Source organism: Triticum urartu, chromosome 3A, assembly GCF_056163025.1.
Source record: "Triticum urartu cultivar PI428250 chromosome 3A, HENAU_Tu73, whole genome shotgun sequence".
Lineage (NCBI taxonomy): Eukaryota > Viridiplantae > Streptophyta > Magnoliopsida > Poales > Poaceae > Triticum > Triticum urartu.
This window is the reverse complement of record NC_141875.1, coordinates 594,042,246-594,114,334: the sequence shown is the minus strand read 5'-3', so window position 1 is coordinate 594,114,334 and position 72,089 is coordinate 594,042,246.

Below are 72,089 nucleotides of genomic sequence, written 5' to 3'. Positions count from 1 at the left end.
CTACTTTGCTGCATCATCCCTTCCTCTTCGGGGGAAAACCAACGCGGTGCTTAAGAGGTAGCAAGCCTCCTCCAGAGCTCGGGAGCAGGCCTCACGGGAGGCTGTGAGGAAAACCTTGGCCTTTGCATTATCAAGCTCGCGTTGGTGGCGCCCGAGGTTGATAGCCACCTTCAGCTTACGCTGCTCCTCCACCAGCCAAAGTCCCTCGGCCATGAGGCGCGCGTCCATGTCCACGAGCTCTTCACCAAGCCGGTTCATCGCGCCCATTGCCTCTTGAAAGAGCTCGTGGCGGATGACGCTCCTTTCTTGCGCCGACTCGAGCATGCTGCTGACTCCGTCCTCCGCCGCGGGGACCGCAGATGGGGCCCGAAGCGGCTCGCCCCATTTTAGCAGGGGGCTGGGGGCCGGTACCCACCCAATTGCAGGCTAGGCCTCGGGAGGAGCCCGAACGAGTGGAGGCCCGCTGCTTGAAGAGGAGCCCAAGACCGAAACCACCCAGCCACCGTCCACGACCAGGGGAGGAAGCCTTAGCACACCTGCTCTGTCCCAAGTAAGGCCGCGAAGGAAGGACGGCGAGTGCGCGAGCTCGATACGCCTTGTCGACGGGCTGGCTTCCCCGGCTGACTCCACGCCATGAACAGCGCGCGGGCTTGCAGAGCTCAAGTCTGGCGGGAGAAACGAGGCGAGAGGGGGCTGCTTCTCTGGAGATTTTGCGGCCTTGGCAGAATGGACCCTGAAAAGACGTCGTCGGGAAGGGAAGCAGCACACGGAGAATCACCAAGATAAGGTACTCACTCGTTAACGGTGATGTACATCCTTCGTTTTAATGGCCCGAGGGTGCCGCTGCCACAGCTTGGGGACCCCTTCTTCTTGCAGAGCTCTTCGAAGTCCACGCAAAGCCGACCGAAGCGCTGGACATGGCGGCCAACACGAGGCGTAACTGGAGAAGTGCTCAGAGGGGCAGCCTTAGGAGCGCCAAGCTGGGGGGAGCTATCGGGCTCTGCCTCGCAGCGGTCAGCCGAGGCCTCAGGAGCCCCGGCCTTAGGAGACACGGACTGCGTCCCCCCCCTCAACCACCGCCCCAGGGCAAGAGTCACGAGCCCCCGAGGACGACGCCCCGGGAGCCCTGGGTGGCATCAGCACCTCGGTGCCTGCACCATCGGCCTCCAGCGGTGCTCGCCCCCCTGCATCCACACTTGGGGCGAGCCCGACGCCAGCAGCAAGGAGGGGAACGACGTCGACGGGGTTCTCACGGGGCCCCACCAGACCGACTAGACGCAACCCCCACTCATCAAAGGAGGTCATCTGCTCCGCGAATGTCATCTTGTTCAAGCAGCGGTACAGAAGGCAAATCTTCCTCGGCATGTCGTCTAGCAACGGGACACCTGTCAGGACCTTGAGCATTGTTTGCTGCACCCCAAGGGGGAGCCTGGACTCCTGAAGTCTCATGTGGTCCTTGCTGTTGATCAAGGCTCACATCGGTCGAGAGTGGCGCTGAAGCGGAGCGATTCGGCACCGGACGAACTCCTTCACCACCATAGGCGTCGTCGTGTCAAGGTCCTTGAGCCTCTTCAGCCTGAGCCAGACGGGGGCTACGCACGAATCGGTGAGCCTTTGGTGGCACCAAGCGGAGCTAGGAATGGCAGGCGCTGATGGAGAAGAGAGCAGGGGGCTGAGCACTCCGACATCAACAAATACCCACCATGTACGAAACTCGCTCGTGGATAGTGGGGGCTCGAAGTCAATCCCCGAGCCGGCCGTCGCCGCCACGGCCTGAAAGCTCAGGCATCCTGAGCTCTGCCGGGGATCAATCAGGTCCAGTGATAAAAATTCACGGAGAAGGGCCAGTGTCAGTGTCAAAACCGGCGGATCTCGGGTAGGGGGTCCTGAACTGTGTGTCTAGGCCGAATGGTAACAGGAGGCAAGGAACACGATGTTTTACCCAGGTTCGGGCCCTCTTGATGGAGGTAAAACCCTACGTCCTGCTTGATTAATATTGATGATATGGGTTGTACAAGAGTAGATCTACCATGAGATCAAGGAGGCTAAACCCTAAAAGCTAGCCTATGGTATGATTGTTGTATGATGAAGTTGTCCTGCGGACTAAAACCCTCCGGTTTATATAGACACCGGAGAGGGTTAGGGTTACACAAAGTTGGTTACAATGGTAGGAGATCTTGAATATCCGCATCGCCAAGCTTGCCTTCCACGCCAAGGAAAGTCCCATCCGGACACGGGACGAAGTCTTCAATCTTGTATCTTCATAGTCCTGGAGTCCGGCTGAAGGTATAGTCCGGCTACCCGAACACCCCCTAATCCAGGACTCCCTCAGTAGCCCCTGAACCAGGCTTCAATGACGACGAGTCCGGCGCGTAGATTGTCTTCGGCATTGCAAGGCGGGTTCCTCCTCCAAATTCTTCATAAAAGTTTGTAAACACCAAGAGTAGTGTCCGGCTCTGCAAAATAAGTTTCCACGTATTGCCACAGAGAGAATAATATTATCAAAAATCTAATCTGCTGACGTATTCCGCAGCGTGACTACAGCCAAGCCTTTATTCGAATCGTTTTCACTTTTCCACCTCAGCGTGTTTTGTGAGGCAGTTTCCTTGGCACGTCTTGTCAAAGCAGAGATTGTGTCCCCCATTTACGGGATTCTCATCAATACAGACGTGGGTAACCCAACCGCGCCATTTATCATGGCGCTTGGGAGGCAAGCGAGTTTTACTAGGCTGGTGGGGACGCATAGTCGCATCCGCTCATATAAGGGGATAAGGATCCACCTTTTTACCTACGCCTTCTTCCTCCTTTGCCTATCCATCTTCTGCGCACCCGAGCTCCAGCGCCCAAGCCCGCACTTCCTACCTCAACCTTCTCCAACAATGTCCGGAGCGGGAGGCAAATGGATGGTCTCCTCCGTCACGGAGGGCCATGTCAAAAAGCTAAGGAAGGTCGGATACCTGTCCAAAGACATCGCGCACCGGCTTCCTGAGGAGGGGCAGCTTCTCCCCACCCCAAGGCCCCATGAGAGGGTAGTATTTCTTCCCCACTTCCTCTGCGGACTGGGTTTTCCTCTCCACCCATTTGTCCGTGGGCTCATGTTCTACTATGGCCTAGATTTCCACGATCTGGCCCCGAACTTCATCCTCAATATCTCGGCTTTTATCGTCGTGTGCGAGGCTTTCCTCTGCATCCGCCCCCATTTCGGCCTCTGGCTCAAGACCTTCAATGTCAAGCCAAAGGTGGTGCGCGGCAACCAGGCGGAGTGCGGAGGTGCCATGGTGGGAAAAATAGCCAACGTCCTATGGCTCGAGGGCTCCTTTGTGGAGACCTTGAAGGGGTGGCAGTCAGGGTGGTTTTACATCACCGAGCCATGTGATCCGAAGTGGATCGCAGCCCCTGAATTCCGATCCGGACCCCCTACGCGGCTCACGTCCTGGAAGGAGACGGGCTTGTCATGGGGCGACGAACAAGAGGTGACCGGACTGCAAAAATGCATCCAGTCCCTGGTGAATAAGCAGCTCAAGCTTGCCAACGTTGTCTAGGTCATGCTCGTCCGCCGGATCCTTCCGTGTCAAGAACGGGACTTCAATTTGTGGGAGTTCAACCCGGCGCAGCACCGAACTCTGAGTAGGCTCTTCGATACGACGTACGAAGATGTCTGGAAGGGGCTAACCAAAGGCGCCGAGGCTCCCACATCCGCCTCCGAAGACCGCGGATTCAGCTCGGAGCGTCCTGCTGGCGAGGTAAAATATTTTCATCTTTTACAGGATGTTAAGTTTTCTTCATAGTTTGACTCTATGCGGGATCTAAACTCCCTCACCTTTGACAGGATTGGCAGGCGAAGTCCGGACTGATTAACTGTCCGGCTCCCTTGCCCGAAGACCCAGCCCCTGCTCTCCTAGTGAAGTTGCTGGTTCCAGCACCTTATGTGGTGCCGGAGAAGAAGGCCAAGAAGAAGAAGGCCACGGGGACTCGAAAGAGTTCCCGGCATATGGTGGTGCCGGACTCGTCGTCCGATGAGTCCGAGATGCACTCCTCCCATGAAGACGAGGAGGAGGAAGAAGAGACCTCTCCCCCTCCAGCGGGGGGAGGAAAGAAGAGGAAGGCCGCCCTAGTAGGGGAGGCCGAAGGGTCCAAGAAGAGGAAAACCCCTCCGCCGGACCGCGCCCCCGACGCCGACAAGGACGAAGAGGAGTGGCCGGACAAGGCCAAGCGTCCGGCGAAATCGTAAGTGTTCGGATACCAGAGTAACTCATGATATTCCTTTGGTTGCGCAGCTTTCCCTAATGTCGAATATAATCATGCAGCCCGCCCAAGGACGGGCTCGACGAGTCGCCGAGCGGCTCCCTGGATTCATCGGACGAGAATTCAGTTCCGCCTGCTGCCTCCCCCTATGCTGCAGATGACGCCGAAGTGGCATCGCGACAAGCTCCGGGGCAAGAGGAGGTGGTCCAGGAGGAGCCGCGAGGCGACCTCCCAGACTCCAGGAGTAAAGGGCACAAGACCCCTGTCGGCGTTCTGGGAACGGGGGTCCCCAGACTTGCCTGCCTGCGGCCTGCGGCGTGGCTCAAGGGGTGCCCCAGCACGGCCCATCTTCATCAACACATACCCAAGACCCTCGCGAGGGGCCAAGCCTCGCGGGGCGGACGACACGGAGCTTCCTCAGGCACGGCCTCATCAGGCTGGCTCGCGAGGAGGCGGAGAGATCAAGGCGGGGTACCTCACGAGGTGCCCGTGACGCAAGCCATGACGACCAAGGGCGCCAGGCGGGTGCCAGCCCGTGCAGTGTCCTCCTTTCCTCTTTCGTGCAAAGGGGGCCAGCGCAGCCGCGGAGTACCGAGGCATCAGGCAAAGGTTTCCATTTCGGTGCAATGAGACCAAGACCAGGAAGACTGCAAGACGGAGGTCATCGTGGAGCCCAAGACGGCGTCACCACCAGAGCTTTGTGCAGGCGAAGACTACTTTTGTCAGGGTAGCGAGTACTAGCTGTCCCCCTTCAAATTAGCCCGCCATTGTTGGCTCCCTTCCCGCTCGATATTTGGGAAGAGGACCAGGGCCTCTATAAATAGGACTAGCCACCCACAGAAGAGAGGGGTTCGGAGGGGTTGAGAGGAGAGGTTCGATAGGAGGTTGAATCGGAGAAAGACAATGAGAGAGAGAGAGACAGAGGAGGGTGGCTGAACTCCTCACAACAGTTCATCGCCCCAGCCAAGAACAGACCCTCGCGAGGCTGTTCTTCCTTGTATCATTCATCATCATCAGCCCAAGAGGCAATCCACCACACCACACACTGGAGTAGGGTATTACACCACAACGGTGGCCCGAACCAGTATAAACCCTGTGTCTCTTGTGTTGTTCTTTCCATAGCTTAGATCTTAGCGAGGCGGAGGGGTGCAGGTAGGTAGGAAGCGAAATCTCCGCGCGCACCCCAGTGTTCAAACCTCAAGGGTCTGCCGGAACCCGAAATCCGACATTTGGCGCGCCGGGTAGGGGTGCGCCGGAACTCGTCTTCCACCACCCCGTTCTCCTCCGACCATCGCACCCATGTCTGACGCTTGTCAGGCCCGCGCCGAGCGCCGGGCCGCTCTCGCTTCCCGCGTCGCCCAGACGGCTCCTGTCGGAGGGCATCCTCACCGTTCCCCTTCACCTGTCGTCAACACCGCCACCGGCCCGGCGGGGGACGAGAAGCAAGCATCGTCTCAGTATCCGTCCATGCGGCAAGACGGCCGCACCGCAACTCCCTCGCTCCCCCCAGCTGGTTCTTTGTCCCGCGCACTCCGCGCACCCATGGAGGCTCGAGCTGCGCTCATCACGGCAAACGAGCTCCTGCGCTACCGCTCCATCGACGACGTCTACGAAGAATGGCTCGACCGCGTCGCCGAGCTCGTCCGCGCCGCAGGGGGCTCTCCTGCGCCGTCCGTTCCGCTACACCACACCCTGCCCCGCGCGGGCGACGAAGCTCCGGCGGTGCCCCGGCCTCCTCCTCCTCAAGAAGGCGCCATGGCTCCAAGGCGCGTGGCCCCTGGGTGGAACCCGCTCTGTTAGGTGCTAGCGTAGCAAGAGCAGAGCTGCCAGGAAGTCCCTCGCCCGCAAGAAGCTGCTGGGGCGCTCCCTGCTCCAGCACGTCGCGACCATGATCCTGCTCCCACACGTCAAGACCCAGCTACAGCGCGTGGGGACATGCAAGACCAAGCTCTCCGTCACCCAAGGCCTCCCGTGGCCACAGCAGGCTGCCGTGCCTTCACCGCCGAGCTACGCAGTGTCGCATGGCCCGGCAAGTTCAAGCCAGACCTGCCTCCTCGCTACGACGGCACGGCTGACCCTGCGGAGTTCCTCCAGCTCTACGAGCTGGGCATCGAAGCTGCCAACGGAGATGAGAAGGTCATGGCGAACTGGTTTCCCATGGCGCTCAAGGACGAGGCCCGCACCTGGCTCCTGAACCTGGCTCCAGGCACGATCTCCTCCTGGGACGAGATGCGCACCCGCTTCATCGCCAACTTCCAAGGTACTCGTTACCGACCACCTGCCGTGAGCGACATGCGCCGCATCAAGCAACAACCCGGGGAGACCTTGCAGAAGTACATCCAGCGCTTCAACAACGCACGCCTCAAGATTCCCAGGGTGACTGAAGAGGCCATCATCTCAGCCTTCTCCGATGGCGTGCGCAATGTCAAGATGAAGGAGGAGCTGGCGATGCATAAAGAAATGTGCACTTCTTTGGAGCTGTTCAACTTGGCAACCAAGTGCGCCAGGGCTGAGGAAGGGCGTCTCTCCCTCCTCGAGCTGCCTGCCGCGGACCCGGAAGAGAAGAGGCCCAAGGCCAAGGATGTGAAGCGCAAGGGGGCTATCGTGCTCGCGGCAGAGCCAGACACCAAGCGGGGCAGAGATCAGCCCGAGCCTTCCAAGGGCAGCCGGTACTGCGTGTACCACGACCTCCACACCCAGAACACCAACGAATGTCAAGAGCTCCGAGCCGTGCGAGAAGGAAGGATCGGCCGACGCCTCGACCACGGTGACCGGGGCTACGGTCGAGGAGGAGGAAGGAACGCAGGACGCTGGGAAGACCGTGGCCCACGCCAAGGGTGGCGTGATCAACCTCACGAGGATCGCTGGCAAGACCCGCCTCGCGAGGGAGACTGGAGGGGTCGGCCTCGCGAGGATCACCCGCAAGGCAATGCAGACCTCCCTCCGCTGCCGCCGCAACCAAGGAGAAATGAGGACCGCCACCAGGACGAGGAGGCTGGGGCCTTCCAGGAGCCTCGCGCGATTGCCTGCATCCTGGGCGGGGCTCAAGCCCCAGCCTCTCAACGCATCTTCAAGCAGTTCGCCCGCAAAGTGAATGCAGTCCTCCCCAAGCTCGAAGCCACGCGCCCTCTCAGGTGGTCGGCGTGCGCCATCACGTTCAGCTTGGCAGATCAGCTCAAGTGTGCGGCTACAGTCGAAGTCCTCCCGATGCTCTGTTCCCCAATCATCAGCAACGTGGTGGTCACCAGGACCCTCATCGATGGCGGGGCAGGGCTCAACGTCCTGTCCGTGGAAACATTCAACAATCTCCAAGTTCCCTACAGCCATCTTCAGCCAACCAAGCCTTTCTCCGGAGTCACCGACGGCTCCACGGTCCCGATTGGGCAGGTCCGCCTCCCTGTCACCTTCGGGGCACACGACAACTACCGCACCAAGCTCATCGACTTCGACGTCGCTCACATTGCCTGCCGTACAACGCCATCCTCGGGTACCCAGCGCTGGCCAAGTTCATGGCCGTAACTCACCATGGCTACAACGTCCTCAAGATGCCAGGAAGTGGCGGAGTCATCACGGTGCCCTGTGAAGAGAAGGATGCGGTGTGTTCCCTGGAACGAGCCTTTCAGGCCGCGTCACTAGAAGACCCGGATCGCGGAAGCAGGAGGCTTCCCGAGACCGCCCCCAAAAAGAAGAAGACATCATCCGGCCCGGCTCCTCAGGAGGCAGGCCCCTCTGGGCCCGTGCCTGCCCAGGGGGAACCTCCTTCCATCGCATAGGAAAGTGCGCCTGGCGCCCTCCTCAGGCAAGGCTCGGGGGCTCTCCCCTGGAGGGCCACCGACCTGGCTAGGGTCACGAGGGAGGCGCTTGGGCACCACATGGAGGCGTGTTTCAAAGCATGTTTCCCTCAAGAAGGAGTAAGGCAAGGAGAGCCAGACCCTCAGGAGTTCGTCAGCAAGGCCATTCAGGAGCTACAGGAGTCAAGAGTCATGAAAGGCGGCCGCCGTCTACCAGCAGTGGCTCCCCATCCAGGCAAGGATGGTGGGATGCGCGTCTGCATCGACATACCAGGGCTCAACCGAGTCGCCTCTCTAGAGCGCCGCTGGCCCTCGCGAGTGGGGCGCTGCGGAGGTCCACCCCATAGCTACGTTCGCATGCCTTACGACTTGCCGAACGCGGCTGCCACGTACCAGCGCCTCATGAGGGGCATCATGGAAACACAAGAGGCCAGGTGTTCCGCAGCCCTGGCGGAGATGGAGATGGTCCGGGGGGAGCCGCCAGCACCTCCGGAGCCTCCCGAGGCCCCCGGGCCTGGGCGCTCATGAGGATTGGCTTCCGCAGCCCACCGAGTCTGCTACACCAACACCCCTTCGTCCTCAACGTCATCAGGTGAGAACTTTCAAGTTTCACTTCCAGCTGGGAGCGCCCCCCCAGGGATGCATTATTCCCAGGCCGCGTGGGTCCGTCCCTGCGGCATGTACCCCTTTTATTTCATGTTGTTAGCTTACCTTATTGGGGGCGCCCCTCGGGCTGCATGATCCCCAAGTCGCTCGGGCCTGACCCAGTGATGTCCGCCTTCCCAGCATCTATTTGAACGAATCCACTCCTTCGCGGCTATTGTGTTTTACCTAGTTGCCTGCTCAGCTGACGCCAACTAACGGAGCTGCTCCCAAACGGCACGACGCTTGCGCATGGGTCCGTCCCTGCAATGCCGACAAACCTGAATGGCTGAGCTCTGGCCGCGGCAGCCCCGCATAGCGTCACCTCGTCAAGCCTTCAGTGCCTCATTACCCCCCCGAAGCAATGGCCAGGCCGAGCAAGCCAACGCGGAGGTCTTGAGGGGCCTCAAGACCATGACGTTCAAGAAGAAGCTGGAGGCCTGCGGCAGAGGTTGGTACGACGAGCTTCAGTCCGTGTTGTGGTCCATCCGCACAACCGCGACCAAGCCGACTGGAGAGACCCCGTTCTTCCTGGTCTACGGAGCCGAAGCGGTCCTCCCTCACGAGGTCAGACGTCGCTCCGTGCGGGTCCTGGCGTTCGACGAGGCGCAGCAGGATGCCATGCGGGGGATGGACCTCGTGCTGGGGGAGGAACGTCGCCGAGAAGCCGCGCTACGAGCGGCGAGGTACCAACAAGCACTGCGGCGATATCACTGCCGCAACATCCGCCCCAGAACTCTCGAGGTAGGAGACCTCGTGCTCAGGCGGGTTCTCTCCAGGGAGGGGCTGCACAAGCTCTCTCCCATGTGGGAGGGCCCGTTCAAAGTTGTTCATGTTTCCAGGCCCGGCTCCGCGCGCTTGGAGACTCAGGAGGGGGTGCCAGTCCAGAACGCATGGAACATCCAGCACCTCCGGAGGTTCTACCCCTAAAAAGGCCCAGAGCCTGTGAAGAAGGCGAATGCCTGTGAAGCCATCGCGCTTTGGAAAAGGCCCGGAGCCTGTGAAGAAGGCGAATGCCTGTGAAGCCATCGCGTTTTGGAAAAGGCCCGGAGCCTGTGAAGCCATCGCATTTTGGAAAAGGCCCGGAGCCTGTGAAGAAGGCGAATGCCTGTGAAGCCATCGCGTTTTGGAAAAGGCCCGGAGCCTGTGAAGAAGGCGAATGCCTGTGAAGCCTTCGCGTTTTGGAAAAGGCCCGGAGCTTGTGAAGAAGGCGAATGCCTATGAAGCCATCGCGTTTTGGAAAAGGCCCGGAGCCTGTGAAGAAGGCGAATGCCTGTGAAGCCTTCGCGTTTTGGAAAAGGCCCAGAGCCTGTGAAGAAGGCGAATGCCTATGAAGCTGTCGCATTTTGGAAAAGTCTCGGAGCCTGTGAAGAAGGCCAATGCCTGTGAAGCTCACCGCCCGTGACACTCTCACGTAATAATGAGTTGGGGCTGTACACGCCTCGGAGTCTCAGGAGCGCCGGCCTCTAGCCCTGGGGCTCCCTCCCACGCCCAGTGGCAGCACTTAGCTCTGCGCTGGTGAGAAGACGTCGAAGACTAGATTAGGTGCCGGACGCGGCTTTTCATTTGCTTTCCGCAGTTGGCTTGCTCCTTCTCATTCGAAGTTTTATTGAAGTTGTTGCCGTCTTTGGCTTGTGGTTCTTCGACTTATCGCTCTCCCACCTCGATTTCTCTTTTGCAAGGCCTCACGAGGGAGGGGGACAACCGAGCGCCCTCGCGAGTGTTCCTATCCTAGTCATTCAAAGGTTTCATGACCTGGGTCCATTACAGGAGCACCCCTCCAGTCCGTGCCCCACGGGCACCGCGACACGAACACAGGGCCTGGGTCGGTCGCCCCCCACGACTGAGGCCGGGAACTACCCACGCGCGGGCACGTAGCCGGAAGGCACGATAGCAGAAGCAAATGATGATTAACGGAAATAACCCAAACACGCCCCCGCGGGGCTCCACACTACTGTCTTTTTGCGCAGGAAAAAGGAAAAGAAAGAACAAATCAGGTGCAGCTCGCCTCACACTGGCCTGCAGGGAGGACTCGAGCCGCCCACGGGGCTCAGGCAGACTCCCTCTCGCGCTCCACCGGGGCGCGACGGCGGGCAGACACGCCACCACCTCCCAAGCAGATATGACGGTGTGGAGGCTTACCGCGGCCACCGCTGGAGGAGTCGCCGCTCGAAGAAGAACCGGAGAATCTTGAGGAACCCTGAGCGCCGCCAGTCACCCAAGCGCTATCCTCTCCATCGTCGTCAGAGCTGGGTTCCCGACCGCGGTCGTCGTCCTCAGGGCAGCACCCCGCGCGGCGACCATCCTCCCGAAACACCCTCACATAGAGGGTGGCATCGCCGTCAAACTTGAAGTGCAGGGTGCACCGACGCCTCAGGCCGCACGCGCGGGCAAATGTCTGCCAACCGTGGGCCAAGGCCAGGCTCCCAGCTGCGGAGACCTCCAGTGAAGCCCATGAGGCCCGGCTGCAGCAGCCGTCAGCCTGGAGCCAGAGGCCGCTGAGGCGCCGGCCGAGAGCTCGCCGAGGAGGAAGCGAGGAAGTGGAAGCCGGGTGCTAGTCTGCTCCGCCGACCACACAACGAACTCCGGCAGCACCTCTGCAGCGCGAAAGCACGGCCTCGGGGGACGCGCGACCGAAGCGCACCCCCCGGCCGCAGCAGTCCGACCGTCACCATGCTGGGAATCGTCTCCGCGGCCGCGGGGAGCTGCCGTGGAGGCCACATGATGCTTGCGAGGGTGCCCTCATCCGCGCTTGGGCGGGGAAGAGGCAGGCTCTACCCGGCGAGCCTTCCCCTTCTCTGCGGCCGAGAACCTCCTCGACGGGGCCATGAAGAAGAAAGAGAAGCAAGGGAGAATAAACTGGAAGGGGCCAATCCGTACTTATAGCCGGCGAAGGCCAACCGCTGACCTCCACGATCGCACGTAGCCATGACCCGCTTTGCATGCAAGGACTTGTCCAATCCGTGCAGTTGCCGATGCGCCATGGGGAAGTGGAGACACCCACGTCCAGTCAACCGCCATGCGGCGCCCAAGGCGGCAGGCTGTTAGGGCCCGCGGCGCTTCGCTCTTGCCCTTCCGCCTCCCTGCACGGCCAAGTTCGGGCGCGCCTTGGGCCCGGGGGCTACTGTCGGTGTTCTGGGAACGGGGGTCCCCAGACTTGCCTGCCTGTGGCGTGGCTCAAGGGGGGCCCAGCACGGCCCATCTTCATCAACACAGACCCAAGACCCTCGCGAGGGGCCAAGCCTCGCGGGGCGGACGACACGGAGCTTCCTCAGGCACGGCCTCATCAGGCTGGCTCGCGAGGAGGCGGAGAGATCAAGGCGAGGTACCTCACGAGGTGCCCGTGACGCAAGCCATGACGACCAAGGGAGCCAGGCGAGTGCCAGCCCGCGCAGTGTCCTCCTTTCCTCTTTGGTGCAAAGGGGGCAAGCGCAGCCGCGGAGTACCGAGGCATCAGGCAAAGGTTGCCATTTCGGTGCAACGAGACCAAGACCAGGAAGACTGCAAGACGGAGGTCATCGTGGAGCCCAAGACGGTGTCACCACCAGAGCTTTGTGCAAGCGAAGACTACTTTTGAAAAAATGTCAAGGTAGCGAGTACTAGCTGTCCCCCTTCAAATTAGCCCGCCATTGTTGGCTCCCTTCCCGCTCGATATTTGGGAAGAGGACTAGGGCCTCTATAAATAGGACCAGCCACCCACAGAAGAGTGGGGTTCGGAGGGGTTAAGAGGAGAGGTTCGATAGGAGGTTGAATCGGAGAAAGACAATCAGAGAGAGAGAGAGGAGGGTGGCTGAACTCCTCCCAGCAGTTCATCGCCCCAGCCAAGAACAGACCCTCGCGAGGCTGTTCTTCCTTGTATCATTCATCATCATCGGCCCAAGAGGCAATCCACCACACCACACACTGGAGTAGGGTATTACACCACAACGGTGGCCCGAACCAGTATAAACCCCGTGTCTCTTGTGTTGTTCTTTCCATAGCTTAGACCTTAGCGAGGCGGAGGGGTGCAGGTAGGTAGGAAGCGAAATCTCCGCGCGCACCCCAGTGTTCGAACCTCAAGGGTCTGCCGGAACCCGAAATCCGACAACCCCCCAGGGCTCCAAGTCCGGCTTTAGGCCGGACACCGCGCCGGAATCATCGATGGTTACGGACCGCGGCAGGCGAACTCCTGCCAAGAGGAGCAAGCCTATTGAGCCGGCGTCCTCTGTCCAACCGGAGGCGCCGGACAATCTGCTGGAGGTGCTTAAGGGCGCCTCTATCAACGAGGAGCACCGTACCATCATGAGTATGGTGGTCCAGAAGGTTCGGTCCGCCAAAAGCGGACTGAGTGAAGCTTGTGGTAGCCTTCTAACAGGCTTCGAGGTAAGTAAATATATGCAGAAATATTACCGCATAGACAGTAGCCCCTGATGCTCTGTTTGGCGTTCGGAAAGAAAAGCCGAATAGAGGATCTATTAAATATCGCAGGATCTAACTAAAAAGGAGTCAATATACGTATGCAGGCTTCGCTGCTGGCCACCGCTGCACTGACTGTGGAGGTGGGTGCCCTGAAGCAGGGCCTCGAGCGGACCGAGCAAGAGCTTGGCCTTGCCAAACGGCAGCTCGAGGAGAAAGAAGGTAAGAGATACCTTATAGAAAAAATGCATATAAGAAGACGCAATTGCAAAAAATGACAAGAGTATACTGCTTATTGTAGGGGCCGCAACTGAGGTGGCGACCTTCAAGCAGGCGCTGTCCGAGGCCGAGAAGAAAGCGGCCACCGAGCGCACCGAGCGGGAGAAATTTGAAGCGTAGGTCGGCAGGGTGCAGCAAGAGCTTCAGGCTCTCATGAAAAAACATGAGAGTTTGGAGCTCGACTCGAAGATGCGAGCGTCCGAGCTTGCTGCGGCCCTTAAAACTGCCTAATCTGCCAAGACCGAAGCCCAAAAGGCCCTCCAGGAATTGGATGCGATGAAAAAGATAGCGGCGGGTAAGGCATTCTCTATGCAAAGCAAACATATAAAAGTAAACTACTTGTTACTTACCCGAATCCGGAGCTCTCCAGGGGCATTCGTAGATCTTCCCCGCAGCGTATCCGATGCCGCCGCATTCTACCGAGCCGAGGAAGGCAGCTCGACGGAGAAGGTGTTCTGGTCTCAGTACAATGAGGCCGGACACCCTGTGCCCTTGAGCGACCAGCTAAAGCAGCTGGTCTAGCTCCACAAGGCGGTCGAACAGGCCCTGAAGGGCTTCATAGTTCGGCTGTGGCCTGGAGAGGCCCTGCCTGGGAGCTACTTCCGACTGCTGCGGCGGCTGGTGGAGGCTTGTCCAAGGCTCGAGGTCATCAAGCGCTCCGTCTGCATCGAAGGTGCCCGTAGGGCCTTTGCCCGTGCAAAGGTGCACTAGTGTAAGCTGGACAGTGAGAAGCTTATGAGGGATGGGCCGCCACCGGGGAAGGAGCATCGCAAGCCCGAGAACTATTACAAGGATGTTTTGGTCGGTGCCCGCCTTATGGCGGATGAATGCACCAAGGATGTAATTTTTCAATGAACTCGCTCGTGTTATCCTGTGCGCTGAAAACTTGTTCATATGCGCTAAGCAATGCTTGAATTTAAAATATTACTTTCTGTGCGGCCGTTTATCAAAAAATTGATAGATGGCCAGTCGTCGGCTTCTTCCCCCGTGCCACTAGTGCTGGGGTGTTCGGGATAAACCTGAGCGCTCTTTTTCCCATGATTGGGTCCGTCGAGGGAGGCGCTCAGCACAACGAACAAGGCAATCGGACTATAATGCTTGAACACTCTCACTTAGCCATAAACTCTATAATTTTAAATTTCGGCGAAGCCCCTAGTATTCGGAAGACCGAGTTCGGGGCGCTATCCACGCCTTGGTCGGACAAAGCCGGTTCCTCGCTCGAAGCGGCATAAGTCTTTAAGGACTCGAAAAACCTCTCGAACAGCGACCGGTCTCTCGCCTCATCATGACAGTCAGTTTTAGCTTTCTCTACTGAGGTGCTCAGCCCAGCTCAACTGGGGCACAATCGCAGTAGTTATCCTAGTGCTACCTTAGCCGATATAGCGAAACGTAAGGCACCAAAACATAGGAGCCGGGCAAACCCAACTATTGACCCAAATCATGATTCGGAGCCGATGCATATAGTGCTATAAGTTCGGGGTGCCGCACTTATGAAAGTGTACGGACTTCTCATGCCATATTGATGGGTACTGAAGCCCCTAGCGTATTTTTGCCATACCACAGTGTACGGATGCAACATGTTATTGATAAACATATATATAAAAAGAGGATAATGCAAAAAAATAGACAAAAAGCTATGCATTGTTTATAGAAAGGCTGCTATGAAAGCGGAACGATACAAATAGTGCGATAAGCAAAAGAAATTGGACTATTTAACATGTCCTGGCCAGGGGTAGGCCGCGGAATTGTATTAAAAAACAGGTATACTGCTCGCAATAGAGACCACCTAGGAGTTCCATAATGCGGCGTGGCTTGTCTGCTTTCCTGGATCTTGCATCGTTTGTGCGGCAGTTGAATTGCCGAACGGGTCATCCGAAGTGTGGAGTCCTGAGAGTAAGAGAAAAAAAGAAAAAGAAAGGAATCCGGCAGCCCCTGGTGTGGTTTAAGCCGTATTTCGGGCGTGCCGTGATAGTGCCCCTTCCCCTGTGCCCATGGTATTTCAAGAGCGTAGTTATGTACGCGAAGCACTGGTTTCGCTATATCACGAGGGCTAGGGTTGGGGCCGCATTGCTACGCTGGCTCAGAACGTGCCAGGCGGTCTTGTTGTTGGGTACTCCGGGCACGCTGGACAATGTCCGGCTTTTTGAAGGCCGAACTGGAGAACTGCCTAGAGAGGCTGCTTTGTACTTCTGCTGCGAGAGCTGCCGTGTGCTCCTCCGTTCGGAGGGAGCGTTCAGTGTTCCCATTGACCGTGATTACTCCTCTAGGGCCTGGCAGCTTGAGCTTGAGGTATGCATAGTGCGGTACCGCGTTGAATTTTGCGAATGTGGTTTGCCCGAGCAGTGCGTGATAGCCACTAAGGAACGGGACTATGTCAAAGATTAACTCCTCACTTCGGAAGTTATCCGGAGATCCAAAGACCACTGTATAGTTGGCTTCTACACCTGGTATGACGCCTTTAAAGGTCATTTTGGTGGGCTTGATCCTTGAGGGATCTATGCCCATTTTTCTCACTGTATCCTGGTAAAGCAGGTTCAGGCTGCTGCCACCGTCCATGAGGACTCTTGTGAGATGAAATCCGTCATGCGATGAAGCCACCATAACGGATGCTAGTGGGGTGGTCCCTTCGATCAAAGGTGATCGGGCAGGAGGACCATGGGTTGAACTTTGGGGCGACTGGCTCCATCGCATATACGTCCCGTAACGCACGCTTCCGCTCCCTCTTGGGGATGTGGGTTGCGTATATCATGTTCACCGTCCGCACTTGCGGGGGAAATCCCTTCTGTCCACCGTTGTTCGGCGGCCTGGGCTCCTCCTCATTGTCGCTATACAGCCACATGTCTTTGTTTTCGGCTCTTAACTTGCCTGCCTGCTTGAACACCCAACAATTCCTATTGGTGTGATTGGCTGGCTTTTCGGGGGTGCCATGTATCTGGCACAAGCGGTCGAGTATTCGGTCCAAACTGGACGGGCCCTGAGTATTTCTTTTGAATGGCTTTTTCCGTTGACCGGATTTGTAGCCTCGGAATCCGGCATTAACTGCCGTATCCTTGTTGTTGTCACTGTTAACGCGGCGCTTTTGTTTGTTCCGACGCGACCTGTCGCTTTTGTCCTTGGTATTCGAATTACCAGGGTTCTTGGTTAAATTGTTGATGTGAGCTAGCCAGCTGTCTTCTCCTGCGCAAAAGCGGGTCATGAGTGTCGTGAGGGCTGCCATAGATTTCGGCTTTTCCTGTCCCAGGTGCTGGGCAAGCCACTCGTCACGGATATTATGCTTGAAGGCCGCTAAGGCCTCTGCGTCCGGACAGTCGACTATCTGGTTTTTCTTTGTTAGGAACCGTGTCCAGAATTGCCTGGCCGATTCCTCTGGCTGCTAAATTATGTGGCTTAGGTCATTGGCGTCCGGTGGTCGCACATAAGTGCCCTGGAAGTTGTCAAGGAATGCGGCTTCCAGGTCCTCCCAAGAACCGATTGAGTCTGCTGGCAAGCTGTTAAGCCAATGCCGGGTCGGTCCCATAAGTTTGAGTGGGAGGTATCATCACCGCGGGCTATGTGGATACTAAGGAGATAATCCTCGATCCATACCGTAAGATCTGTTGTTCCATCGTATGATTCGATGTTTACGGGTTTGAAGCCCTTGGGGATTTTATGATCCATTACTTCATCTGTGAAGCATAGTGGGTGTGCGGAGCCTCTGTATTGGGCTATATCACGATGCAGCTCGAAGGAGCTTTGTCTGTTGAGTTCGGCCCGGCCGAATTTATTGCATCCGGAGTGACGATCACCGTCACGTGCCGTGGGGCGCCTGCGTGATCCGTAGATCGATCTTGTTTGCCTTGCCTTGTCCTCTAGTTTGTCGCGCAGGTCGGGACCATTTTCCCGTGCCTTAGTATGCTTGGCGCGGCGTCGGGGCATGGCTTGAGTGGAGGGCCAAGAGGCCTCTCTATCGCGGCCACGAGGTGGCCGGTCGGCCATGTCATGCGCTGGTGATGTAGGTGCTTCCTCCTCTAGTCGGGGTAGCAGCCTGCGCTTTGGGTAACTCTTGGAGGGGCGTTCGAGTTCATACTCTTCGGTCGCAAGGACTTCAGTCCATCTGTCAGCTAGCAAATCCTGATCAGCTCTAAGCTGTTGCTTCTTTTTCTTGAGGCTGCTTGCCATGGCCATAAGCCTGCGTTTAAAACGCTCTTGTTCGCGAGATCCTCTGGCACGACGAACTCGTCGTCGTCGAGGCTTGCCTCGTCTTCGGAGGGAGGCATATAATTATCGTCCTCAACCTCTTGGTCCGCCGCCCTCTCGTGAGGGCTGGCTTCTCTGTCCTCCTATGCTGAATCTTGCTGGAGGGGGTGTTCTTCGGCGCTATCCGGAGTAGTATTATCTCCCGTGCCAGAATCACCGTTTTTGCTTTGGCGGGATTTAGAGCGGCGCCGCTGACGCTGGCGCTTGGGCTATTTCTTAGAGGTATCGCCCCCCGTTGTTCCATCGCCATCTCCATCCTTTGGAGTGTCCACCATATATATGTCATATGACGAGGTGGCCTTCCAGCGCCCTACAGGTGCTGGTTCTTGTTCGTCTCCTACATTGCCGTCCATGCCGTCGATGTCTTCGGAGTCGAAGTCAAGCATGTCGGTTAAGTCGTCGACAGTGGCTACGAAGTGGGTGGTGGGTGGGTTTTGAATTTCTTCATCGTCCGTATCCCAACCTTGCTGACCGTAGTCCGGCCAGGGCTCTCCTGATAAAGAGAGAGACTTTGGAGAATTCAGGATGTCGACGAAGGGCGAGTGCTGAAAGATGTCTGCAGTGATGAACTCCATTATCGGCGCCCAATCGGATTCGATCGGCAGGGGCACGGGGGGCTCGGAGTTCGGAGAGGAATCCGGCTCCTCGGAGTCACGGGCCATGCGGAGTGCGGGGCTAGAGTTCGGCTCGATCGCCTCTGAGATCGCAGCCCCTGAGGCAGCGTCCAACCACTGATCCTCGATCGGCGCAGTAGGCTCCGAATCAATGGTCGGAACCGATGCGTGTGCGGCCTCCAAGGCGCTGTTTGGTGGCAGAGCTATATCATGCCCACCGAGACAGTGCGGCGCGCTTGGCTGTGGCTCGAATCCGTCAAAGATCAATTCCCCGCGGATGTCAGCCGTGTAGTTTAGGCTTCCAAACCTGACCTGATGGCCAGGGGCGTAGCTTTCGATCTGCTCAAGGTGGCCAAGCGAATTGGCCCGCAGTGCGAAGCCGCCGACGACGAAGATCTGTCCGGGGAGAAAAGTCTCACCCTAGACTGCATCGTTGTTGATGATCGAAGGAGCCATCGGGCCTAAAAGTGATGACACAGAGGAACTCTCAATGGAAGCACCAATGTCGGTGTCAAAACCGGCGGATCTCGGGTAGGGGGTCCCGAACTGTGCGTCTAGGCCGGATGGTAACAGGAGGCAAGGAACACGATGTTTTACCCAGGTTCGGGCCCTCTTGATGGAGGTAAAACCCTACGTCCTTCTTGATTAATATTGATGAGATGGGTTGTACAAGAGTAGATCTACCACGAGATCAAGAGGCTAAACCCTAAAAACTAGCCTATGGTATGATTGTTGTATGATGAAGTTGTCCTACGGACTAAAACCCTCTGGTTTATATAGACACCGGAGAGGGTTAGGGTTACACAAAGTCGGTTACAATGGTAGGAGATCTTGAATATCCGCATCGCCAAGCTTTCCTTCCACGCCAAGGAAAGTCCCATCCAGACACGGGATGAAGTCTTCAATCTTGTATCTTCATAGTCCTGGAGTCCGGCTGAAGGTATAGTCCGGCTACCCGAACACCCCCTAATCCAGGACTCCCTCAGCCACAGAAGGAGCAATACCCACCATGACCTCGCAAACAAAGGCAAAGATGGCAAGAAGGGTCACGGATTGGGGGTCAAGGTGCAGCATATGGATCTGATAATGGGCAAGCACTGCATTGAAGAAGGAAGAGAAAGGAGGAGCCAGGCCAGCCCAAAGGGTGTCAATGAAGAATGGGACCTCAGTGGCCGTCCGGTCGATATGGGCACTAGACGCGGGCCAGGCTACCGTCCTACTCCACTCATTGAAGCTAGAGGCAAGCATGGGACGCACCTTGTCCATGGCTTCTTGGTTGAGCACCAGCGACCTGCCAACGGCAGGCTCAGCGGCCGGGCGTGGCCCGACGGAGGACAGGGGACTCTTCCCTTTCTCCGACTGGTTCGATGCCATGGCAATGGGAGGATTGAGCTTAGATCGGATCGGGGGAGAGGTTGAGCTTCGAGGAAGCAGAAGAATTGGGGAGTGCGCGGCAACAATGGGAGGGAAACCGTGTAGAATGCGGTGGCCGCCTAGCCAGGCGGGTATCAAGGCATCGTGGGGAAGCGGATACGCCCACGTCCAATCAGCCGCCACGCGTCGACCAAGGCCGTAGGCTATTAGGGCCCGCGGCGCTCAAAGCCAAGCCCGAGCGCGCCTTGGTCCCGGAGGCTACTGTCGGCATTCTGGGAACGGGGGTCCCCAGACTTGCCTGCCTGCGACCCACGGCGTGGGCTGCAAGTGGCCCCGTACGGCCCAACTTCACCAAAAAGCATTCAAGACCCTTGCAAGGGGCCAAGCCTCGCGAGGCGGGCAATTCAAGACCTCCTCAGGAGCGGCCTCACCGGGCTGGCTCGCGAGGGGAGGAGAGATCAAGACCAGGCAAACCTCGCGAGGTTCCAATGACATGAGCCATGACGATCGAGACCAGGCGGGTGCTAGGCGGGCGCCAGCGCTCACAGTGTCCTTGTTTCCTCTTTGGTGCTATAGACTGTTGGGTCATGCTCCCGCTGCAACGACAGAAGCCAGGTATGCATGCACGACATGTCCAGCTAGCCTGCTATGCATCCACATAACTAGCCTACCTGCATGCGCCGCTACCGGCTGCCACGATGCGCTGACCGGCCTCTTTCTGCACGTGAGCCACCACGGACGCTGACCGACCTCTTTTTCACACGAGCCGCCACAGACGCAGGGACGATTGTTGCCGCTGGTTTGTCTCATCTCGCACGTGTGTCTCCTCGATGTAGAGCATTGTTTCACACTTTTCGATCCACTCGCTTCTATTCAATGTGGCAATTAAAGTGGCATATCAACCGACGCAGCTCGTTCGAATGTAGTGATACGTCACCAACGTATCTATAATTTTTTATTGTTCTATGCTATATTATATTCTGTTTTGGACATTATTGGGCTTTATTATACACTTTTATATTATTTTTGGGACTAGCCTATTAACCGGAGGCCCAGCCCAGAATTGCTGCTTTTTTGCCTATTTCAGAGTTTCGCAGAAAAACAATATCATACGGAGTCCAAACGGAATGAAACCTTCGGGAACGTGATTTTCGGAACGAACATGATCCAGAGGACTTGGACCCTACGTTAAGACATCAACCAGGAAGGCACGAGGTAGGGGGCGCGCCTACCCCCCCCCCCCAAGCGTGCCCTCCACCCTCGTGGGGCCCATGTTTGTCCACCGACGTACTTCTTCCTCCTATATATACCTACGTACCCCCAAACTACCAGATACGGAGCCAAAACCCTAATTCCACCGCCGCAACCTTCCGTACCCATGAGATCCCATCTTGGGGCCTTTTCCGGAGCTCCGCCGGAGGGGGCATCGATCACGGAGGGCTTCTAGATCAACACCATAGCCTCTCCGATGATGTGTGAGTAGTTTACTTCAGACCTTCAGGTCCATAGTTATTAGCAAGATGGCTTCTTCTCTCTTTTTGGACCTCAATACAATGTTCTCCCCCACTCTTGTGGAGATCTATTTGATGTAATCTTCTTTTGCAGTGTGTTTGTTGAGACTGATGAATTGTGGGTTTATGATCAAGTTTATCTATGAACAATATTTGAATCTTCTCTGAATTCTTTTATGTATGATTGGTTATCTTTGCAAGTCTCTTCGAATTATCAGTTTGGTTTGGCCTACTAGATTGATCTTTCTTGCAATGGGAGAAGTGCTTAGCTTTGGGTTCAATCTTGCGGTGTCCCTTCCGGCTGACAGTAGGGGCAGCAAGGCACGTATTGTATTGTTGCCATCAAGGATAACAAGATGGGGTTTATATCATATTGCATGAGTTTATCCCTCTACATCATGTCATCTTGCTTAAAGCGTTACTCTATTCCTTTGAACTTAATACTCTAGATGCATGCTGGACAGCGGTCGATGTGTGGAGTAATAGTAGTAGATGCACGCAGGAGTCGGTCTACTTGTCTTGGACGTGATGCCTATATACATGATCATACCTAGATATTCTCATAACTATGCTCAATTTTGTCAATTACTCAACAGTAATTTGTTTGCCCACCGTAATACTTATGCTCTCGAAAGAAGACACTAGTGAAACCTATGGCCCCCGGGTCTATTTTCCATCATATTAATCTCCAAGCTATTTCTTTTGCCGTTTTTATTTTGCTTTATTTACTTTGCATCTTTATAATAAAAACACCAAAAATATTATCTTATCATATCTATCAGGTCTCACTTTCGTAAGTGATCGTGAAGGGATTGACAACCCCTTTATTGCGTTGGTTGCGAGGATTTTATTTGTTTGTGTAGGTACGAGGGACTCGTGCGTGGCTTCCTACTGGATTGATACCTTGGTTCTTAAAAACTGAGGGAAATACTTACGCTACTTTGCTGCATCACCCTTTCCTCTTCAAGGGAAAACCAACGCAGTGCTCAAGAGGTAGCATGTAGCAAATCCAAAGCGCGTCTGGTGCCACTCCCCTTCCCTTGCCCTTTCCCTATTTAAACCACCACCCCTCCACCTATTCTCCACACATCCATTTGTGCCGCCCCTTCTCTTCTTCACCCAAACCTAGAGGACTCTCAAATTAGGCGAGGATGCAGTATAACGGCCCCACCTTCAAGCTCCCATCGACCGTGCCGAAGAGACGGTATCCAACCAGCGTCATCATGGAGAGGACGCTCCGCATGTGGGCGTTCTCACGCTGGAGTGGTGCAAGGGGGTTTGCCGAGTGGTTCCTTCGTGCGGGCTTCGCCCACCTCCCGGCGGGCTCACCAGTGATGTTCCGCCTGGAGGAAGTGCGTCCAAACTCCATGACTCCGGGGCTCACCATCACCTTCACCAAAAGATTTGATGCGTACTACCTCCTCGGCAAGGTGTTTTGGTGTGGATGTGAATTCATCGCATTCACAACCCACAACATCTTCACAGACTTCGACTGCATCTTCCCCACCGCGACGGTATGCACAAGCTCCCCTACTAATCGGCCAGGACGGCAGGGAGAGGAGGAGCAGTGAAGAGGAGGCGCAGTGAAGATGGTGGTGAAGGCCCGGTCTCATGAGGTTGTCTGGCCCTAGGGTGTTAGGGCTTTTTATCTTTTATATATTTCTATCTTAATTATGTTGTTGGTTGTACCGTGAACTTTTTATCTCTGTCGTGTTATCCCCGAAGAACTATGTTAGGCTTGCTACCCTTATTTGATATGTCGTTGGTTATCTGTGTTTTGCTTGCTATTTCTATCTTATTTGATGCGAGATATCGCTAGATGGATATGGTGCCGTACACAAGCCCTTCTGCTAAATCAATCAATGAAAGGGTATCACTCAATGAAAACCAGCAGGTTTTGGGGTTAGCCTTGTAAAAATGGTTGGAGGGTAGCCCATTTGTCTTGTTATATTCATGGTGTGTACTTGTGTAGGTCAAGTTTAAATAGCCCATTTAGAGTAGGGTCAAGTTTTCACACGCGAGGATAATGGACTAGTTGAAGTGTCAAAAAGGAAACTAAAGCTAGAAAAATGAGCCATGTTGATGTTGAAAAGAAGAGGAAGAAGAAAAGATAATTTTTTTTGAATTGTTGGTGGCCCTATTCCGTATGTTGTATGAACAAAAACAAGCTAATTTCTTAATAGTTTGTGGCATATGCTATGGTTTAGGGCACCCTATTTTTTATGTAAGAAGTATGGTATGGTTGCTACTTTCTATGTTATGGATGTACGATTGCTACGTGAGATATCGGTAGATGGATATGGTGCTTTAGCCGAGCCATAGACATGCTCTCTAGATGGATATGGTCCCGTAGCCGAGCCCCTAGACATGCTCTCTAGATGGATATGGTGGCTAATTCGTATATACAATATTTTTCTTGCAACAAAAACATGTTTATAATACCCGCATGTCAAAAAATCAAAGTCTTGTGCTGTAGGCTATATACAGAAGGAAATTGCCACGATATGTACAAATAAATTTGACATGGGCAAGTCCAATAATAAATTGATTTACGATTATGCACTATTTTTGTTCGACATGGCAATAAATGGAGCCAGCGCGTGCACTATTTTCTAGGCCTCGTTTATCTTTGTGGGCCTTCGACACTCAACGCAATGAGACGGCCCAACCAGAGCTTAGTTTCAATTTGGGCCCTAGAACTACATTTTTTTCTTCTGCGAGCGGTGTTGTCTGATGAAACTGAAAGTGTACAAAACTGACGAAACTGACATGATCCACAAATTAAGCAACACAAAGCATAGAGCACATGATCCAGAAATTAAGCAACATAGAGCATAGAGCGCATGGTCCACAAATTTAACCAAATCCTAGAGCACATGACACCACGCTAATAACATCTCTAACGAGTGATGACCAACAAGTAAGCAAATCCTAGAGCAACTACATAAAAATAAAAGGGATAAAATCCTAAAGCCAGATTCGCCTGCTTGTTCAATTGAATCATCTGTTTCAAGTTCTTGTTCATATTATTTAATTCCCCCTTCAGATCTGCATCCCCAACTGTCAGAGCAGAGACCAAATTCGTTGGTGTTGATGGCAGATTGAGCTCTCGGGTTGGGGCCCCATTGAATTGAATCTGCTTAACGTAGTCATCCAGCCATTCAAAATATGTACATTTATTCATGATCTGAAATGAAAACATGAACCCGAAATCCCAGATCAAAAAAGAATTAAAAGCAAATAGAAAAAGAAATCAGAGAAAAATTATGAGATCTAACCTGCCCCTCTGGCTTGCTCTCGCACTTCATGAACTCGCGCCCATAGTTGCCATTCTTGACCTCCTTTGACGTCAACCGTATCAGTGGCGTGCTGCATGGGTAGTCAGGACGTGGCTCCATGGGAAGTGGACCATACCGGGTCCACGAGGGGCGGGAGGCTGAAGTGGAGCTCGACATATCTCCCAAAGTCGTTGGAGAAGAAGAAGTAGAGGAGTGGATCCTCTCGTCGCCGGAGAGAAGAAACAGAGGAGGAATGGCTCCTCTCATCGCCGCAGAATAAGCAGCAGAAGAAAGGGGAGGCACAACCAAAAAGTCTCGCGGATCGCTTCTCGCAGATCGCCCCACGATCCAACAATGCGGAGCTGTCCAGCTGATCCAATGGCGTGGAGCATGCACGCAGCCTGCCCTCGGAATTCCTTCTAGAAGACCACATCTGAGGGTTGTCGCTTGGCGCTAGGGTATGATTTTACAGCTGACGTTTGGAGCTAGGGTTAGGCGAAACCCCGCGGGGTTTTGAGCTGGTCAACGGGGTTCCAAGGCTTTGGCTGAGCATAACTAATTTAAAAAAATCGAAAAAATATGAAACCTTCGCCGTTCGTCGTTTTATAAGACACACTAACGAGGAAAAATACTAAACTTGGTATACGTACATTTACAAAAGAACCTAGCTAGCACGATCGAGGTCAAATGAGCACCATTAATTTAAAAAAAATCAAAAATATATAAAACATGTGCACAATCTTGTCTTGTGTGACATGTTACCAACCAAAAATCATAAACTTTATCTATGGACATTTTCATGAAAAAAACCTTCACATGTATGAGCTATCACGTACAAAGTTTCATAGAGACCAAGGAGAGGAGGTAGGGTTCCCTTCGGTTTTTGGAAATTTTGAAAAAAAATTCAAAAAAAACACCAAAGCTTGATTTCAATGTGAATAAGAAGCATCTGAATTTAGTTTCCCATTTTCATATTTTAAATGTGTTTTTAATGGTTTTCTATTAAAGTATATTTTTTCAAAAGAATGTAAAATATAAAGATTAATTCAATAAATAGTGATTCGTCGAATCTACACTATATAGATTGAATAGGTGTTAATAAAAAAATTGGCTCATTTGGAGTAGGTCCAAAAAAACTTGATTGCAAATGGGGCTGATTACCCTAGCTTGGGAGCTCATTTGGAGCACATTTCTCATGACTACAAGTTTTACCACGCAAAAGAGATCGGATTGATCACCTAACGTTTATAATAGTTCAGCAAACTTTGCAACTCACACCACAGGGGAATGGACTTCAAGTGTTGGTTCAAATTCAAAGTTTGCCTCAGTTTTGTATTCTACCTCCAATTTCACATCAAATTACAAATGGAATTATTACACCTTACAAGTTTTCACAGTAGTTCAAATTGATGATAAAAACCTTATTACAAATCCTTAAAGTTCAAAGTTTATGACTTGCATTCAAGTTCAAATTCAAATTGCCTTGCTCCTTGTGTTCCGGGATGGGTTAACCATCTTGCTTCTAGTTTCCCTGGCTGGGATATTTTGTGCTTTTGAAAGCTTTGTCTTGTTGCTTCTGATCTTCACTTCTGGTGGTGGCGGTTTTGTTGAGCTTTGAATGACTGAGCAAGTGATGACTAGTGGACAGTCATCTATGGGTTCACTAATCCTTAAAGGAACTTTAGACAAGATAACTTCCTCCTCTCTTATAGCTTCAAAACCTTCATAAGCCATGGTTTCAAATTCTGCATCAGATGATGGTTCAACCGAAGTTTCTTCCTCTCTAGGTCTTTTCTGTCTTGTGCCTCTAATTTTCCTAGAGCTGGGTCAAACAGAAATAATCTTAGCCATCGATAAAAAAGAGAACAAATGCAAAAAGGGAAAGATTGCACACATACCAAGCTGCCACTTCAGTTGCTTCATTCTCCTCTAAACTTGCTGCATTCTCCTCTGTTGCTGCATTCTCCGCTAAACTTGTTGCATTCTCCTCTGCATTTGTTGTTTCCCATTGTTCCTCTTCTCCAAATGATGCATCAACTGGATTGGTACAAAGCCTAGCAATATGCCCTAGAATACCACATCTTTTGCACTTACGCTGTTTTTTTACACGACCCTCTTCACCAGCTCTTATCATGTTTTTCCTTGGTCTTCCAAGTGGTCTAGTTAGTACAGGAGAATAGAGTTTGAACCATGGGTCTACTATGTTCCATAGGTCTTTTCCCAAGAGTGCAGGCACATTTTCAGCATAAGCAGCCCTAAATTTGGCAACAGATAAATATTCAGAGCAATATTGATCAACTTCACCATCTTCACCTCCAATAATAGTCATGAGATGTAGGGAATGTATGCACGGTTTCCCGTGGATCTGCCATTGCCTATAACTGCATTCCTTAGTTGCAAGGTTCATTGGATATCTCCATTCCCTATTTTTACCGTCAGTGTATGTCACCTCAGCCTCGTATGTTGACGGTCGAATGCATTTCATCCTTAGTCCTCTTGCCTTGGCATGCAATGCCTTAATCAGAGATGGGAGTATAAGATGGCCAACATATTGTGTTTTTGCAATTCTTTTACGAAGAGCCATCTTTATCATGATCATCTGCCTGATCTTATCAAATGCTTGCCATAACAAAAGCCCTTTCATTGACTTGAACTTTGCATTGAAACACTCGGTAAGGTTATTGGTCACATAGTCTACTTTGTAGATTTCATTGAATTTGCTTCTTGACCACACCTTTCCATGATGTTCATCCATGTACTACTTCACCAAAGGATTATGAGAATACAACACTCTCAAATGGTGCTCATGCTTCCTCAAGCTGCATGTGTATGATGCTGGCCATAGATTCTCATCATAAACTTTGCCTTTGAATTTCTTTTTAAAATTCTGTGATAGGTGTCGCATACATTCCCAATGTTCCATTCCAGGGAATACAATTTCTACTGCAGTTTCTAAACCCTTACAAGCATCTATGATGCAGCTATTTTGCTGTTGTTAATCTCAGAATTAACTATTGATCTATTTTAAAAGAATTTCTCTGTTAATATGAATCAATGCAACCGTTTTAGAAATGCCACTGTCCTATAATTTGTTGTCTCATGAAAGGTCAGTACAGGCCCTCATCCACATGATTGTGCAGTGTGCTTTGAGATGTTGTGCTGCTTGTATTGGTACTGTTTTAAATAAATGGTGAATTGAAGCTATTGTATTGCTGTCTTTTCCCATTAAGTAGTGAACAAAAATGGGACCAACCCAGACATGATGCTTGTTGCTTTGTTACAACAAATTCAGCATCACCCCCTTTATAACCCAGTAATTGATGCCACTCTCAGAATTAACTACTGAATCTTATTTCAAAACTGCAACACTTGTTAGGGATTGGCGGGATTACCATTTTTGTGGCCGCATGTTTCATCCTCCTTTATTAGCCAGTAATTGATTCCTTTTTTGCCTCTGTTTATACAGGGATATCTATTCAACTTGTTGCTATTGTGACAGTTTGCTTCGCTACGCGAAACACTTTGCTTGATTTCAGTGCAACTACACAAAACGAGATTGGATTTCCTATTCGTGTTGGCAGATTCGTACGTGATCTTGTGTGCGCCATGACAGGTTGGTACTTGCCTTCATCCACATGATCGTGCAGTGTGTTTTGAGATATTGTGCTACTTGTATTGGTACTGTTTTAAATAAATGATGAATTGAATCTATTGTATTGCTGTCTTTTCCCATTAAGTAGTGAACAAAAATGGGACCAACCCAGACATGATGCTTGTTGCTTTGTTACAACAAATTCAGCATCACCCCCTTTATAAGCTTTGTCATTCTTTATACATGTTGAAACAAGGCATTGTTAAGATAATGTCTCAGTCAATATGAATGAATCACACTGATGGAGAATTGCTACTCTCCTGCTTTGTTTCCCATTAAGATAAAGTAGATCAGTAGATGCTTTTCTTCTGGGAGTACAAGTCATCAACCGTTATTTCTTAGTAATAGTTTCCCTTATACCTATTGTTGCTTACAGGGATATCAAAATTAAAGCTCGGTTTTATTCTGACTTCGATTTTAGTTGAACTGCACAAAAGGAGCCAATGTGTAAGGCAAACTGCTCCATTACTGGGTCTAGTTGGTCGTTCCACTTTCTAGAAAGAAGCAGTCACTGTTTGCGCTACATTACAGAAGGAATGACCGAGAAGCTTTACATAGTATTATTAGACACCGGTGACATGACTAGTCTGCAGAGACCATTGGCAATTTAACAATACGTGGAGTGCCCTGGGCAAAAAGTGCCCAAAGAAGTATAAAAGCTACGACAGGACTCCATGATCATAGACATTACATATTTTGAATGGGAAAAGCTTGTCAAAGTTTAATCATTGATGTTAGCAAGAAGACATTAGTTTAATATATTAGAATTGGAAAACCTTGTCAAAATTTGCTCATTGATGTTAGCGAGAAGATATGCATTTGATATTTTTGAGTGGGACGCCCTTGCTGTGAGCAGCGTCGAGTGTTTTTTCCTATTCCTGTGTTCAGTTTAGAAGTAAATAGTTACTCTGCTGAGATATTCCTGTGCTAAGAGTTTGTTCTGAATATTGTCTATGTAATGCCAGGCCTTGTGTTTGATTGCAAAGTTGAGCTTGGAATGTTGTGGCATGCGGCATCACGAGCTGTTCACCGTGCCTCCTGAGAATAATGCTTCGTATTGTTTTGCATGTCGATCTAATGCCAGTGATTTGCTTGTTAAGAAGATCATCCTCTTCTGTTGTTTCCGTGCTTAAGAAGTTCATCGTCTGATGGTTCATTCATAGCCTATACGACAAGTCGGGTAGGTTAGACGTGAAACCATATGATCTTTCGACCAACTCATGATATTAGGCCATGATTGGATCGTCGTTTTCCAACCAAAACCGTTTCTAAAACTGACACTTGTAAATTAAAGCAGATGGTCTCGGGCGAAGGCGCTTGGTTGGTCGATTTCGACTAGTAAAATATCAGAAGTACTTGACACACGATAAGAATGTTGAACGACACTCGGACGATTGCTAATCTAGCCGTTAGGTGTTGTTTCAGCCTTGCCCATGGATGGCATGATACGCACGTCATGCATGTATCGTCTGGTAATGTTGTCCATATAGCAGTGCTCGTAAAATATACACTGGTCTCTCAAATTACACGTGTAACCCGCCGGTTTTACTTACAGACCTCGGGCCCTCGGTTTCATTACGCCTGTATTTTACGCGTTGTTTTCGATGACGAGTAAATTACACTTGTATGTTCATACAGGTTTGAAATAAACCAGAGCTCCCAAGCGCGGCCTTACCGTTTCATGCCGTCTCAGTTTCTCGAAGGTTCTCATAGGTGTCCGATGATCCTGGCTTCCTGAATGAGTAGCGGGCGCTGTATCAGACCATCCGTAGGGCCCGCGAGGCCCTCTCCGTTGTCCTTCGAGTTGTTGCACTCCCTGTGGCGCCGAGCATTGTTAACATCGTCAACGAACATGAGGATTCAGGAGATGACTTTATTTTGACTGGATGACACTAGGGACCCACTAGGGCCATAGTCGTACGTACGCAAGTGCCTCCTTATTATGTACCACTATATATTTTTTTTGCTTTCTCCTAGTTTCCTGACATCACTGTCCCACACCATTGTCAACCTATGTAGTCAATATAAATGAGAGAATTGCACAAGGTGTGGCCGACAGCTGGGACCAAGCAGCTCGAGCAGTATTTGTGTTTTTGAGGCGTGAGCACTGCAGAGTTTTTCTTGGCGATAATTTCGTTGTTGTTTAGAGGAGAGCAGAGTATTAACTGGGCGGGCTGTGGCCCGTCTAGCCCAAGATGAAAATGGATAGCCCAGCTATACGTCTTTTTGACGAATACCCAGGCAAGGTCAACATGTTATTCTCCGCCCCGCTGGGCTGTAAATCTTTACTAGGAGGGATGCATTAGGCTTAACAGGAAAATGGGCTTTAAAAACTAATAAATGGGATGTAATTATAAAAACTGGGCAGTAACTATTAAAAAAATGCACCAAACACGAAATTAGTTTATAAAATATTATTATGGATTTTGAAAATCTTAAATTTTCATTGTTGCGCGCGCAATGTTTCATTGGATTTTTACGTAATACAAATTTATATTTAATCTGACTAGAAATTTCGGGATAAAAATATTTCGGAGCCGATCAAAATGTGGGAAATTTTATTGAATTCTGTCTTCAACGGTTGGTTGAAATTATAAATCATTGTCCTAGCTAGAAAATGGGCTATACTTTTGACAAACTGTAAATGGGTTGTTGTAAATTCCATTAGAATTCCAAAATGGGTTGTACATTCTTACAAAACGCAAATGAGCTATAAGTTCTCTGCTACACACTTGTGGACCTACTAAGTGATGCGTCCCCTAAAAAAATAAGTTAACGCGTATGCAAGGCTTTGCCAACTTATTATAGTCAACACATGGTTCTAGCAGAAGTGGCCGTTGGATGTCTATCCAACGGATGTCGTGATTCTTCTTCAATCTCGGATATTCTTAGCTTCGGCCGCCCAAAAAATGATTCCTCTCCCTGACATCTGGGGCACACCGTTTCGGAGGCTGACCTGAGGGCCTACTAAGTTGGAGCGTACCAAGGGCTTTGTCAACTTAGTCAATAATAAACGTTTCTAGCTTCAGTGACCGTACGATGTCCATCCAACGGCCGTAGTGCTTCTTCAACCTCTGGTCTTCTTGGTCCAGCCGCCCAAAGCAGCGCCAGTCGTGCCCCCTGCTCCTGCCTCCCGTGGCCGGCTGTGCTGCCGCGGAGGCCACACCGCCACCATACTACTCCCAGCGCTAGCCAGGCCATCCCTCCACTCACCCACACTCCCTGTTATTCTGCGGCGACGGCAGCCTCACATCGCAACCGAACCAGTGAACCCTCGTACTCCTCTCCGTGCGGGCTTCCACTGCTGCATCTTCCCCGGCTCCGCGTCGTCCCCTTCCTAGGCCTCGCCGTCATCCAGACCACCGCCCTGGTGCTCTCGGCGTGGCGTGGTCAACGACCGACTTCCATCGGAAGAGTACTGTACGTGGAGAGGCTGACAGCTGGGTCCAGGCGGCCGCAAGGAAGTGCCTCCTTATTACGCGCAAAATAATTATTCCTCCACCTTACAGCAGGGACCCACCGTACGGGCCACCTTATTCCGCGAAAAAAACGTTCCTCCCCTGACTGCTCGGACCCACCGGACGGGCCAGCGTATTTCGCGAAAAAACGTTCCCCCCACTGTCAGCTCGGACCCACCGGAAGTGCCTCCTTATTACGCAGAAAAAATGAATACTCCCCTGCTAGCTGAGACCCACCATGGTGGGAGGCTGACTTGTGGGCCTACTAAGTTGACTGGGACGGGGGCCTTTGTCAAATTTAGTCAATATGAACGATTCTAGCTCCAGTGACCGTACGATGTCCATCCAACGGTCGTGGTGCTTCTTCAACCTCTGGTCTTCTTGCTCCAGCCGCCCAAAGCAGTGCCGGTCGTGCCACATGCTCCTGCCTCCCGTGGCCGACTGTGCTGCCGCGGAGGCCTCACCGCCCCTACTATTCCCACCGCTGGCCAGGCCCTGCGGCAACGGCAGCCTCACATCACAGCCGAACCAGTGAACCCTCGTACTCCTCTCCACGTGGGATTCCACTGCCGCGTCTTCCCCGGCTCCCTGTCGTCCCCTTCCTAGGCCTCGCCGTCGTCCACCGCCCTGGTGCCCTCGGCGCGGCGTGGTCAATGTGGTCAAGGAACGACTTCCATCGGACGTGGACTGTATGTGGAGAGGTTGACAGCTGGGTCCATGGCCGCAGCAAGGAAGTGCCTCCTTATTACGTGCAAAATAATTATTCCTCCACCAGACAGCGGGGACCCACCAGATGAGCCACCGTATTTCGTGAAAAAAACGTTTCCCCCCTGACTACTGGGACCCACCAGCTACACCTTCGCATGCAAGGAAGTGCGTCCGGGCAAAGAAAAACAACACAACAATTCGCCCCCTGACTGCTGGGACCCACCAGGTACATCTTCGCACGCAAGGAAGTGCCTAACAGTCGGGACCCACCTGGTCGAAGCGTACATAGCGTTGTCATTCTGGTCGCGAACGTGTACGTACATATATATTGGTCGATGTAGAGGCGCGCACGTGTCGTAGTAGAGACGCGCACGTAGCATGTACACATATGTACAGCGGCCAGAGTGCAAGAGAGAAAATATGGCCACGTATGTGTACATTCGGGCGGGGTCTCGAACGCCTACTCGCGCATACGTACGACCAGGGCTCGTGTACATGGCTGGGTCGGAACGGAGAAACAGCGTCGTCGTCGTGTTCATGGGGAGGCAACGGAATGCGTCGTGTTCATGGGGAGGCAACGAAATGCGTCGTGTTCATCGGGAGGGCTTGGACGGAACAGGCGATGGAAACGAGGCCTGGCGAACCGCAGAACGGAGGAAACGGCCTTGTGTTTGACCGGCCATGTTCGAAACGGGATCCTGTTCATCGGGAGGGGTCTGGCATACCGCAAAACGGAGGAAACAGATCTCCTACAGTCGAAACGGGGGTCCTGTTGATCGGGAGGGGTGTGGCGTACCGCAAAACGAACAAAACGGACTTGTGTTGGAGCGCTACGGTCGAAACAGGGGTCCTGTTCATCGGGAGGGGTGTGGCGTACCGCAAAACGGGACTCCACGAGATACTGTTCATCTCCACCGTTGACCCCCTCCAGTGTCCACGAGCTACTGTTCATACACCGTCGACCTCCTCCAGCCTCCACCTACGACTGTTCATCCACGGGCTCCTGTTCATCCAGCCTCCACCGCGTGCTACTCCACCGGCTACTGTTCAACCACCCCTCTCCATGGTCTCCTGTTCAACCACCCCTCCATGGGCTACTGTTCATCCTGCCCTCCACAGGGAGGTCCTGTTCATCCAGCCCTCCACGGGGTCCTGTTCATCCAGCCCCAACCGGCTCGATCGATCGGGGTCCTATTCATCCAGAGGCAACACCACGGGGTCATGTTCATCCACCCCCCCCCCCCCCCCCCCCGCAACGCTCACTGTTCATCCAGAGGCAGCATCAATGGGCTTCAGTTAGCAGCAGTAGCGAAGGAATTGCTCGATCGGGTTTAGTTAATAGCCATCGATCGATCGCTCGGGTTCAGAAACGCGTAGCTAGCCTGCAGTGCAATCGCTCGGGTTCAGTTAGAGCCCAACGCCTCGCTCGGATTCAGTTAGAGCCAATGCCTCGCACACACGTGCGTACGTGTATGAGAGACACGCGCATCTCTCAGCCCCCGACCTCCCACCGTAACCGGGAACTCCCCGAAATTTTCCTCCCCCTCGCTTCTACCACGGTTATTTCCGTCATGGACGGCCCAAAGAATGTCATGCAGCTGCGTCTCCAGCCCTCCCAGGACGAAAAGCCCATTTTTTGTCATGATTTTTTGTCATAGAAGTAGGAGCCCACCACATCTATGATGATACCGGGTTTTGTCACAATTATCGCCATAGAAGTGTCATATGGATGACAGAAAAAAATTCATTCAGTCGAAAATGTCACAGATGTGTCTTTTTTTTGTAGTGATGGCCGGGGCAGGCACGTACAACTCCCAGCTCATTTCTAGCTGTGGAGCTTGACCCTCACCGGGCAATGTGACCCACCCCGGGAAGTGGTGCCGGACTAGAGTACCAAGGGCCTGGTTGGGCCCGCGGACACCATCGGGGTGTATCCAACCCCTGCAGTATGACAAGGCCAACACATTAGATATTAATTTGAGGAAACATGAAGGACAAAGGTTAAAACATAGTAAATGCACTTACTTCTCCCTGTTAGGCTGAATCAACCACCTCTGATCGCGGGTCACTGGCATGGCCGGGAGCTTCGTACCACCATGCTGGTACACCTTCATGCCCTGCTCAACCAGCTTGCCATCGCTAAAACTATCGTCAGACCAGGTCTCCTCGCCATCGGCAAGACCACTAGTCTCTAGAGTCACCTGGGACGGAGACTCTTGGACCGGAGTCTCGTGGGACGAAGACTCTGGGGCCCGAGTCTCCTGGGACGAAGGCTTGGCGACACGAGGCTCGTCAGCCCGAGGCTCATGGACCGAAGTCCAGGAGGGTCCAAGTCTGACAGCTCCACTTGAGATGGAGCACTCCGGTGGTCTGGAGAATCAGCTTCGGGTGGCGGCGAGGAAGGCACAACAGCCTTCCCGCCTCTCCCGCTGCCACGTCCACCTCTAGATCCCCTCTTCGTCTTCCCCCGACCTCTCCTGGCCAAAGAAGAAGGGCCCACCAATGTCGCCATGCTGTCTACGAGCGCTCTAAGAAGCTTATGGGGTGGAATATAGCCACCCCTCCCAGCACGCGCCGAGGAAGAAGGAGGCTCAAAGCGCTCTCGACCCGCGCCAACCATCTATCAACACTTGCAATGACAATGAGTAAACGAACTTAGTACAACATAAACATAATAAAAAAATTGGTGGGTGAAAACAACACCTAAAAAATCCCTCGCACTAATTAACCTAACTAACCTAGAAACTAACCTAACTGACCTAAAAAAATCTAACTAACCTAGAAAAACCCCTCTTCTTCTTCTTCTTCTTCTTCTTGTTCCTCTTTCTTCTTCTTCTTCTTCTTCTTCTTCTTCTTCTTCTTCCCCCTTTCTACTTATTCTACTTTTATTCTTCTTTTTTCATCTTTTTTCACTTCCTCTAATTATGACTATTTAACTCAAACCTAACACTAATCTAATATAATGAAACCTAAACTAATTAAACCTAAACCTAAACTAAATAACCTAAACTAATTAAACCTAAACTATTTAAACTAAATAACCTAAACTAATTAAACTAAATAACCTAAACTAATTAAACCTAAACTAACTAAACTGAAAAAACTTAAACTAAATAACCTAAACTAACTATACTGAAAAAACTTAAACTAAATTACCTAAACTAAACAGAAAAGAAAAACAAAAAAACAGAAAAGAAAACAGGGGCGGAGGCTCAAAGTGGGGGCGGCGACGGGTAGCGCTCCTCGGGGGGGGGGGGGGGGTCAACCTGCGGCTGTGGCGGGGAGGCGGCATCGGGGAGGCTCGGGAGGGGGTGGGGAGGCAGGGAGGGGGCGGCGACGGCGTGGGGAGGGTGCTGCGGCGACGGCATGGGGAGGGTGCGACGGCAACGACGCGGGGTGGCATGGGGGGGGAGAAAAAGGAGAGAGACAAAGAGAGAGGGTGGCGGCGGGGCGCAGCCGTTAAGTCAATTTTCAAGATTTGCCATCCGGAAGCTCTTTGCCGTCAGCTAGCGGATGACATACAAAACATTGCCATCTGCTAGCGGACGGCAAAGAGGTGCGCCGTTAGGGGTTGACAGCCAGTGGGCCACCCTCCCCCTTTGTCGTCCGCTTGCAGAAGGCAAAGCTTCTATGCCGTCTGCTAGCGGACAACAAAGAGCTAGCTGACGGCAAACAAGCTCTTTGTCGTCCGCTTGTTCTTTGCCGTCAACCTTCTGTATGCATATGGCAAACACCTTCTTTGTCGTCAGCCAGCGGACGGCAAAGAACAGGCTAACGGCAACGATCCCGATTCCAGTAGTGAATCTGGCAAGGCCTATCTAGTATTTTGTCCAAGTTGGATGGGCTGTCTCTATTTCCTTTGAATGGCTTCTTCCACTGACCGGGTTTGGACCGTCTCTATTTCCTATCTAGTATCCTTAGTTTCTTCGTTGTTGTTCCGACGCTTATTTTTGTTATGTCGTGGCCTTCCATTGCCATCCCTGGCTTCAGAGGTGTCAGGGTCACTGGTGCTGTTGCTTCTACGGGCCAACCAACTATCTTCACCCGCGTAGAAGCAGTTCATAAGTGCAGTAAGAAATGCCATAGTTTTTGGCTTCTCCTGACCGAAGTGTCGGGCGAGCCATTCGTCACGGATGCTATGTTTAAAGGCCGCTAGGGCTTCAGCATCCGGACAGTCAACAATTTGGTTCTTTCTAATTAAGAACAGAGTCCAGAGTTTGTGGGCTGACTCTCCGGGTTGCTGGACTATGTGACTAAGGTTGTCAGCATCCGGTGGCCGGACATAAGTGCCTTGGAAGTTGTCTCGAAAAGCATCCTCCAAGTCCTTCCAGCTTCCTATGGAGTTCTCTGGGAGGCTATTCAACCAGTGCCATGCTGGTCCTTTTAGCTTTAGGGGAAGGTATTTGATGGCATGGAGATCATCACCGCGAGCCATGTGAATGTGGAGAAAAAATCTTCAATCCATACGGCGAGATCTGTCGTTCCACTGTATGCCTCGATGTTTACGGGTTTAAACCCTTCTGGAAACTGGTGCTGCATTACCTCATCGGTGAAGCACAAGGGGTGTGCGGCACCTCTAGATCGGGCAACATCGCGACGGAGTTCGAATGACATTCGTGTTCGGTTCTCATCCCGAACTTGGTTATGCTTGTCGCGCCAGGCTTGATGGCCGTCATCTCGTGTTGGAGCACGTCCCCTGGATCTGTATATTGATCTGGTCTGGCCGGCTCTATTGTCCAGGTCCTGACATAAGTCGTACATGTAGCCCAATGCCACTGCCTCTTTGCCTCTATGGCGAGGTGGCGCGGGCTGGTTTTCGGCATAATTGGCCGCTTTGTCCCGTCCACATGGTGGTCGGTCCGGTTCATCAGCATGATTATATCTTGACGGTGTTGGCTCAAGGGCCTCGTCATCGAATTGTGGTAGTAGCCTGCGACTTGGGTAGCTTTTTGCTGGGCGCTCGAGGCCGTATTCGTCAGTAGCCAGGACCTGGGTCCATCTATCGTTAAGGGTGTCCTTTTAGGCTTGAAGTTGTTACTGTTTCTTTTTCAGGCTCCTCGCCATGGTGATGAGATGTCGCTTGAAGCATTCTTGTTCGAGGGGTTCATTTGGCATGATGAAATCTTCGTTGTCGAGGCTGACATCCTCTTTGGAGGCAGGTAAGTAATTACTATCTTCCGAATCCTCGTGATTGGCGTGTTCGGGGCTGTATTGGCCTTGTTCCCTTTCATCCTACTCAAATGCAAGCTCAACAGGTTGGTCGACGTCTTCAGCCTTTTCCGGAGTGTCATTGTCCCTAGTGCTGGTATTGCTTTCCTTCACCCGACGCGATCGTGAGCGGCGCCGCTGACATGGGCGCTTTGGTGGTGCCTCGACGGGTTTGTCCTCAATCGGATCTTGAGTGTCGTCGTCATCCTTCTTCTCGGGCGTATCCACCATGTACACGTCATAAGTAGACGTGGCCGTCCAGCACCCAGTGATAGGCGGGTTTTGGCTTGGTTCGGCTCCGACATCGTCGTCCGTACTGTCGATGTCTTTGGAGGCATAATCTAGCATGTCAGTTAGGTCCTTGACAGTGGCTATTAAGTGGGTGGTGGGTGGGCTACAAAATTGCCTGCTCTCGGTCGCTAGTTCAGGCTGGGCGTAGTTCTGAAGTGACACTTCCGTGACGGCGAGAGATCGCATTAAGTCCAGAGCCTCGTTTAGGACCGAAAGCTGGACGGGTGGCTGAGGAACTACGGAGCTAGGCCTGGTAAATACCACTTGCCTGTGCTCAGTGGACGTAGACCTCGAGAGTTCGGAGTTGGCATCTACAGATGAGTCCGGCTTCCTGATGACAGGGAGAGTCCTATTTGACTCCAGGCCTGCTGACAACATGGTCACCTCTGGGTCTCCGGCAGGGAGCTCCGTAACAGGAGAGAGTCCGGCGGGGCTTATCTATTGGAAATATGCCCTAGAGGCAATAATAAAAGCATTATTATTATATTTCCTTGTTCATGATAATTGTCTTTATTCATGCTATAATTGTGTTATCCGGAAATCGTAATACATGTGTGAATAATAGACACCAACATGTCCCTAGTAAGCCTCTAGTTGACTAGCTCGTTGATCAACAGATAGTCATGGTTTCCTGACTATGGACATTGGATGTCATTGATAACGAGATCACATCATTAGGAGAATGATGTGATGGACAAGACCCAATCCTAAACATAGCACAAGATCGTATAGTTCGTTTGCTAGAGTTTTCCAATGTCAAGTATCTTTTCCTTAGACCATGAGATCGTGTAACTCCCGGAGGCCGTAGGAGTGCTTTGGGTGTACCAAACGTCACAACGTAACTGGGTGACTATAAAGGTATACTACGGGTATCTCCGAAAGTGTCTGTTGGGTTGACACGGATCAAGACTGGGATTTGTCACTCCGTATGACGGAGAGGTATCACTGGGCCCACTCGGTAATGCATCATCATAATGAGCTCAAAGTGACCAAGTGTCTTGTCACGGGATCATGCATTACGGTACGAGTACAGTGACTTGCCGGTAACGAGATTGAACGAGGTATTGGGATACCGACGATCGAATCTCGGGCAAGTAACATACCGATTGACAAAGGGAATTGTATACGGGATTGATTGAATCCTCGACATTGTGATCATCCGATGAGATCATCGAGGAGCATGTGGGAGCCAACATGGGTATCCAGATCCCACTCTTGGTTATTGACCGGAGAGCGATCTCGGTCATGTCTACATGTCTCCCGAACCCGTAGGGTCTACACACTTAAGGTTCGGTGACGCTAGGGTTGTAGGGATATGTATATGCAGTAACCTGAATGTTGTTAGGAGTCCCGGATGAGATCCCGGACGTCACGAGGAGTTCCGGAATGGTCCGGTGGTAAAAAATTATATATAGGAAGTGCTATTTCGGGCATCGGGACAAGTTTCAGGGTCACCGGTATTGTACCGGGACCACCGGAAGGGTCCCGGGGGTCCACCGGGTGGGGCCACCTGCCCCGGGGGCCACATGGGCTGTAGAGGTGTGCGCCTCGGCCTACATGGGACAAGGGCACCAGCCCCAAGAGGCCCATGCGCCTAGGGTTCAAGAAGGGAAGAGTCCCAAAGGGGGAAGGCACCTCCCAGGTGCCTTGGGGAGGACGGATTCCTCCCTTGGCCGCCGCCCCCCTAGGAGATTGGATCTCCTAGGGCCGGCGCCCCCTGGCCCTCCTATATATAGTGGGGAGATGGAGGACTTCTCACCCCACGCCTTTGGTGCCTCCCTCTCCCTCTCCAACACATCCTCCTCCTCCATAGTGCTTGGCGAAGCCCTGCCGGAGTACTGCAGCTCCATCACCACCACGCCGTTGTGCTGCTGCTGGAGCCATCTTCCTCAACCTCTCCTTCCTCCTTGCTGGATCAAGAAGAAGGAGACGTCACGCTGACCGTACGTGTGTTGAACGCGGAGGTGCCATCCGTTCGGCGCTAGGATCTTCGGTGATTTGGATCACGTCGAGTACGCCTTCCTCATCCCCATTCTTTGAACGCTTCCGCGCGTGATCTACAAAGGTATGTAGATGCAATCCGATCACTCGTTGCTAGATGAACTCATAGATGGATCTTGGTGAAACCGTAGGAAAATTTTTGTTTTCTGCAACGTCTCCAACATTATCCTCCCGTCTTCAGACAGAGTGGTCTGCTCTAGATCTAAGGCCAGGGCAGGCACAAGAGTTGATCCTTGAACGGTGTCTGATGGTGGATCCGACGAGCTTCCTTCTTGTAGATGAGGAGCGGCGGCCGAGGCCGAGAACCCTTCGAAGATCAAATCTCCTGGATATCAGCGATGTAATTCAAGCTTCCAAACTTGATCTAGTGACCGGGGGCGTACCTGTTAATCTGCTCAAGGTGACCAGCTGAATTGGCATGCAGAGCAAAGCCGCCAATCACAAAAAGTCGACGAGGGAGAAAAGTCTCCCAGGAAACAGCATCATCATCGATGACAAGCTGAGCCATCGATCCTTTTGTTGACGACTGAGTGGAACTCTCAATGAAAGCACCAATGTCGGTGTCAAACCGGCCGATCTCGGGTAGGGGGTCCTGAACTATGCGTATGAGGATCAAGGGTAACAAGGGACAAGTGCGACACAATGTTTACCCAGGTTCGGTCCCTCTTAATGGAGGTAAAACCCTACGTCCTACTTGATTGTATTTGATGATTATATGGGTTACAAGAGTCGATCTACCTCGAGATCGTAATGGTTAAACCCTAGCTGTCTACCCTATGGGAATTCTGATGGCCTCTACGGACTAAACCCTCCTGTTTATATACACACTAGAGGGGCCTAGGGTTGTACAGAGTCGGTTTGTGGGGGAAGGAAATAACATATCCGGACAACAATCTTGCCGTCCACGCATAGGGGAGTCCTACCCGGATACGGGGGAAAGTCTTCTGCTCGTATCTTCACGGCCCACTAGTCCGGCCCATATCAAATAACCCGGACACACGAGGACCCCCTAATCCAGGACTCCCTCACTTGTTGCGGTAGATCCATTTGGTACCGATGATATTGTGCTTGCAAGGGTCTAGACGCTTAACAAGTTCCCAGACATTGTTGAGCTCAAATTGATGTAATTCCTCTTGCATTGCTTGAATCCACTCAGGCTCCAGAAATGCCTCATCAACTTGGGTGGGCTCTGTGATAGAGACAAAAGCAAAGTGCCCACAAAAGTTAGACAAATGTGCAGCCCCTAAGCATGTGAGAGGACCTGGTGCATTGATGTCTTTGATGATTTTCTCGATCTGCACTTCATTTGCAACGCGAGGATGAGCAGGTTGACAATGTTGATTGGGCTTAGCATTTTCTTCAGAGCCATTTTCCCCAAGAGCACCTGCATGATTTTCATCACGTTCTGGAATGACTTCTTCAGTAGATTCTTCAGTGGGTATGACATCCTCAGTATCCTTGAACTTGATAGATTCCTCTGGTGACACTTCATCTAGCACATGAGGTAGGTGCTCTCTTTGCGAGACGTTAGTTCATTGAACCGCACATCTACAGTTTGAACAACCTTGTGGTGAAAGGTGTTGAAGACTCTGTAGTTGTGCGAGTCCTTTCCGTAACCAAGCATAAAACCTTCATGTGCTTTCGGTGCAAACTTAGAATTGTGATAAGGATCTCTAATCTAACATTTAGCACCGAAGACTTTGAAATAGCTCACATTGGGTTTCTTGTCAGTGAGGAGTTCATATGAGGTCTTTTTGAAGAATTTGTGAAGATACACCCTGTTGATGATGTGGCACACATTATCAATTACCTCAGGCCAGAAGCGAGGAGGTGTCTTGTATTCATCAAGCATAGTGTGAGCCATCTCAACAAGAGTCCTGTTCTTGCGCTCCATGACGCCATTCTGTTGAGGAGTATAGGGGGCAGATAACTAGTGAGTAATACCAAGTTCATCAAGGTAGTCATCAAGACCAGTATTCTTGAACTCGGTCCCATTGTCACTCCTAATGTGCATGATCTTCACACCGAAGTTTGTCGAAGCCCTCGAGGAAAATCGTTTGAATACTTCCTGCACTTCAATTTTGTGAGTGATCATGTGCACCCATGTGTAACAAGAATAGTCATCAACAATAACAAAGCCATATAAAGATGCAACATTTGTGAATGTGGCATAATGAGTAGGGCCGAAGAGATCCATGTGAAGCAATTCAAATGGACGAGTGGAAGTCTTGATAGTCTTCGAGGGATGCTTGGATTTGGTCGTCTTTCCAGCTTCACAAGCTCCACACAGATGGTCCTTGAGGAATTTTACACCCTCGATGCCAATGATGTGCTTCTTCTTCAAGAGTGTGTGTAAGTTCCTCATGCCTGCATGACCTAGTCGTCGATTCCATAACCAGCCTTCTGAAGCTTTTGCAAGTAGACATGTGGCAGGCTATGGTCCTGTAGAGAAATCAACAATATACAACTCTCCTAGCCTTCGAAGACTTTGGAATTGTCAGATTCCATGATCACAACGCAATGATATTTGCCAAAGACAACAACCATACACTACAAAAAAAGACACATCCGTGATATTTTGGGCCGAATGAATTTTTTTCCTGTCATACTTATGACACTTCTATGACGATAATTGTGACAAAACCTGGTATTATCATAGATGTGGTGGGGTCCTACTTCTATGAAAAAAATCATGACAGAAAATGGGCTTTTCGTCCTGGGCGGGCTGGGGACGCAGCTGCATGACATTCTTTGGGCCGTCCATGATGGAAAAAACCGTGGTAGAAGCGAGGGCGAGGAAAATATCGGGGTGTTCCCGGTTACGGTGGGTGGTCGGGGCCGAGCGATGCACGTTTCTCTCATACACGCACGCGTGTGGGTGCGAGGCGTTGGGTTCTAACTGAACCCTAGCGATTGCACTGCAAGCTACATGTTACTGAACCCAAGCGATCGATCGATGGTTGTTAACTAAACCCAATCGAGCGATTCCTTCGCTACTGCTGCTAACTGAAGTCGATCGATGCTGCCTCTGGATGAACAATGAGCGTTGCTGGGGGGTTTGGATGAACAGTTCCCGGTGGGGTGGATGAACAGGACCCCGTGGTGTTGCCTCTGGATGAACAGGACCCCGAATTATCGAGCCGGTTGGGGCTGGATGATCAGGACCCCGTGGAGGGCAGGATGAACAGGACCACCCCGTGGAGGGCTGGATGAACAGTAGACGGTGGAGGGCTGGATGAATAGTAGCCCGTGGAGGGGTGGTTGAACAGGTGCCCGTGGAGAGGGGTGGCTGAACAGTAGCCAGTGGAGTAACGCGCGGTGGAGGCTGGATGAACAGGAGCCCGTGGATGAATAGTCGCAGGTGGAGGCTGGAGGAGGTCGACGGTGGATGAACTGTAGCCCGTGGAGGCTGGAGGGGGTCAATGGTGGAGATGAACAGTATCTCGTGGAGTCCCGTTTTCCGGTACGCCACAACCCTCCCGATGAACAGGACCCCCGTTTCGACCGTAGCGCTCCAACATAAGTCTGTTTCCTCTGTTTTGCGGTACGCCACACCCCTCCCGATCAACAAGACCCCTGTTTTGACCGTAGGAGATCCGTTTCCTCCGTTTTGCGATACGCCAGACCCCTCCCGATGAACAGGATCCCGTTTCGACCGTGGCCAATCGAACACAAGGCCGTTTCATCCGTTCTGCGGTACACCAGGCCTTGTTTCATCGGCTGTTCCGTCCAAGCCCTCCCGATGAACACGGTGACGCATTCCGTTCCGACCCAGTCGGTTGGCTCCCCATGAACACGACGATGATGCAATTTCTCCATTCCGACGTAGCCATGTACACGAGCCCTGGCCGTACGTATGCGCGAGTAGGCGTTCGAGACCCTGCCCGTATGTATGTATGTGGCCGTATTTTCTTTCTTGCACACTGGCCGCTGTACATACGTGTACATGCTACGTGTGCGCCTCTACTACGACACGTGCGTGCCTCTACATCGACCAGAATGACAACGCTACGTACGCTTCGAACAGGTGGGTCTCGACTGGCAGGCACTTCCTTGCGTGCGAAGATGTAGCTCGTGGGTCCCAGCAGTCAGGGGGGCGAATCGTTTTTTTTGCCCGGACGCACTTCCTTGCGTGCGAAGATGTAGCTGGTAGGTCCCAGCAGTCAGGGGAATTTTTTTGTGAAATATAGTTGCCCGTCCAGTGAGTCCTTGCTGTCAGGTGGAGGAATAATTATTTTGCGTGTAATAAGGAGGCACTTCCTTGCGGCCGCCGTGGACCCAGCTGTTAGCCGCTCCACGTATAGTAATCTTCCGACGGAAGTTGTTCCTTGACCACGTTGACCACACCGCACCGAGAGCACCAGGGCGGTGGACGACGGCGAGGCCTATGAAGGGGATGACGTGGAGCTGAGGAAGACGTGGCAGTGGAAGCCCGCGCGGAGAGAAGTACGAGGGTTCACTGGTTTGGCTGCGGTGTGAGGCTGCCGTCGCCGCAGGGCCTGGCCAGCGGTGGGAATAGTAGGGGGTGGTGAGGCCTCTGTGGCAGCATAGCCGGCCACGGGAGGCAGGAGCATGCAGCACGACCGGCGGTGCTTTGGGCGGCTGGAGCAAAAAGACCAGAGGTTGAAGAAGCACTACGACCGTTGGATGGACATCGTACGGTCACTGGAGGTAGAATCGTTCATATTGACTAAGTTGACAAAGCACTCCGTCCCCGTCAACTTAGTAGGCCCACAAGTCATCCTCCCACCAAGGTGGGTCCCAACTAGCAGGGGGAGTATTCATTTTTTTGTGCGTAATAAGGAGGCACCTCCGGTGGGTCCGAGCTGACAACGGGGGGAACGTTTTTTTCGCGAAATACGTTGGCCCCTCCGGTGGGTCCCAGCAGTCAGGGGGGAAACATTTTTCGCCAAATACGGTGGCCCGTCCAGTGGGTCCCTGCTGTCAGGTGGAGGAATCATTATTTTCCGCGTAGTAAGGAGGCACTTCCTTGCGGGTGCCGTGGACCCAGCTATCAGCCTCTCCATGTACAGTACTCTTCGGATGGAAGTCGTTCCTTGACCATGTTGACCACACCGCGCCGAGAGAACCAGGGCGGTGGACAACGATGAGGCCTAGGAAGGGGACGACACAGAGCCGAGGAAGACACGGTAGTGGATGCCCACACGGAGAGGAGTATGAGGGTTCACTGGTTGGGCTGTGGTGTGAGGCTGCCGTCGCCGCAGAATAACAGCGGGTGTGGGTGAGTGGGGGGATGCCCTGGCCAGCGGTGGGAGTAGTAGGGGGCAGTGAGGCCTGCACGGCAGCACATCCGGCCACGGGAGGCAGGAGCAGGCGGCACGACCGGTGTGCTTTGGGCAGCTGGAGCAAGAAGACCAGAGGTTGCAGAAGCACGACGGCCATTGGATGGACATTTTATGGTCACTGCAGCTAGAATCGTTTATATTGACTAAGTTGACAAAGCCCTTGGTACGCGTCAACTTAGTAGACCCATAGGCCAGCTTCCGAAACGGTGCGCCCCAGATGTCCTGGGGAGGAATCATTTTTTGGGTGGGTGAAGCTACAATATCTGAGATTGAAGAAGAAGCACGGCATCCGTTGGATGGACATCCAATGGCCACTGCTGCTAGAACCGTGTGTTGACTATAAGTTGACAAAGCCTTGCATACACGTCAACTCTCTTTTTTTTAGGGGATGCATCAACTTAGTAAGGCCACAAGTGTGTGGCAGAGAACTTATAGCCCATTTGAGATTTGTAAGAATGTACAACCAATTTCTGAATTCTAATGGAATTTACTACAACCCATTTAGAGTTTGTTAAAAGTACAGCCCATTTCAACCAACCGTTCAAAACAGAATTCAATAAAATTTCCCACATTTTGATGGGATCCAAAATATTTTTATCCCGAAATTTCTAGTCAGATTAAATACAATTTCAATATAAATTTATATTACGTAAAAATCCAATGAAACATTGTGCTTGCAACAATTAATGAAATTAAAATTTTCAATATCCAAAAATAATATTTTATAAAGTAATTACGTGTTTGGAGCATTTTTTATAGTTGCTGCCCAGTTTTTATAATTACATCCCATTTATTTTTTGATAAAGACCATTTTCTTGGTAAGCCTAATGCATCCCTCCTAGGAAAGATTTGCAGCCCAGCGGGCGGAGAATAACAACTTGACCTTGCGTGGGTATTCCTAAAAAAAGTATAGCTGGGCTAGCCATTTTCAGCTTGGCAAAAATTACAATCTAGGCTGGATATCTGGCCTGGGCTAAACGGGCCACAGCCCGCCCAGTTAATAGCTGCAGCGATGTTTTCGTTGTTGTTCAAAGGAGAAAAATTAATATCTGGGCTAAACATCGCTCAAGAAAAACTCTGCAGTGCTCACACCTCAAAAACACAAATACTGCTCGAGCTGCTTGTTCCCAGCTGTCGGCCGCCTCTTGTGCAATTCTCTCATTTATTGACTACATAGGTTGACAATGGTGTGGGACCATGATGTCAGGAAACCAAGAGGAAGAAAAAAAATTATAGTTTTATATACTAATAAGGAGGCACTTGCGTATGTGCGGCTATGGCCCTGGTGGGTCCCCACCATCATCCTCTCCAAGTAAAGTCATCTCCTCATCCTCATGTCCGTTGACCATGTTGACAACATGAGACGATGGCGCCACGGTGAGCGCAACAACTAGAAGGACGATGGAGTGGGCCTCGCGGGCCCTACGGATGGTTTGGTACAGCGCCCACTGCTCATTTGGGAAGCTAGGATCATAGGGCCACATGTTCGCGGCGGCATTGTCGTTCGCTTGTTCACCGGTGCTCGTTGAGGACACGGAGGTTGCAGCACATGTCCTCCTGCGCTGGTAGCTCTTCCGCCATTAGGGCGTCGAAGTGCGACCGCACCTGCTCTATGGTGAACACGGCATGAACCGGCTTGGACAGTGGCGCCGGCTCCTGGTCGGGAGCTACTTCCATCGTCTAATTGTCGTCGCTCAGCTTGGCGAGGTAGCTGGCGATCCAGCATGTCCAGCTGCTAGACCGACCCGCTGCCAAGCACGACTCTGACTGCCCTGGCCCACCCAGACCGCCTCCCTCGTCCGCGCCCGCTTTCCGTCGGAAACGGTCAGCGCCGCCCACCCCGCTTCCCGATGCATGCGATTGCTCCTCCTTCAAACGACACAAGTGCCGTCCATCCGTCCTTCTACCGCCCACATTAATGATATGCGGTTGCCAAGGCGGCTACTCCGGCGCCACACATCCGTCCCTTCGCCGCCCACCATTGCTATATAAACTACTGCGTCGGCCATAGCCACAGTCATCCGCATCCGTTCCTATTCTCCTGTCCACACCACTATTGCCCACCATGGCTTCCTCATGCTATAGCACTCTTTGGGACGGGCGGACGACGGACCACAAGGAGATGGCATCCATTGCTGCCGACTGGCTGACCGACAGGTAGCCGGAGGACGACGACATCCCAATGGAGAACATGGTAGTCGATGATCCGGCGCCAACCCCCTCCTCTGCGCCATCCTCGCCGGTGCATTGCACCATGACCATAGGCGATGCCCGTGCCCAATATATGGACACGGTGAGGCAGAAGCGTGAGGAGCAGTTTCGGGAGGCGCAGGCCGACAGCGCCTACAACCACCATCTCCTCTAGGAGCACCTGTAGGCGGATGAGTAGATCGCCGTGGAGCGAGCGGAGCCGGAGGCGCTGCTCGACTCGTAATGCTCCGCTCGTAAGGGCCGCCTCGAGTGCTGGCGGTACCGCATGCGGGGTGGCGGAGGCTGCGACCGCCTACAAAGAGGGCGATGAATCAGGCGAGGCGCTGTTTGGCGAGACCGACGACGAGGCAGAGGACAATGCTAGCGCCGACGAGTTCCCGCTCCACTGGCCTCGACGAGGCCCTGCTCCGTCGAGGCCCCGCAGCGCCAACAACGAGGCAGAGGACACTGCCGGCTCTACCAAGGCCCCACCCTGCCAGCAAAAAGGGGGAGGATTTCCCCCGCTCCGCCAAGGCGCCGCCCGCCGGAAACGAGATAGAGGACATCGTCGGCTCCACCGAGGCCCCGCCCCGCTGCCAATGAGGCTACGCCACATAGAAAACGAGGAAGAGTAGAACATGGTAGGTCGCTGCCGCTCGGGTCCAAGTAAGGCCACCGCTGCTACCCTCCGGTTGCTGGCACTTAGCTGTACAACAGGGAGCAATTCTATGATTACACGATGATTGAAGAGCGCTCCGTGGTTGAGCAAGCTCATGAGATACAGTCATTTGCTAGAGATCTTGAGCACTTCAGTTGTATGCTACCGAACAAGTTTGTTGCCGGAGGTATCATCACTAAGCTTCCTCTTTCGTGGATCTCATTGGCACTCTTGATGTGGAAGAAAGGTGAGAGAGCAAAGGACACACGTGCTCGAGGAATTGACGGAGGATCTAGTGCCAATCTGGTACATAAGAAGAACTTCCAGCCCCACAAGTTCAAGAACAAGGGCAAGTTTGATGGTAAAGCAAAGTTTGATGGGAAGAACAAGGTTGTGCAACACACGAACTTCAAGAAGAAGAATGACAAGAAGAAATGTGTTCGTCATGTGGGGATCCTGATCATTGGGCTCCTAGTTGCCCTAATCGCTATGACAAGCTAGGTGGGTTGACCACTGACGGCCAGTTAGCTTATTGGCAGCGACATGGAGTCGGAGAGCTATGTTGGAGAAGGACGCTGCTTCTACTTAACTGATGGTGCAGTTGGCTGACTGACACATGGGCCCAACAGGCATCTGGGCCACATGTCAGTTATGCAACTACACCTGCAGTAAAGTCACTAAAGCTTCTGTTCGGCTCAGCCGGACACAGGTGGGTAGGTTCGGTTAATTAATTATACCTCCAGCACACCCCTTTTTAGTTGAACAATGTATGAAATGTAATGAAATATGGCATGTTTATATGAAATCCGACCATGTATTAGTGAATTTATTTTGATTAGTTCGAATTCTTGTATCACTGGCATTGGATGAAGATGCAAAACAATACGTACTAGCATTATTCCCAGGGTGATCACCTCGTTTGCAGCAGTTTCACATGTACTCCCTCCGGTCCTTTCTAGTTTGCATACAAGTTTTTTCTGCAGTCAAAGTATCTCTACTTTCACCAATCTTATAGAAAAAAATATGCACTTTCACAATGTGCGAAGTAAAAAGGAACAGAAGGAGTACAAAGAGTTTGAGCAGCTTTTTAGTGTTCATGTACATTGCAATCAAACACACAGGCCTGGCAATTCATAGAGAACATTCAAAACAATCGATGATTATGCATCTCAGCGATTCACATGTCACAGCCAATATTTACTTCACAACTAAAGAATAAAGAAAAAATGGATCGACGCTGCCAACAGCAAAGGGCATCCCATTCGAAAATATCAAACGCATGTCTTCTTGCTAAAATCAATGAGCAAAATTTGACAAGGTTTTCCCATTCCAAAATATCAAATGCCTACGATTATGGAATGGGCAGGGTTTGCCATCAGTTTGGACATTGACATGGAACCTCGTGCTAAATAAACCAGCTGTTAATTTTGTGCAGTTCCACCAAAATCAACCAAATTCGCGTGTAGCTTGTATGATTTCACCCTTATATGTTGCAACGCCTTGAAATTATCGGCACCTCCTTTCTTGTGGTGGAAATGAATGATTCGATGTATTCATGAACATTTTGTGCAGTTCCCATTGAAATCAAGCTGAGCACCCCTGTTTGCACAAATACAAAAAAGTGATTAGTATAAAGCAAATTGTACTATGAATTGATAGTTTAAACAGGCACCTACATGGTCCATGTAGAGCACACTTTTAGAAAAATGGAACTCACCGGAAAGAATCCTAGAACAACATTGTACTCGCGCATCACAACAAGAAAATGGGGATTTGTCAGTCCTTCTGAGCTGAAGTTAGTTTGGTCTTGTGGGGGGTAATGTAACCATCCTTCAACTGCTCCTTCTGATGAGAAGATAGACAGGGCTTCTTCATCCTGGCATAATCGGAACTAGTCATTTCACGTACTCCATATTCTTCTTTAGAGGAGGATGATCCTATGGTGCAAAGACAAGAGGATAACAAAATGCTAGCATCCCTGTTTGCTCGAAAAAAAGGAAAGGAAATATTTAAAATAGCACAGATGAAGCACTTCTGAAGGACAATATCACTTTTTGATGACAGTATCTAAACAGTAGCACAACACCAATAGAGATGACAAAGCTCAATCATATGGATGAAATCAGTGGGCGAGTACCAACCTTTGTCAGGAGGCTTATTGTGTAGAGCATACACATAAAGCACTTCTCCGGAACCATCTATTGCTATCTAGTGTGGTGGCCATGCTTACTATATACTCCTCGATTAGATTAATGTTTCCAACATCTTCTTGTGCAGTTCCACTAAAATATATGGTATCTTCAAAGAAGATCCCTGTTTTGCACAAGTAGAGATAATTACGTATTACATTAAGAGTGGCATCAAATTAGTGGCAAAACAATTGCTCGTTCCAGCCATAGCAATAAATTAAGATGCAAAACTATATCATTACTTGTGTCATCACAGTTCTAGTGCTTCATTACAGCACCAGGAGTTGATTTTTTCTCCCGCTTGTTCTTCCCCTTCATCACTTGGTTCAATAATAGACAAGCTTCGCCTTCAATGTAAGATTTGGCATGTCAATTAGGTTGCACAAGTATAGCACTAAACAATGACATTAATTTTCTGATGAAAGCGGCAAAATACAGGCCAACGGTTGTGAAATATCCTTATCTTACCTCAATGGGATCTTGCGGTGCACATACAGATTGGAAGTCTTGTCTCCATTTGTGTAGTTCACTAAAATCAAGCAACATTGCCGTACAAGTAGCACAACATATGAAAGCACACTGCATAATCATGCGAAAGAAGGCTAGTACTGACCTCTCATGACGCGGAATTCAAACAACTCACAAGAAGAAGATCTGAACCTAATTTGCCAACATGGATAGGAAGTAAGATCTCCTCTTGTGCAGTTGCACTAAGATCAAGCAATCAAGCAACATTGTCGGTGTGACACTTTGGTTGAACTGCACAAAACACTCTTAAAACAAAAGTGCTTTGTGAAGTGGAACAAAAGGTCACAATGGCAATGAGGTGAAGTAGATAACCCTGTTTACACAGAGGTGCAAAGGAAACAACTAGTGGTCAACAACGGTGGATGACACAGAAGCCAACAAAAAGAAGCATCTACTTTATCTAAATGGGAAAGAAAGTAAGATAGTAGCATTTCTCAAACGCTGGCATTGATTAATATTAACAGAGAGATTATATTAACAATAAAATTCATTAAACATGTAATTTGCTTTTAACTGTGGCATTGCATCAATTTTCCAGCGGCATTATTAGAGGGTGCTTGTTTACAGGGACATTTTGGTGGAGGGACTAAAAAAACTCCGTGTCAGTCCCATCTAAACCAAACAGGAGGGACTTTTAGGGACTAAAAGTGTGCATTTGGGACTAAAGAAAGAAGACCCCGAGGGAGAGTCTTATTGGGACTTTTTCCAACAGTTGCCCTTGCCACGCATCGCACCTTGTCTCTACTAGTTCATTACTAGGTGTAACATGGTGTTTTAGCATGTCATTTAATAACCTCTAGTCCATGTTTAGTCCCTGGAACCAAGCAGGTAGGGACTAGGGAGTTTTTAACCAAACAAGGCCTTAGATTAACAACAACTAAAGAGTTGCACGGGACAGTGGACGCACAAGCACCATGTGCATCTACCGATGTACTGGGGTGATGCACAGTCTGTTGCAACAAAGAACAAACAACCAAGGAGCATATTTGTGTTGGTCCCAGTTTTGTTATCTTTAGACACCTTTCCCTATGTGAGCGCAGCAAATCTAGTCCTGCTCAAATTCTACAGCCTTGTCCCCCCAAAAAAGATCAGTTCATTACAGATGTGCGTACTGCGTTTGTCATTGTTTTCCCTTTTCGACCAAGGTAGGTGTTGGATAGCCAGTCTGTACTAGTACTTTCCCCCAGTTCCTTTCCTCTATGAACCATGTCCTAGATTTATGTTATACAACTTCCCCACTACTTTCCCCCATTTCTGTCCTCTTTGAACCACGTCTTAGATTCATGCGACACAACTTTCCCCTTCCTTTCCTTTTTGAACCATGTCCTAGATTCATGCTATACAACTTTTCCCACTACTTTCCCCAATTCCTTTCCTCTTTGAACCACGTCCTAGATTCATGGTATACAACTTTCCCCACTACTTTCCTGTTTGATCCAACACCTAGATTCGAGTGCAGAAGCGGAAAAAGCCCACATGCAGCTAGAGCAATGCATGTGGAATAAGTAAATTATACCTTAAGGTTCTTGGGGTGTTGTTCGGTGGGCGATCGGAGGCCGTTCGACCCGCACTATGTACGTCGGCGAAGAAGAAGGGGTCAGAGGCCCTCCCGCGTCGCCGCTGCGTGATAGTGAACAACTGCGCCAGTAGTGGATTCCCTCCCTCGCCGACGGCGACATCATTAAGCCTCCTTCCCTTCCTGGCGGTTGAATCCTGCCGACTCTTTGACCAGCAGTGAGGGGAGAGAGAGGCCAACGAAGTCTTGTTTAGATCTGGAGAGGGTGAGAGAGATGTGAAGAGAGCAACTACAAGCAGACCAGCACAGAGGGGAGAGAGAGAGAGGCCAACGAAGTCTTGTTTAGATCTGGAGAGGGTGAGAGAGTGTGAAGAGAGCAACTACAAGCGCTGAGGCTCCAACGTGTATATATATACTGGAGAGAGTGTGAAGAGTGCAAACCCTAGAAAACAAGAACTAAGGCTGCAGCTTATACGTGATGAGGTGATTATACGGTCACTATGAGATCGTATAGCTCCGTATCCATCCATTTTGACTAGTCAAAGAATCCTCCTGGGACGAATTATGCTCAAGTGTAGTTATCGAACCTGAGATCTCAAGTTTGATGAGCGAACAGGATAACCAGCTACACAACCCTCCTATTATGTTGAACGAGAGGAAAATAACCTTTTATACATTCCTGCATTCGTGTGACAAGCATGCCATGTTATTTGTGTGTGTGGAGTCATTGGGATTTAAATCATAATCGTGTCATGTGGCTTTGGTGGTAAGACTATCCACAGTGGTGTAGAAATAATGCAGCCTTAGTCACCTTACCTCTCTCCACGTAGTATGTTGGGTCCCACCAGTCAGAGGGTGAAATAAACAAATTAATAAGAAAAATTAAAAGCGCCAGCGGTGTATCTTACCTCACACATCTCGCTACTGCTCGGGAACACTGTCCAATTGATCCCTCTGTTCGCTCACGTACTATTTTAAGTGAATCCTTATTATAACATGCACACAATTTTGGGCACTTGTATTCGACCTAAGTCAGTGTGCCACTGTATCTCGTACGACTCCGTCCGTCTAGGTGTAATAAGTCACGTTAGAAGATGCAGCGGGACCAAGGTGCAAGCAAATTGGAGGAGAAGGAGAAACTTGACCGGTCATTCCTCCAATCAAAGCTCTGTTTTCTGTCTCTAAACGCAACAATTAATCCAAACAACTAAGAGATGTCGTTTTAGCTACCATGCAAGGCCACATATTAACTCGCATGCAAGCCGACTTTGATTTCTTGACTGATCAACGCGTAGTTGCGCTCCATGCATTGGGTTTCCGGGGAAGATAACAAGGCAGAGTAAGGAGCGTTTGGTTACATTGCTTAGGCTGGTCATAGTGGTGAGTAACTTGGACTAGTACAACATGCATATGTTACTAGTCTATGTTACTACTACGTGAAGTTTGCCGTCGGAAGCGAGCCGATCTGGCTCTCCTGAGCTAGCAAGGTTTTTCTAGCCCACCCAAGCTAGCTGGCCCACAAAAGCTAACATATTTTAACAGTTCCAAATGCCTAACCTTTCCCGGCTATGCTATAAGATTTTCTTGCTAAGGATCCAAACGCTCCCTAAGTAACAACGCTCGCTAGCAACGAGGCCAAGAGGGGATTGAGATGCGAAGTTAATGGACGACGCCTAAACATTTTGGGAATATCTGACTTCCGTAGGATGACTTAACACCTAGACGGAGGGAGTACTACTCCTCAGTCCAGGTTCGATGGAATATTCGTCACCTCTTCTCTTCTTGTGCGTACTCCATTTGTATATCACTTCCTGTGGCTTCGCACTCGCACGATTTTCCTATTCTATGAACCTGTGTGTGGGTGTGCGTGTGTGTGTTTAACAACATGTGTGGGTTAGAGAGAGCGACAAATCGACCTACTCCTATAGAGAGATGGTGTGTAGTGTATGATTTTAGCCGTCAGAGTCGGTGCATCCTCTCGTTTCCGGGCGTCCGGTAGGGACAGGCGGACAGCTGCCACGCCCGCTCCTGACCAGCCTAGCCCACCCAAAGCCCCTCCATCGCCCGCGCGCGCTTTCCGCCCGAAATGGTCAGCGCCGCTCCAAAGAATCAGTGCCGCATTCATGCTCGGGCAGAGCGAACGCGACCTATCACTGGCGCCTACATTGAAGGGAGAAGCGGATTCAAGAGTGATGGTTGCTTCGTCTGTCCAACTTACTGCTGGGTCTATGTGATTTGATGGCTCATTGGTCATTATTACTAAGGTGGTAGGACTGCTGGATGTCCCACGCTTTCGGCGAAAGGAGGTACTACTAGATTACAATTTTCTCCATTCTTACGGCGGAGGAGTGCAAGAGCAGTGAAAACACGCAGGCTCAGTGATTACATGGCGTACCTCACACTACAACTTTATTTATAAATGAGGCGGCACCTACTACTCGTTCTCCTATGAACCTTGCGCTTGGCATCTCCAAACTATTAACCTTGCGATTGGCTCTTCGCCTCTTCGGGAAGTCAAGTAATAATGGTACTGCAGTATATATCGTTCTGGCTATATGAGACCGAATGAATTGCTGCACGTCCACCAGGTGGCGAGGGTCGAGGGGCGAGGCAGAGTGCATACTATTACATACGTTTCAATATGGACTACGTACGGAGCAAAATGAGTGAATCTACACTCTAAAATACGTCTATATACATCAGTGTTTGGAGTATGTACTAGTAGTTCATATTGAAATATACTAAAGGACATATATTCCAAACAATATGATAATCTCTCTAACCAAGGTTGGGACGAGGAGTAAACGGAGGGAGTACTAGTAAAATTTTCTCCTCGTCCTGCGAGCCACCGCACCATGGGCGAGGGAGCGGGTGTAAGGTGTAGTAAGCAAGCTTCACCTCATCCTGTGAGCCACCGCGCCCGTGGGCGGGGGAGACAGCATACAAGCAAGCTTCTCCACATTCTGTGAGTTGACAGGACACATCAAATGTACTCCAGTGTATATGGCCTTGCCTCTAAGGTAGGCTGTCGATGTCAAAACCGGCGGATCTCGGGTAGGGGGTCCCGAACTACGCGTCTAAGGCGGATGGTAACAGGAGGCAGGGGACACGATGTTTACCCAGGTTCAGGCCCTCTTGATGGAGGTAATACCCGACGTCCTGCTTGATTGATATTGATGATATGAGTAATACAAGAGTTGATCTACTACGAGATCAGCGAGGCTAAACCCTAGAAGCTAGCCTATGGTATGATTGTATGTTGTTCTATGGACTAAAACCCTTCGGCTTATATAGATGATGACCCACAAGTATAGGGGATCTATGGTAGTCCTTTCGATAAGTAAGAGTGTCGAACCCAACGAGGAGTGGAAGGAAATGATAAGCGGTTTTCAGCAAGGTATTCTCTGCAAGTACTGAAATAACTGGTAACAGATAGTTTTGTGATAAGATAGGTTGTAACGAGCAACAAGTAACAAAAGTAAATAAAGTACAGCAAGGTGGCCCAATCCTTTTGTAGCAAAGGACAAGCTGGAACAAACTCTTATAATAGGAAAAGCGCTCCCGAGGACACATGGGAATATCGTCAAGCTAGTTTTCATCATGTTCATATGATTCGCGTTCGATACTTTGATAATTTGATATGTGGGTGGACCGGTGCTTGGGTGTTGTTCTTACTTGAACAAGCATCCCACTTATGATTAACCTCTATTGCAAGCATCCGCAACTACAACGAAAGTATTAAGGTAAACCTAACCATAGCATGAAACATGTGGATCCAAATCAGCCCCTTACGAAGCAACGCATAAAGTAGGGTTTAAGCTTCTGTCACTCTAGCAACCCATCATCTACTTATTACTTCCCAATGCCTTCCTCTAGGCCCAAATAATGGTGAAGTGTTATGTAGTCAACGTTCACATAACACCACTAGAGGCTTGACAGCATACATCTTATCAAAATATCAAACGAATACCAAATTCACATGACTACTCATAGCAAGACTTCTCCCTTGTCCTCAGGAACGAACGTAATTACTCACAAAGCATATTCATGTTCATAATCAGAGGGGTAATAATATGCATATAGGATCTGAACATATGATATTCCACCAATTAAACCAACTAGCATCAACTACAAGGAGTAATCAACACTACTAGCAACCTACTAGCACCAATCCCGGACTTTGAGACAAGAATTGGATACAAGAGATGAACTACGGTTTCGAGATGAGATGGTGCTGGTGAAGATGTTGATGGAGATTGCCCTCTCCTGATGAGAGGAGCATTGGTGATGACGATGGTGATGATTTCCCCCTCCCGGAGGGAAGTTTCCCCGGCAGAACAGCTCTGCCGGAGCTCTAGATTGGATCCGCCAAGGTTCCGCCTCGTGGCGGCGGAGTCTCGTCCCGAAAAGTTACTCTCTATTTTTTCTCATCGAAAGACCTCATATAGGATAAGATGGGCATCGGAGAGCCACCAGGGGGGCCACGAGGTAGGGGGCGCGCCCTAGGGGGGCGACCCCCACCCTCGTGAGCAGGGTGTGGGCCCCCTGGCCTTCATCTTTGGCGTGGATTTTTCTTTATTTCTTTTAAGACGTTCCGTGGAGTTTCAGGACTTTTGGAGTTGCGCAGAATAGGTCTCTAATATTTGCTCCTTTTCCAGACTAGAATTCCAGCTGCCGGCATTCTCCCTCCTTATGTAAACCTTGTAAAATAAGAGAGAATAGCCATAACTATTGTGACATAAAGTGAAATAATAGTCCATAATGCAATAAATATCGATATAAAAGCATGATGCAAAATGGACGTATCAATAGACACCGGAGGGGGCTACGGTTACACAAGGTCGTTTACAAAGGAGGAGATATACATATCCGTATTGCCTAGCTTGCCTTCCACGCCAAGTAGAGTCCCATCCGGACACGAGACGAAGTCTTCAATCTTGTATCTTCATAGTACAACAGTCTGGCAACAGGATATAGTCCGGTTGTCTGGAGACCCCCTAATCAATGACTCCCTCAGTAACCCCTGAACCAGGCTTCAATGACGATGAGTCCGGCGCAGTATTGTCTTCGGCATTGCAAGGCGGGTTCCTCCTCCGAATACACCTTGGAAGAGTTTTGAATACAAGGATAGTGTCCGGCCCTGCAAAATAAATTCCACATACCACCGTAGAGAGAATAATATTTCCACAAATCTAATCTGCTGACACGTTTCGATAGCATGACATCATGCCATGTCCCGGTCATTATTCGAACCGTTTTCCCAACCAGCTTTGCACATAATGCGACGCGGTTTTCTTGACACGTCTTGTCAAAGCATAGATCGTGTTCCCCTTATCACGGGATTCTCATCAATACGGACATGGGTAACCCAGCCACGCCATCAATTGCGGCGCCTGGGGAATAAGCGCATTTTTGTCAGGAAAGTGGGGAGACTCATCGCCTCCTCCGCCCTTATAAAGGGAAAAAGATTTACTTTATCTCACCCATGCCTTCTTCCTCGCCTACCCATTCCCGCAAACTCGAGCTCTAGTGCCCAAGCTCGCGTTATTCTCCTTAAACCACTCCAAGTATGTCCAGAGTAGGAGGCAAGTGGATGATCTCCTCCGTCACAGAGGAGAACATCAAAAAGTTACGGGAAGCTGGATACCTGTCTGCAGATATCGCGCACCGGCTGCCAAATGCGGGGCAGATCGTCCCTATGCCCGAGCCCCATGAGAGGGTAGTTTTTCTCACCCACTTCGTCCGCGGACTGGGATTTCCACTCCATCCGTTCGTCCGCGGGCTCATTGTAGCGACTAGACCTCAAACAGTCTGATCTCTGTGCTCCGGTGTCATCCCTGGATCAGTAATGCTGAAACCACACAGTACTCGGAGGATTTATAGCAGAGTAGCAATCACACACTTATTACATCGGGTGTCTCAAAAGAGAACTTATTACAATAAATATGGCTTAAGGCCATCTAACAACGATAACAACGGAAGGCTTGGAAGATAAGTGAGTCCATCAACTCCAACGGCATCACTGAGTATAGAACCACGACCTAAAACTCCTCAATCATCATCTGAAAAGTCTGCAACATTAACGTTGCAGCCCGAAAATGGGTCAGCACATGGAATATGCTGGCAAGGTAACACATAGAGAGTAATGGAATGCAACAGCTATACTATATGCATATTTGGCTGGTGGAAAGCTCTATGGATTACAGTTTTGCGTAAAGCCAATTTTTCCCTACTTCAAAGGAATAAAATTAATTACTATCATGGTGGTTGTTAAACATTGAGAATGGTTGACAGCATTCTCAATCCCAATTACGTAACATCATTAAAACCCTACAAAATTAATTTAGAGTAACATGTTGAGATTCACATGATAATCCAGGTACTAGATACTCAAGATGTCCATAACCGGGGACACGGCTAACCATGATTAGTTTGTTACACTCTGCAGAGGTTTGCGCACTTTTCCCCACAAGACTCGATCGCCTCCGTTTGGTTTCTCGCACTACAGGGTGTTTGAGAAGACGGATGACCGAGACACAGTCTTTCAGAAGCGCTAGCAGCTTACGACAGATAGACCGGTACACCTACTTTCCCCTACATCTGCTAGTCTACCCTGTAAGAGTTCGCACAACTTAGTCAACTATGCCAGAGCCCATAATGGCTTGTGGCTGCACACGGAAGTTTCTAGTATGAATAATCTCATGATCCCTTTGGGCCTGGGTGGCGGTCCAAATTAAAACAGGCAAGTCCTGGAATCCCCAGGTGCCTCAATCCACCCAGATGTGTATTAGGATGCCACCTTAGATAAACCCTTAATTAGCAATCTCACATCTGTCATGGATATCACTCACCCAATCCACGTCTACTAGCATAGCATGGCATAATAAGCAAATGTAGAGGTAACTCCGAAAGGTTTGATAATGAACAGGTAATAGGTACTACCTCATCTACTTCCCATCCCACAATTTAATTAGATCCTAATCATGCAATGTGTGAAGATTGATCTAATGCAATAAAACTGGGTTGTAGAAAAGGTATGATCAAAGTGTTACTTGCCTTGCTAACGATCCGCATAACCTAGAGATTCGAAGTAACAGGCGGCGCACTCCGGGTATTCTATCACAGACAAACAACAAGCATACAATAAGTACTCATCTAATGCACAGGTAAAACTCAAATAGAAGATCTAACCAGAAAGTTCAACTTAAGAACCCTGGTTTGCAAAAAGATCAAATCGAACGAAGCAAAAGAAATCAAACGGCGAAAGAAAACAACTTCGTTCTAGTAATCTGGATCTAGGGCAAATTTTACAGTAGCAAAAACATGTTTAAATTGATTATTCGGAAAGAGGGTTTCGAGATGAAACTCCAGGCGCTTGAATCGCCTGATTCCGATAAACGAGCGAAAAGTTATACTAAAACGAAAATCGGATCAAAAATCGCGATCAGAAAATAACCGCGAAAAATCCGACGAAAAAGAAAAACGACGAACAGAATTTTTTTTAAACAGCACGGAAAACGAGGCGGCGGCGAACCTCGGGCGGCGCGCAAATCCGGCGGTTCGGCGGCGGGCGGCAGCGGCGGCTGGGGTGGCGGCGGCGGCTGGGGCGGGGCTAGGGTTAGGCGGCGGCGGCTGGGCTCTCTCTCGGCTTGGGCCTCGGGCGGCTTATAAAGGCCCGGGCTAGGGAAGTCCTGGCCGAGTATGGCCCGTAGTCGGTTCCGGGTTTTTTTAAATAATTCCGCTCGGAAGAAAAATAAAAAGAAATACTAAACGGACTCCAAAAATCACGAAATAAATATTGCCGGGTTTCTAAAACCAAGCCCGATAAAGTGAACATTTATCTGGGCCCAAAATACAACTTTGAAAAACGCGCATTTTTCCTAAATTCAAATAAAAATACCGAAAAACTCCGAAATAAATCTTATTTGATTTTTTTATTAAATCCTCAATATTTCTATATTTTGGGAAAGTCATTTTATTCCCTCTTTCATATTTTTATAATAGAAATAATTGATGATAAAATAAATAAAATCAAATGATCCTGTTTACATAATTTGAGAAAACTCAAATCTGTAAATAACGAAATCCCCAACTCTCTCCATGGGTCCTTGAGTTGCTTAGGATTTTCTAGGATCAAAACCAAAAGCAAAATAAAATATGATATGCATGATGATCTAATGTATAAAATTCCAAATTGAAAATTTGGGATGTTACAAACCTACCCCCCTTAAGATAAATCTCGCCCTCGAGATTCGGGTTGGCTAGAAAATAGGTGAGGGTGGTCTTTGAGCAAATCTTCCTCTCGCTCCCAGGTGGCTTCATCCTCCGTGTGGTGGCTCCACTGAACTTTGCAAAACTTGATAACCTTGCTACGAGTAACTCGGCTGGCAAACTCAAGAATCTTGACTGGTTTCTCCTCATAGGTCAAATTGTTATCCAACTGAATTGCTTCTAATGGCACTGTGTCTCTCAAGGGTATGTCAGCCATCTCCGCGTGACACTTCTTCAACTGAGAAACGTGGAACACATCATGCACTCCTGCCAATACTTCTGGCAATTCCAACTTGTAGGCCACTTCTCCCATACGCTCCAAAACTCGATATGGTCCTACAAATCGTGGCGCTAACTTCCCCTTAACTCCAAAGCGCTTAATCCCTCGAAGTGGGGATACTCGAAGATAAACTCTGTCTCCAACTTCGTAAACTGTCTCCTTGCGTTTAGAATCTGCGTAGCTCTTCTGCCTGGACTGGGCTACCTTGAGCCTATCGCGGATCAACTTCACCTTCTGTTCAGACTCTTTAATCAGATCTGGTCCAAACAACTGACGGTCTCCAAATTCGTCCCATGACAACGGTGTCCTGCACCTCCTTCTGTACAAAGCTTCGAAAGGTGCCATCTTCAAACTGGTCTGATAGCTATTATTGTAAGAGAACTCTGCATATGGCAAATTATCGTCCCAACTAGATCCATAATCTAGCGCACAAGCTCTCAGCATATCCTCCAAAATCTCATTGACTCTCTCGGTCTGTCCATCTGTCTGCGGGTGAAAAGCTGTACTAAATTCTAGCCTAGTACCCAAAGTCTCATGCAACTGCTTCCAGAACTTTGAGGTAAACTGGGTTCCTCTATATGAGACGATGCTCCTCGGAACTCCATGCAAACATACGATCCTGGTCATGTATATCTTTGCCAACTTAGCACTGGTGTAAGTGGTCTTTACTGGGATGAAATGAGCTACCTTCGTCAATCGATCAACTACAACCCAAATCGAGTCATAGCCTGAACGAGTCCTTGGTAATCCCGTGATAAAATCCATGCCTAACTTATCCCACTTCCATTCGGGTATCGGCAATGGTTGCAACAATCCTGCTGGCTTCTGATGCTCTGCCTTTACTCTCTGACATACGTCACAAACTGCTACATACTCTGCAATATCCTTTTTCATTCTGGTCCACCAGAAAACATCCTTCAAATCCAAATACATCTTGGTATTTCCAGGGTGAATCGAATATGGTGAATCATGTGCCTCTTGCAAAATCAACTTTCTGATCTCCGGGTCTTTGGGTACATAAACATGGTCTTCAAACCATAGGGTGTCGTGCTCATCCTCACGAAATCCTTTAGCTTTTCCTTCTTTCATCTTCTCCTTTATGGAAGCAATCTCCTTGTCAGATTTGTGAGCTTCTCTGATTCTGTCCATCAATGTTGACGGAATCTCCAATGCTACTACATAGCCTCTCGGAACTATTTCCAAACATAGTTCACGAAAATTTTCTGCTAACTCCTTGGGTATTTCTCCCGTCATTAACGTATTGACATGGCTCTTGCGGCTTAATGCATCAGCTACTACATTAACTTTTCCGGGATGGTAATGTAATTTCATATCATAATCCTTGATAAGCTCCAACCATCTCCTTTGTCTGAGGTTCAACTCCTTCTGCATGAAAATGTACTTCAAACTCTTGTGATCTGTGTACACCTCACAATGATTTCCAATGAGGAAATGTCTCCATGTCTTCAATGCATGCACTACGGCTGCTAACTCCAAATCATGCGTGGCATAATTCAATTCGTGGGGCTTCAGTTGTCGTGAAGCATACGAAACAACTCTTCCTTCCTGCATAAGCACTGCTCCAAGTCCTCGACGTGAAGCGTCGCAATACACCTCATAATCCTTGGTTTGATCTGGCAAAATCAACACTAGTGAGGTAACCAAGCGTTTCTTCAACTCCTGGAAACTTGCCTCACACTCATCAGTCCATTTGAACTTGGTATCCTTCTTCAGCAACTCCGTCACAGGTTTCGCGATCTTTGAGAAATTCTCAATAAATCTCCGGTAGTACCCTGTGAGTCCAAGAAAACTCCAGATCTCTCCAACTGTTGTTGGGACTTCCCACTTGGTCACAGTTTCAACTTTAGCGGGATCTACTTCTATACCTTCTCCAGATATAACGTGTCCGAGGAATCCTACTTCCTTCAACCAAAATTCACATTTGCTGAACTTGGCGTATAATTGGTGTTCTCTGAGCTTTCCAAGTACCAAACGCAAATGTTCCTTATGCTCCTCTTCATTCTTCGAATATACTAGGATATCATCAATGAACACTACGACGAACTTATCCAAAAACTCCATAAACACTTTGTTCATCATGTTCATAAAATAGGCAGGCGCGTTAGTCAGTCCAAATGACATAACGGTATACTCATACAGTCCATATCTGGTGGTAAAAGCTGTCTTGGGTATATCCTATTCTCGAATCTTCAACTGATGGTATCCTGATCGCAAATCGATCTTGGAAAACACTTTAGCTCCTTGCAATCGATCAAACAGATCATTGATCATTGGTAGCGGGTACTTGTTCTCGATTGTTACTTCGTTCAATCCTCGATAGTCAACAATCATCCTTAACGATCCATCCTTCTTCTCCACTAGAAGTACTGGTGATCCCCAAGGCGAAGAACTTGGGCGAATATATCCCTTATCCAGTAACTCCTTAATCTGCTTCTTAATTTCCACCAAATCTTTTGCTGGCATCCTATATGGTCTCTTCGATATTGGCCCAGTGCCTGGCAAAAGCTCAATCAAAAACTCATTGTCTCTATCCGGTGGCATGCCTGGCAACTCTTCGGGAAATACATCAGGAAAATCCTTTACCACTGGTACTTCCTCCTGCACAACTCCTGATAAGGAATTTACTTGTGTCCTATTTGGCGCATGTCTGGATACATACTTGATCCTTCTTCCTTCTGGCGTTGTGAGCAAAATTGTCTTACTGGCACACTCAATATTCCCTTCATACTTTGATAACCAATCCATGCCTAATATCACATCCAATCCTTGAGATTCCAAAATAATTAAATCTGTTGGGAAAACATGCCTTCCTATACTTAATGGCACTTGAAAACATCCTTGACTGGCCATGTACTCCGCTCCTGGTGAGCTTACTAGCATAGGTGTTTTAAGAATCCTAGTGGGCAGGCTATACTTTTCCACAAATCCCCTTGATATGTATGAGTGCGATGCACTAGTATCAAAAAGGACGAGTGCAGTAAATGACTTAACCAAAAACTTACCTATTACTGCATCGGGCTGACCTTCAACCTCCTCCACATTAACGTGGTTCACATGTCCCCTGTTGAAAGGGTTCGGCTTCTTTCCAGAGCTTCCATTGCCGTTTTGTCCTTCAGGACAGTCATTTGCATAATGTCCTGGCTTTGAACACTTATAGCAAGTGACGTGGCTCAAGTCCTTCTTGGCTGGGGTTGATGGGGTGCTGCGGTTCTGGCCATTGCTTCCTCCATTCCCATTACCATTCTTGGCGCCATTGTGATTGTGCGAGCTACCTACTGCATGGGTATGCTGAAATTGTCCTCCCGGTCTAGGGGTAAAACGAGGCTTCTGCTGAGCTCCTGAATTATACTTTCCTTGTCCATACTTCCTCTTGCGGTTCTCAATTTGCTGCTGCTTCCCTTCAATCATAAGAGCACGATCTACCAACTCCTGGTAGTTGTTGAAGGTGGCTACCATCAACTGCATACTCAACTCATCATTCAGTCCTTCCAGGAATTTCTCCTGCTTAGCTGCATTTGTAGCAACGTCATCTAGGGCATAACGTGCTAGCTTACTAAACTCCTCCACATACTGGCCAACTGTCCGTCCTCCTTGGTGCAAGTTACGAAACTCACGCTTCTTCATGGCCATTGCTCCTGCTGAAACATGGGCAGTACGAAAAGCCTGCTGAAACTGGTCCCATGTGACAGTGTCGACTGGGAAGGTGGCTGTGAAATTCTCCCACCAAGATGCTGCGGGTCCTTCTAACTGATGTGCGGAAAACTTCACCTTCTCCGCATCTGCGCATCCTGCTGTGGTCAACTCCCTAGCTATCTTGCGGAGCCAATCATCTGCTAGTATTGGCTCGGTGCTACTGGAAAACACCAGCGGATTCAGCCTAAGAAAACGGGCTAAGTGGTCAACAGGTGGTGGTGGTGGGTTGTTGTTGTTGTTCCCTTGATTCTGATTTTGAACTAGCAACTGCATCAAGGTGTTCTGCTGCTGGATCAACTGGGTGAGCTCCGGCGGAAAGGCAAATCCGGGGTCACGTCTCGGAGGCATCTGAGGGTTTAGAAAAGATGATATATAAGAATAGAGGGGGTCTAAAGAGAAAACACTACCCATATGCACATGAGGCAAAAGCACACAATTCACTTCATTCAATCAAACAAAGGCATACAATCGATCTAACTATCGCAAAAGTGCTTGGACTACTATATTTACATGGTTGACTACTACTACTGATGAGGTGGTCTACTAGAAATATTCTACGGTTGTAGACTCCATGATATCGGCTCCTGCTTCATCCACATAGTCATCATCGCTACCATCTTGCTCCGAGTTGGTGCCGTCGATGATGATTTAGTCTTCCGGGCTAATCTCCTTGGGTTCTTCGTCTTCATCTACAGGTGTCGGGCCTCCCATAAATATTCCAATCTTCTTAATTAGATTGTCATTCTTCTCCACCAATACTTCAATTTCTTCTTCATAATCTTCACGTGTAGCCTTGAGTTCTTCCTCTAGTTCCTTGATTCTAGTCTTAGCCTTCTTCAGATCTATCATGTCGGCGCACATCTGATTCTCCTATCATCGAATGTGCTGGTTTAACTCCTGGATAAAAGCTGCAATTGATCTATCTTTCCTGGTGCTGATCATCTCCCAGTGTTCATCTCGGCGTCCACAAATCTGGTAGATAGTATCCTTGAGATCCTTGCGGTAGACTTCTCCAATGTGTCCCATGGCGATGTGACCTGCCATACTCTTTCCTAGACTCCAAGTTGGTGCATCAAAAGAAAACTCTATGGGCTCAGTGACTGGCATGAACGTCCTTCCGGGAACTTGAACTTGAATCATCCAGCGCTCTTCATCAGGTAAAGTGGCGTTGTAGGTTCCCGTGAAGCTTGGTACTCCTATGTTCATGTATCTAGTGACTTCCTTCAAGTGGCGTCCAAAGGGTGTATCTTCATCCGGTTGGGTGAACTTGTTCCTTGCATCTGCCATCCTAAAGAGTAGAAAATATGAGAAGTCAGAAGAGAAGAGAGTGAGTAGTGATCTAGGTCTTTAGCTTAGTGGTCGTGTCCTACAGTCAGCGTGTGCTCTGATACCATCTCTGTAGCGACCAGACCTCAAACAGTCTGATCTCTGTGCTCCGGTGTCATCCCTGGATCAGTAATGCTGACACCACACAGTACTCGGAGGATTTATAGCAGAGTAGCAATCACACACTTATTACATTGAGTGTCTCAAAAGAGAACTTATTACAATAAATATGGCTTAAGGCCATCTAACAACGATAACAGCGGAAGGCTTGGAAGATAAGTGAGTCCATCAACTCCAACGGCATCACTGAGTATAGAACCACGACCTAAAACTCCTCAATCATCGTCTAAAAAGTCTGCAACATTAACGTTGCAGCCCGAAAACGGGTCAGCACATGGAATATGCTGGCAAGGTAACACATAGAGAGTAATGGAATGCAACAGCTATACTATATGCATATTTGGCTGGTGGAAAGCTCTATGGATTACAGTTTTGCATAAAGCCAATTTTTCCCTACTTCAAAGGAATAAAATTAATTACTATCATGGTGGTTGTTAAACATTGAGAATGGTTGACAGCATTCTCAATCCCAATTACGTAACATCATTAAAACCCTACAAAATTAATTTAGAGTAACATGTTGAGATTCACATGATAATCCAGGTACTAGATACTCAAGATGTCCATAACCGGGGACACGGCTAACCATGATTAGTTTGTTACACTCTGCAGAGGTTTGCGCACTTTTCCGCACAAGACTCGATCGCCTCCGTTTGGTTTCACAGGGTGTTTGAGAAGATGGATGACTGACACACAGTCTTTCAGAAGCGCTAGCACCTTACGACAGATAGACCGGTACACCTACTTTCCCCTACATCTGTTAGTCTACCCTGTAAGAGTTCGCACAACTTAGGCAACTATGCCAGAGCCCATAATGGCTTGTTGCTGCACACGGAAGTTTCTAGTATGAATAATCTCATGATCCCTTTGGGCCTGGGTGGCGGTCCAAATTAAAACAGGCAAGTCCTGGAATCCCCAGGTGCCTCAATCCACCCAGATGTGTGTTAGGTTACCACCTTAGATAAACACTTAATTATCAATCTCACATCTGTCATGGATATCACTCACCCAATCCACGTCTACTAGCATAGCATGGCATAATAAGCAAACGTAGAAGTAACTCCCAAAGGTTTGATAATAAACAGGTAATAGGTACTACCTCATCTACTTCCCATCCCACAATTTAATTAGATCCTAATCATGCAATGTGTGAGGATTGATCTAATGCAATAAAACTGGGTTGTAGAAAAGGTATGATCAAAGTGTTACTTGCCTTGCAGATGATCCGCGTAACCTAGAGATTCGAAGTAACAGGCGGCGCACTCCGGGTATTCTATCGCAGACAAACAACAAGCATACAATAAGTACTCATCTAATGCACAGGTAAAACTCAAATAGAAGATCTAACCAGAAAGTTCAACTTAAGAACCCTGGTTTGCAAAAAGAATCAAATCGAACAAAGCAAAAGAAATCAAACGGCAAAAGCAAACAACTTCGTTCTAGTAATCTGGATCTAGGGCAAATTTTACAGTAGCAAAAACATGTTTAAGTTGATTATTCGGAAAGAGGGTTTCGAGGCGAAACTCCAGGCGCTTGAATCGCCTGATTCCGATAAACGAGCAAAAAGTTATACTAAAACGAAAATCGGATCAGAAATCGCGATCAGAAAATAACCGCGAAAAATCCGACGAAAAAGAAAAACGACGAGCAGAATTTTTTTTAAACAGCACGGAAAATGAGGCGGCGGCGAACCTCGGGCGGCGCGCTGCTCCAGCGGCGGCGGCGGTGGCGGGCGACGGGCGGCGGCGGCGGCTGGGGCGGGGCTAGGGTTAGGCGGCGGCAGCTGGGTTCTCTCTCGGCTCGGGCCTCGGGCGGCTTATAAAGGCCCCGGCCAGGGAGTCCTGGCCGAGTACGTCCCGTAGTCGGTTCCGGGTTTTTTTTTAAATAATTCCGCTCGGAAGAAAAATAAAAATAAATACTAAACGGACTCCAAAAATCATGAAATAAATTTTGCCTGGTTTCTAAAATCAAGCCCGATAAAGTGAACATTTATCTGGGCCAAAACTACAACTTTGAAAAACGCGCATTTTTCCTAAATTCAAATAAAAATACCGAAAAACTCCGAAATAAAACTTATTTCATTTTTTTATTAAATCCTCAATATTTCTATATTTTTGGAAAGTCATCTTATTCCCTCTCTCATATCTTTGTAATAGAAATAATTGATGATAAAATAAATAAAATCAAATGATCCTGTTTACATAATTTGAGAAAACTCAAATCTGTAAATAACGAAATCCCCAACTCTCTCCGTGGGTCCTTGAGTTGCTTAGGATTTTCTAGGATCAAAACCAAAAGCAAAATAAAATATGATATGCATGATGATCTAATGTATAACATTCCAAATTGAAAATTTGGGATGTTACACTCATGTTCTACTACGGGCTGGATTTTCATGATATGGCCCCCAACTTCATCCTCAACATCTCGGCATTTATTGTCGTGTGCGAGGCCTTCCTCCGCATCAAGCCCCATTTTGGCCTGTGGCTGAAGACTTTTAATGTCGAACCGAAGGTGGTGGTCGGCCAGCAGGCAGAGTGCGGAGGGACCTGTTGGGGAACGTAGCATAAATTCAAAATTTTCCTACGTGTCACCAAGATCTATCTATGGAGTCATCTAGCAACGAGGGAGGAGTGGATCTACATACCCTTGTAGATCACGCGCGGAAGCGTTCAAGAGAACGGGGTTGATGGAGTCGTACTCGTCGTGATCCAAGTCACCGATGATCCTAGCGCCGAACGGACGGCACCTCCGCGTTCAACACACGTACGGAGCAGCGACGTCTCCTCCTTCTTTATCCAGCAAGGGGGGAGGAGAGATTGATGGAGATCCAGCAGCACGAGTACGTGGTGGTGGAAGTAGCGGGATTCCAACAGGGCTTCGCCAAGCGCTGCGGGAGGAGGGAGATGTGTCATGGGAGGGAGAGGGAGGCGCCAGAGCTTAGGTGCGGCTGCCCTCCCTTCCCCCCACTATATATAGGGCCAAGGGAGAGGGGGGGGTGCAGCCTTGGCCCTTCCTCCAAGGAAGGGTGCGGCCAGGGAGGAGTCCATCCTCCCCAAGGCACCTAGGAGGTGCCTTCCCCCTTTAGGACTCTTTCTTTCCCTTATCTCTTGGCGGATGGGCCTCTTGGGGCTGGTGCCCCTGGCCCATATAGGCCAAGGGCACACCCCTGCAGCCCATGTGCCCCCCCGGGGCAGGTGGACCCCCTTGGTGGACCCCCGGACCCCTTTCGGCACTCCCGGTACAATACCGATAATGCGCGAAACTTTTCCGGCGACCAAAACAAGACTTCCCATATATAAATCTTTACCTCCGGACCATTCCGGAACTCATCGCGATGTCCGGGATCTCATCCGAGACTCCGAACAACTTTCGGGTTACCGCATACTAATATCTCTATAACCCTAGCGTCACCGAACCTTAAGTGTGTAGACCCTACGCGTTCGGGAGACATGCAAACATGACCGAGATGACTCTCCGGTCAATAACCAACAACGGGATCTGGATACCCATGTTGGCTCCCACATGTTCCACGATGATCTCATCGGATGAACCACGATGTTAAGGACTTAATCAATCCCGTATACAATTCCCTTTGTCTAGCGGTACGATACTTGCCCGAGATTCGATCGTCGGTATCCCGATACCTTGTTCAATCTCGTTACCGGCAAGTCTCTTTACTCGTTTCGTAACACATCATCCCGTGATCAACTCCTTGATCACATTGTGCACATTATGATGATGTCCTACCGAGTGGGCCCAGAGATACCTCTCCGTTTACATGGAGTGACAAATCCCAGTCTCGATTTGTGCCAAACCAACAGACACTTTTGGAGATACCTGTAGTGTACCTTTATAGCCACCCAGTTACGTTGTGACGTTTGGCACACCCAAAGCACTCCTACGGTATCAGGGAGTTGCACAATCTCATGGTCTAAGGAAATGATACTTGACATTAGAAAAGCTTTAGCATACGAACTACATGATCTTGTGCTACGCTTAGGATTGGGTCTTTGTCCATCACATCATTCTCCTAATGATGTGATCCTGTTATCAGTGACATCCAATGTCCATGGTCAGGAAATCGTAACCATCTATTGATCAACGAGCTAGTCAACTAGAGGCTTACTAGGGACATGGTGTTGTCTATGTATCCACACATGTATCTAAGTTTCCTATCAATACAATTCTAGCATGGATAATAAACGATTATCATGAACGAGGAAATATAATAATAACTAATTTATTATTGCCTCTAGGGCATATTTCCAGTAGGACCATGGTGGGCAAGATGCCAAACGTCACCTGGCTCGAAGGCTCCTATGTGGAGGACATAAAGGGGTGGCAATCGGGGTGGTTCTACATAACCGAGCTGCGCGACACCAACTGGGTGGCGGCCCCCAAATTTTGATCCGGAATCCCCACGCAGCTCACCTCCTGGAAAGAGAAGGGCCTGTCCTGGGGTTCTTCGGCAGAGCTAACCGGACTCCAGACCTGTATCCAGAACATGATGAACAAGAAAATTAAACTTGTCAACGTGGTCCAGGTTATGCTCGTCCGCCAGATCCTTCTGTGCCAACGACGGGCATTCAATTTGTGGGAGTTCGACTCGGCCAAGCACCAGACACTGCGAGAGCTCTACGACACGACGCACAAGGACATGTCGAGGGTGCTGTTCAAGAGCGCCGAGATCCCTCCCCCTCTCACCGAAGACCGCGGACTCAACGAAAAGTGCAATGCCGGGTTTAGTTATGTGTAGGATCTAAGCTCCCATGTTACTAATAGGACTAGATAAAGACGGCGGAGCAGCTCCATTGCCGAGCCCCGCTGCCCAAAGATCCGGTAGACGCTCTTCTAACGAAGATGCTGACTCTGGCACCTTACGAGGTGCCGGCACAGAAGACCAAGAAGAAGACCGCGGGGACCCGAAAGGGTCTCTGGCGTACGGTCATATCGGAGTCGTCGGGTGATGACTCTGACGCACACTCCTCCCATGGAAACGAGGAAGAGGAGAAAAGTTCTCCCCCAACCCCCAGCCGGGGAAGACAAAAAAAGGAAGGTCGACCCATCTAGGGAGGCCGAAGGGTCCAAGAAGGGAAGGACCCTCCTTCCGCACCGTGCCACGATGGTCGTCGACAGCGGCGACGAGTGGCTGCCCAGGGACAAGCCCCTGGCGAAGTTGTAAGTGTCCGGACACCATAGTACTTCATGATATGTTTTATTGTACTGCGTTTCCTCATGCCGAACATGATTATGCAGTCCGTCCCGAGCTCATCTCGACATACCTTCGTCGAGTGGCTCATTGGGCTCGTCGGATATGAACAGTGGTTCTCTTCCGACCGCTTCCACCCCTCACCCTACGGACAATGCCGAGGTGTTCTCCAAACAGGCACCGAGCCAAGGGGAGGTGGTCCTGGGGGCGCCTTGCAGTGACTTCCCGGACCCTGGGTACCAAGGGAGCGAGGCTCCTACAGGCTTCGAGTTCGAGCCCCAGCCGGACACTGCGCCGGAACCCTCGACGGTTCTGGACTCCGGCAGGCGGTCCCCCGTCAAAGGGGGGCCAATCATCCGTGTCGGTGTCCTCTATCCAACCAGAGGCACCGGACAACCTGCTGGAAGCGCTTCGCATCACTTCCATTGAAGAAGAGCACCGCACTATCATGAGTGGGGTGGTCGAGAAGGTTCAGTCCGCCAAAAACGGACTGACCGAAGCTTGCGCCGGCCTAATAACAAGCTTTGAGGTAAGCAAAGAAAATATTACCGCATAGATAATAGCCCCTGATGCTCTGTTCGGCGTTCGCGAAGAAAAGCCGAATAGAGGATCAAATGATAACCCAGGAGTCTAATTAGAGTATGTCTATGTGTATGTGCAGGCTTCCCTGCTGGCCGCTGTCGTATGTACAGCAGAGGTCTCTGCGCTGAAGCAGGACTTGAAGCGCTCCGAGGACGAGCTCAGCCTGACCAAGAGGCAGCTCGAAGAGAGCAAAGGTAAGAAATACCCCTGTCTATATAGTTAAAGAGAAGTTCGGGTATAAAGTAATAGGATCATCATGGATTTGTCAGGGGACACGACCGAGGTGGCTACCCTGAGGAAGGCGTTGTCTGAGGCCGAAGACAAAGCGGCCAAAGAATGCATTGAACGGGAGAAACAAGAAGCTCGAGTGGGCGAGGTGCAGCAAGAGCTCGAGGATCTCACCAAAAAGCACGAGACCTTGGAGCTGGACTCTAAAACGCGAGAGTCCAAGCTCGCGCAGGCGCTTGAAAGTGTTCGGAGCGCCAAGGCCGAAGCCCACAAGGCCCTCCAGGAG